Raw genomic sequence first — 72,089 nt, forward strand, 5'->3', positions numbered from 1 at the left:
GCAACTATACCGGTACTGTAGCGGTGTAACTGTATCGGTACGAAACCCACAAATGTATGGGTTTCGTACCGGTACAGTATCGGTACTGTAGCGCTTCGCTGTAGTGTGGACAGATGAAGCGGCTCTGTATCGATACAAATATAATGCGCAAGCGCAATGAACCATTCCTATGTCTTCCGGGTTATTCATACAATACAATACACATGTGCTTTCCAGCTGTAAATAAAACGTCAAAATGGCTCAAAACGACCGTGGAGCTACATGGAGCAAAGAAAGGGGGGAGAAAGGGAGGGAGGGAGGGGGAAAGAGGGAGGAAGAAAGGAGGAAGAGGGGAAAAGGGAGGGGAAGAGAAGGAAAGAGGGAGAAAGGGAGGGGAAGACAAGGGAAGAGGGAGAACTGCCTAGCGCGTTTTATACGATTCGACTGAATAAATGACCACCAGAAATACAGACTGTACATTGACAACAAAAAGCACACACACGTTGTTTCATCCGCCATATTCTCGGAAGGAAGTTACTCGGTAATCACGGAAACATTTCGCGCACGTGCATTTCAACTTCCGTGAAAGAAAACTGCAAACATTTCTCGCTAGTGTGGACAGATGCACTAAACTGTACCGGTATACTTTGTATCGATACAGTTATACCACTTTCATACCGGTATAAGTGTGAACACAACATTAGTCTATTGGCCCTTTTCCACTACCCTTTTTCAGCTCACTTCAGCCCGACACGGCTCGCATTTCGACTACCTCAGAGCAGCACGACTCAGCTCGCTTCAGCCCTGCTCAGCACCCAAAACTCACACGGTTTTGGAGTAGGGCTGAAGCGAGCCAAACCGAGCCGAGTGGGGCTAGGGGCGTGAGCAGACACTCCCCTGTGCACTGATTGGTGAGGAGGCGTGTCCTCACATGCCCACACATGCCCCGCGAGCACGCTGGGATCTGTAAACACTGTAAACCCGGAAGAAGAAGAATTACGAATTACGAGAATTTCTGAAGCCTTATGCGCCTCGCCTCATCTATACGCTCTTGCCAGTATCTGTTGGCGTTGTTGGTGACAACAAGCCACAGCACCAAGACCAGCAACACTAACGACTCCATGTTTATTGTTTACTATCCGGGTCATGAGACTACCGCTTAAAAGGTCACTGATGTCACTGTTTGCGCCGCCTAACGAAATCACGTGACGTCCACCCACTTTCGCTAACTCCACCCAATGTGTCCACCCACTTCCAGCCAGCACGGTTCAGCGCGGTTGTAGTCGAAATGCAACTCCAACAGCCCCACTCAGCTCGACTCAGCACGGCACGGCTCAGCCCAACTCAGCACCGCACGGCTCAGCCCGACTCAGCCGCGTTGGTAGTGGAAAAGCGGCATATGTGTCAGCCCTGTGATGACCTGGCGACTTGTCCAGGGTGTACCCCGCCTTTCACCCGTAGTCAGCTGGGATAGGCTCCAGCTTGCCTGCGACCCTGTAGAACAGGATAAAGTGGCTACAGATAATGAGATGAGATGAGATGAGAATTCAATTGTACTCAAAGATAAACTTATAGGGCTTTGTAGAAGTGCTTGCCCATTTTAAACAAAATGTACAGTAGGCAATTCAAATGGCGGGGGTACTTATGCAAGGCAGTGTAACACCCTACCCCCCCAAAATCAACTGAGGGGCCAAATCGGAACCAAGCAAATGTTTTGGTTCTCTGTTTATAGGAAAATATCAGTTCCATCTTTCGTTTACGAAAAGGTTTTACTGATTATGTGCTTGGTTTATGAACATGAACAAAAGAAAACAACAACTTATTTATCTCTTGACGGCAGAGATTTGGTACAAAATAGGATTTTCATTTCGATTCAGACCTGTACACACACTTACACACACACTTACACACACACTTACACACCTGCCATTCAGAGGATCCTCAAACAGGTGAAAGAATTTGTGCCTACGTCCATCACCAAAGTTTACCTGACATTAGATTACCATACTGTTTCAATCACATTGCAGTATTAGCTGAAAGAGACTGTCTTGGTCAGTGAGACATCCGTTGCTAAGTAGTGATCAGAACATGTGGGTTAAGTAATATTCAAATAAAACATCAAACTTGTGCTCCAGACGACTCACCTTTCAGGAGCCACTCGCACATCTGCAGGTCCATATATCAGCGAGGCCTGTGCATTCCACCGAGCCTGAACTCTGTGTGATTTGTGTGCTTTCCTCCTTCTTCTTCTTCTTCTTCTTCTTCTTTTTTTCCCCTCCATTTTAATTACATTTTCATCTGAGATCTAAACGGCTAAAAAGTGCCGCCTCTTAAATCAATCTCACGGCCCCGGGACGTTACGGCTGTATCCCATCTCTCTCTGCCGCACTCTCGCTGCGCACTTGGACGGCGGATATATTGTCCCGTGCTAACAGATGGCCCAGTCTTGCAGCCAGAGGTGCATAAAAGTGTTTAATAAATGTAATACAAGCTCTGTAGTTTGGAAGGAACTGATGTAAAGCAGAACCAGGTGTGTGAGCGAGCGAGGATGTTGCAGCCGCACAGGTTCCTGTTGTATATTGGACACTTTATGAGGATCCGACATCATTTCTTCGGAAAAGTGGAGCACGGCCATACATTAGATATGATTCTGTGGTTTTATTGTTCCTTTATACACTCACACATCGGCAGGGAACAATAAAAAGAAGCAGGTGAGGTTGGAATGTGGGTCTTTGTTGGTTTTTTTTTTTAATGTTTTTTATTCCACTCCAGAGGAACACATTACAGTCTTCAAGAGGTAGTACATGAATATGTTTGACAAATTGTCAAATTAGGAAGAAGGGTCGTGACCCTGTGTGGAGTTTTGCTCACCGCAATGAAGCTGTTTCACTTCTGAAAAAAAAAAAAAGTTGTGATGGAGTTGTGAAAGCAGGACATCTTGGTGAAAATTTCAGTTTGGACAAGTTTCCTCTGATGCAAAATGCAATCAAGCAGCTAAGACACATTGTCTTGGACTCGAATGACAAGGCGAATATCGCTAGCCAGGAATGAAAGTTGGATAATAAAGAATTTAAAAAAACAAACAAACATAATATTATAATCATATATCATTTTATGGTGAAGTTTTCTGTAAGTCTGTTGGAAGGAGTCTCCAGTGTCAGTGCTTTGTAACAGTCAGTAACCCCACCCCAGATGTACCAGAAAGCTGGAAGTTATGCACATGACAATATCTGTTGCATTCGATTAAAATTCATTACTCAGAATTGCTGGGTTTCAGTCACGTGACTTTTCTTAGTGGTTTTACCGGAAGTGAAATAGCCGGTGGTCTAAACAGCTGCTGTAGTGCAAACAACTAGCGATAACTTATCAGAGTACGCTCGTAATCCAGAAGCCACTGCTCACTTTAGATATATTCAGAAGATTGCTATGTGCAATGGAATCGACCCCGACAGTCTGGGAAAGAAGGATTTGTCATACGATCTCGAAAACTACCCTTCAGTCGAATTCCTCGACATCTCCAACTATCTGGTGTTGCAGACGTCCTTCTACACCGCAAAACAGATGAAAGCGTGGAAGAGTACGGAGGCTTACAACTTTTTTTGTACGTGGCTGGGTAAAGGACCTCGCTATAAAGTCGCTGCCGAATGAATCCGCGATTGGTTTTTTAAGCTTTTCGTTCGCATCTTTACAGCGAAGCGCTGCAAGTTGAAGTGTAAACAAACAGTTGGCTTGATTCTCACTTGTGTTGGTTCTTATCTCTCAGCTAAATCATTCACAAAGATCATCAGAAACCCCTTTAAAGTGCCATTCCACCATTGGATGTATTCTTTGTCATAAAATACAATATATTTTATGACAACATGACTAGACAGAGAAATCTTTTAGCTTCAAAATGATATATCAAACATAATTTTTTGACAACGACAAGTATATTAATTTTGCGACCAAAGTCACCTACCCTTTTAATTTCCGCGCGGTAGTGAAACGTGATGTCATCGGCAGGTTCCCCTTCTTGTGTACCACGTGTCGGTCTATTTTTAGACCAGGAAACCCCCAAAGTGAGAGAGTCATTTCTCCTTGTATATGGGGGCCAAAAAAATTGCGAAAAATTTTGAGTTAATCTTTCAGTTAGCTAGATTTATTGGTATTAGCTAGATTTATTGGTATTATTTTTATCGCATTCTATCCGCCATTGCTGATATGTGCCACGTCACACGTCACGTGGTACACAAGAAGGGGAACCTGCCGATGACATCACGCGCGGAAATTAAAAGGGTAGGTGACTTTGGTCGCAAAATTAATATACTTGTCGTTGTCAAAAAATTATGTTTGATATATCATTTTGAAGCTAAAAGATTTCTCTATCTAGTGATACCGTTTATATATGTTGTCAAAATATATTGTATTTTATGCCAAAGAATACATCCAATGGTGGAATGGCACTTTAAAGACCTGGATCTTAGTTAAACAAGACGGAGAAGTGATCACGGCGCATTGTAACTGTACGGCTGGGGAAGAATTTTGTCGCGACCTTCATGCATATGGACTTTGTGAGGAGTAAACAAAGAAACAGCTGAGGACTTCAGCGCTTCGTGACTAAAAAAAGTGCCGTAAAATAACGACACATAGCAAGAAAAGTACTTGGGAAACACTAAAGCTGAGAGGGAAATACAAACCTTTCACCAAGTGATCACTGCAAACTCCAGCATGCTTCGACTCGGCTCCCTTCCATTTCAGTCAGAGGTTCAAAAGCCACCTTTCTCCACGTCTTTTTGTGAAATCCTGTGTTCGTTCACCCTTTTTTATTAGTTCACAGGGAACCCTGAAGAAACTTTTATCAGTTTCACCGTTTGATCAATTCGAGCAACCTACAACAACGCAAACGTAAGGCGTTTTTCATGCGAGTGAGCAATGCACCTTCTTCGTACAAACGCTGTGTCAACTGAGCTTTGGTAGACCACCAGCTAAAGTTCTGAATAACTAGGTGGACGTGACGTCACGTGAAACCCCCCTTGAGCTGGAAATGCAGAAATCTTGATGGTCTCCTCAACCCTGAGTTCAGCAAAGCAACATGGCTGCTCACAACATCAACACCAGTAGCGAAACGTTACTATTAGAGCTGGGACTTGAGCTCAGCCAAAACTTAGACAGACACCAGAAAAGCAACAGGGCAAAGGATTTTGCAAGGGATTAGCGGCAGGCTGTTAGGTCGCTCTGCTGTGTGTAGCTGTCAATGTTGATTTTAAAAGCAACTAAGAAAATCCACAGGGAAACGAATACTTAATTCTGAGTGAAAAATACTGTAGCGAGCATGCAGCATGGACAAAGGGTCTGGAGGCAGTAATCTTAGTTTCTTGGTCATTAGCCTGTGCTACTTGTTCTTAGCACTGGCTCGACCACTTTATTAGCATTTGCTAACACTACTGATGAATGCTACAGCAGCTGGAAGGTGACTTCACTGCTGCGCTGACGGCGCCGACTCACGGTTAAGCTCACGCTGGGATTCGAGAAGGTCTCGGGCGATAAATTTTTGGTCCCGCCCACTATAAATCAAAATCTAATTGGTTAATCAGTCATCTCTCACTTCCGACATAAACATACACTGCCATGGCCTTCTGTCCCGGCAATGAAGTCCTAACCAATGAGTGAGCAGCTTGAAACTCTTCTCAGCCTAGAGACAACAAACAAAACAATCTCCTTGGATAACTTGATTTTAATGTTTTTAGGACAGTAACACTTTCATTTCTGAAGCAAGTGTGATAGAAAATGAGGCCAAATTAGAATCAGAAGAGAATAATTATAATGAAATTATGAAAGAAATTAAATATAACACGCAAAATGTTGATATGTTTGGGCCCTTTCTGAAGGCCGAGAAGGCCCTGATGCTTCCCTTCTGAGCTACAGTACGCTAAGTAAAAGCTTGTCGCAAACAAAAGACGGACATGTACGTGTCAGTGTTTTAACGTCTGTTACCCCTTTTCCACCAAATCAGTTCCAGGGCTGGTTCGGGGCCAGTGCTGGTGCTGGTTCACAACTTGTGAGCCAGCTGAGAACCAGTTTGCTTTTCCATAGCTCGCGGTGCTAAGGGAAGCCACGCCATTACGTCGCTGTATACGTCAGTTACGTTGCTACGTTTGCATAAACCTTGGCGCGAATATCGAAGCAAAAACAACATGGAAGCAGCAGCAGCAACAACAACAACAATAATAATAATGGATGACTTCGCGTTTGTACAGCTGCTGCTTCTCGGTGCTTAAAAATGGCGACCTTTCGCGGTCTTGTTATTGTTGTTGGTCTTAACAACTCCGCCCCCCCCCCCCGCTGACGTAAGCGGTTCTTTCCTCTGGCCCAGCAGAGAGTTGGTGCTAGCCTGGAACCGGTTTTTCTGGCCCAGAGCCAGTTCTTTGTCAGTGGAAACAGAAAACCCGGTTCCAAACTACGCACTGGCCCCGAACCAGCCCTGGAACTGCTTTGGTGGAAAAGGGGCGTGTGTGTAGCTTGAACACAAAAATCTGACATCAGATTTCCGGATGCAGCATTCCATAAATATCCTTCATGCTGTGTTTTAATCCTCTGACTCCTTCTCAAGACTGATTTTTGTCATTTGCCCCCAACTAGTGACCTGAGGACTGAACTTCCTGAAGATGTGCTTTACTCAAAAGTTGTTCAACTATTCGAAGCGCCACTGTGACCTATTTTTTAAAAGCAGCCACTTCCTGTTGGATGTAAAACGTTGAGGGAAAAATTGTGTCATACAATTTAAGCAGCCTAACGTGCTTAAAGATGAACGACTGAATAAAAACATCAGAGGTTTTTACAGGATTTGTCGAAATGATTTTGGGCGAGCTCGACTTCCATGACTTCATGTAAGCGACACTGGTCCGGTTGTTCCAGTGCAAATATCAAGAAGGAGACCTCAGACACCAAACATGGCTTGACTAGATGTTCTTTTGTCCAAAAAGTGGAACATTGCGTCAATTTAATTTGTTATTTCACCAAATGAATCACTGTAACATATTGTCAGGACTTTTTTCACTGCAGATGGCTGCTTAGATTGGAATGGAATGGATTGGATTGGAATGGAATGGATGTAGACGTCCCTTTGGATGAAAGTGTCCACCAGTTGAATGAATGTAATCTAAATGTAGACATACACGTCAACCACATAACAACCCGGCATCAGATACGCACTCTTTTTCCGCCTGGTTTCATTCATCATTCTCATCCGTATCTCATAAGAGACTCTTTTTTTTTTCCCGTGCAGACCTTCCTCCAGCTGTTCAGCAGTGCACGAGACGAGGCTTTGACTCAAAATGGCGCAGAGAACAGCTCCTCCTCGTTTTAAACTGTCCGAAACACATTTTATACGACCTCATATTTCACAGCACCGAGGCCATTTTCTTGCGGAGATACACTCCAGATAAGAATTATAATCTATGTGTGATGGATGGGCCGAGCTCGTGCCTCTGACTCCGGCATGTACACACGTCATGGCGGAACGAAAGAAAATGGGAGAGCATGTGTGTTTGGTTAACGTGGACGTGTCGAGCGGCTGGCGTGTGTGTGTCTATATGCTTATTCAAATGAAGCACTTATCTGCACTTCAGTGTCCCCACTTGAGCAGAACATGAGATTCTGTCAATAGCCGTCACTCCATCCACTGACCTGTGTGTGTGTGTGTGTGTGTGTGTGTGTGTGTGTGTGTGTGTGTGTGAAGAATAACGGCAAGCGCAATCACAAGCTGTGGCAGGTATTTAATATCAGGATTAAAACACTTGGCGATGTGCTGTTCTAGGAAAATAATCAACAACCGTTTGGTGTGATGAAGCGGGGCTCCTGTTACAACCCTGAAGTTGATTATTTTCCAACAAGCACACATCCTGAAGTGTTTCCTCACTCTTATACGACAGTATTTTGCCAACGATTACAATTTATATTTTTGAAACGACACATCATACACACTTTTGATCCATTTCCTGGATTTCATGCTCTGGAACATTCACCAATCAAGATAGTTCCTCGTGAACAATGTTCCACGCAGCCACATGGCTGCCTCTGCAACAGGGTCAAAGGTCGATTTATGATATACTTCTGCGTAAAACCGATGTCGTAAGTCCAGCGCATCAATGCATTATTTATAAACCAAGCGAATTCAGAGTGAAAACATTTCCGAAGTGTTTTACGTAGCTCGTCTCTACTGAGCAGGATGAACGACTCGAAGCGAAAGTCCCACCGCGCTCTCAGGAATGAACGAGGCACAAAATACAGCCATAGTGTTTAATTCAACAGGATTAGATGCAGGATTAAACTGGCTGCTATCACGAAAAAGGAGCAGCCAGAAATGCGTCAGAGGAAATGCGATGTTCGTAATCGCTGCTGTTGGAGTCTGTGCGACCTTAGAGGCGCATGTCAGGTTACGGCGTAAGGGGCACGGCAAAACCATACCCTACAGATGCTGAAGGATAAATTGGCCCTAAGCCTTGAGCATGGATAGATCTTCCAACAATACACTGACTTGAAAAAGACATTATGAAAATGGTCAGAGGAAGTAAAATTAATGTTTCGCAATGCTGGGATTTGAAGTTGATTGAAAACTTGTGGTCTCGAATGAAATGCAATGTCCACATGTTTGGACTTCCTGCCTGAGAGCCGCTACACAGCTACAGGAAGACGCTTAGTGTTGCTCACCAAATCCAAACATTAACTGGATGAGTGCCAATACTTTTGAAGTAAATTTGACAAAAAGATATGCACTTAAGAAAAAGGGGTTTTATGTTGAATTTTTTTTTTTAAATAAAACAATATAATTCATTCATTCTGGAGATTATTATTTATTTTTTGTTGTTCATTGGTACGATGTTTGTTTGTTTGTTTTAGAAGGTGCCAAATCTTTTTTTTTTTCACAAGAACGTCACGGCATAAAATATCTCATCTCATTACCTCTAGCCGCTTTATCCTGTTCTACAGGGTCGCAGGCAAGCTGGAGCCTATCCCAGCTGACTACAGGCGAAAGGCGGGGTACACCCTGGACAAGTCGCCAGGTCATCACAGGGCTGACACATAGACAACCATTCACACTCACATTCACACCTACGGTCAATTTAGAGTCACCAGTTAACCTAACCTGCATGTCTTTGGACTGTGGGGGAAACCGGAGCACCCGGAGGAAACCCACGCGGACACGGGGAGAACATGCAAACTCCGCACAGAAAGGCCCTCGCCGGCCACGGGGCTCGAACCCGGACCTTCTTGCTGTGAGGCGACAGCGCTAACCACTACACCACCGTGCCGCCCCGGCATAAAATATTTGCTTCGTTATACTTTTCGTGTCCTCTTGTTTGTCTATTGCTATGATTATGTCTGTATTTTTACTTCTTTAATGATATCATTTTAGCGCTGTCGCCTCACAGCAAGAAGGTCCTGGGTTCGAGCCCCGGGGCCGGCGAGGGCCTTTCTGTGCGGAGTTTGCATGTTCTCCCCGTGTCCGCGTGGGTTTCCTCCGGGTGCTCCGGTTTCCCCCACAGTCCAAAGACATGCAGGTTAGGTTAACTGGTGACTCTAAATTGAGCGTAGGTGTGAATGTGAGTGTGAATGGTTGTCTGTGTCTATGTGTCAGCCCTGTGATGACCTGGCGACTTGTCCAGGGTGTACCCCGCCTTTCGCCCGTAGTCAGCTGGGATAGGCTCCAGCTCGCCTGCGACCCTGTAGAACAGGATAAAGCGGCTAGAGATAATGAGATGAGATGAGATGAGATAAGATAATTTCTCTCATTTGTTTATGTGCTTGATACATCAATAACAAGCATAAATTCAAATACAAACCAGTTAATGAATAATTATTTATTTAATGGTGTAAATAAATAATAATAATTATTATTATTATTTTTATTATTAAGAAGAAGAAGAAGAAGAAGAAGAAATAAACATATAAGTCGTCCAGGCGAGGAGACCACCAGTTTCCACAGCAACTGGAGGCGGAGTTTGAACTCTGGCTCGTTACGACAGAACGGAAATGCGGAACCAGGAAGTTGAGTAGTCCTGATTTGGGCGGGTTTTTTTAATATCCCTACCTGCATTCGGATAAATTCCGGCTTCTGGGCTTGTCCTAGCAGTGCTCTGATTGGACAATTCGTGCTGGCGATAAACTGTTAACGAATCATAGGACGAGAAGGGGAGGCTAGTACTAGCCAATCCCAGAGCAGAAGGCGGGACTTGAGGGAATATGGGTGGGGAAAGAAAACGCCTTGTGTTTTCGGGCTGTCTTGTGATCTGGCTGTAAGTTTTATTGTTGTGAGACAAGTAAAGACATTCCGTGGTGTGGAGAATACGAATTCTGCGGGAAGGGAAGGAAAAAAGGGAGATTAGATCGTGTCAAGTGTCTTCTCAGCCTGGAAATAATGCTGTAAAGGTAAAGAAAGGCGATGGGAGTGCTGTGTTGATGTTATATTGACAGGGAGGAGAGATCACAGGTTCCAGAGGAAAATCCAGATGTGCGAGATGTTATTAAGTGCTAAATACTATGAATAATGATTGATTCCTTTGCTTGCTTCTGTAGGCCATGCATGAAGGTGAAGGTGGAGATGAGATGAGATGCTTCTGATGCCATGGCCTCACTGGGCATTGAACTGAACCTGCTTCTGTGATTTCCACTGGTGCACTGGTGAAGTCTGGCTTCTCACTAACATCACTATTCTACATTATGATCCACCTCCTGACCAAGCCATGAACTCCTGATTGTTCAAGTATTCCACAGTATTTAGTCCTGAAAACGCCGTTAAACCTCCATCCATCACAATGTCACTGGCCGAGCAGGCGCAGAAATGGTTCCCGACACATGTCCAAGTGACGGTCCTTCAAGCCGCAGGACTCCAGGCGAAGGGCAAGAACGGCACCAACGACGCCTACACCATCATCCAGCTCGGGAAGGAGAAGTACTCCACGTCGGTTGCAGAGAAGACGCTGAGTCCCATGTGGAGAGAAGAGGCTTCGTTTGAGCTGCCAGGGCTGCTTTTGGAAGGCAACCCCGAGGTTTATGAGCTGGGTCTCATCGTGATGCACAGGTCTCTGGTCGGGATGGACAAATTTCTGGGCCAGAAAACCATCAACCTGAATGAGGTGTTTGACAAGAAGGAACGAAAGAAGATCAAGTAAGTGAAATTTATGTTCTGGGACAATCAACCTCGAACTGTAACTGTAAACGGATAAACGGTTGTTTTTTTTAAGAAAAAAAAAAGGTCGGTGCAGTGTAAAAGGAATAAAACACTTCAGGATGTGGTGTTATTGGAAAAACGATCAAGTTCAAGGTGGAAACAGTGACTGTACAGTCAGAAAGCACCGACCTAGTTGACTGGAAAAGAAAAGGAAGGCTGCTGGTGTGTCAAAACGAAGCTTTCTGTTGAGTCATAGGAACTCCCCACCCACTCCCTGACCTTTTCTAAAAGCATACGTCTCCTGATGATGATGATGATGATGATGGACCTAATTGTCGTCAAGCAATACCAATTAATTTTACTTCAATACTTCACAGAATTCCAGTTTTACCCAGCTTGGTCCACCATCAGCTATAAACACACAGGTTACGTCCTGTAAGACGCTCGCTTTGAATCAGTGTTCTCCCCGCATGTCACATCATGTCGGCCGCCTGCTTTGTTTTTGAGACAGTTCTGTTTCCTGTGTCAGTGAGATTGTGCATGATTTGTTAAAAAGCAGCACGATTGAGAGCGTCCCTTCTTTACTTCTTCAAGTTGACAGAAATGCCAGGTCGGGAGATTTCGGCCTTTATTTGGGTCACGGCGACAATCGGAAATTGTGGTTAAAGCAGAATAGTCAGAGTGGAGAAAAAGGGTTTGGCATGTCGAACACGATCAGAGCAAAACAACGGGTTAGGCCGTGGCCTGAGGAAGAAAGCATTAAGTTGTAGAGAAAACTCAAAAATGTATACACTATATAATGGCGACCTTCGATCCTGGGGGCGGAGCTTCATGAACATGGGCGGGAATCGTTGAAATGTCAAAACCCATCTTAGCCTTGGGTTACCGTTTGAATCGTTCGGAAGAATCGTCGGTTCAGCTGCTTCGAATCGGTTTGCAATGGTTCCTTTTTAAAAGCGAAAAAACAAACAAGAAAAATGTCTCAAAAGATGATCACGACAATATCGCCACTTTTAATCATAGTTGGAAATATTTCATTATACACTCACCGGCGGGCGGCACGGTGGTGTAGTGGTTAGCGCTGTCGCCTCACAACAAGAAGGTCCTGGGTTTGAGCCCCGTGGCCGGCGAGGGCCTTTCTGTGTGGAGTTTGCATGTTCTCCCCGTGTCCGCGTGGGTTTCCTCCGGGTACTCCGGTTTCCCCCACAGTCCAAAGACATGCAGGTTAGGTTAACTGGTGACTCTAAATTGAGCGTAGGTGTGAATGTGAGTGTGAATGGTTGTCTGTGTCTATGTGTCAGCCCTGTGATGACCTGGCGACTTGTCCAGGGTGTACCCCGCCTTTCGCCCGTAGTCAGCTGGGATAGGCTCCAGCTTGCCTGCGACCCTGTAAAACAGGATAAAGCGGCTAGAGATAATGAGATGAGATGAGATGATGTTTGAAAGTGTTTGTGAGCATCAACCGAAGCTCTTGATGTGCATCTGCGTGATCTGATGCATCGTGCCGCTGTGAAGGAATCAGCCGATTAGAGAACGGCATCAAACAGAGCAGCGGGTGGATGGATGGGTGTTCTTAATAAACTGGCCGGTGAGTGTATATCGCAACAGCGTCCTGTTCGTCAGAAAGCGATGTCGGTAATGTGGTGTTGCTAAACCTTGCTGTGGAAGTCTTAGGGCTCGTGGTTGCACACTGTGGACTAAAAAGGCATGGTGTGATGATTTTGCAACACAATGGTGTGAATTACAGTACCATACATTTCCCCAAAATGGAGAACGTCATGCTTTCACATCAGCCTGCACGAGCTGTTCTCGGCTCACACCGATGTGACCGAGTATAGTTTGTCTCCGTATTGCAGTCATGACGTCACAATACGAATTAGCAAGCAGCGTATCGTACAGAGCTCTCCGTGCTCATCATGATAGTGCTGTTCAATTCTCCGTTCGGATTGTGAAATAATTTTCAACAGCAGCAGCTCTGATCATAGTTCAGGGTTTGATACACTTTTATGTAAATTTTGGAAAGGAGGCATGTACTTGATCTTTACAGAAAGGAGTCTCCAGTGTCAGCTGGAAGTTTTCGAACAGTCCTTCTGAACAACAAGCCGCACGAGGCTGGTGAGGGGAACGCCTGCTGATAGCTGTTATAACACAAGTTCGAACTTGTTTTGCGGACATTCCACGACGTTAAACGTAGCCGTAAACGGACAAAACATACAACCACGATTCCAAAAGAAGTCGGGACGCTGCGCGAAACGTCATTAAAAAAACAGAATGTGATGATTTTGCAAATCCTTTTCGATCTATACTCAATTGAAGACGAGATATTTAACGCTCAAATGGATCTTGTTCATTATCCCTCCAGCATATAATGCAGGGGGATATAGCTATCGCTCTGTCCGTCCGTCCGTCTGTATCTCATCTCATTATCTCTAGCCGCTTTATCCTGTTCTACAGGGTCGCAGGCAAGCTGGAGCCTATCCCAGCTGACTACGGGCGAAAGGCGGGGTTCACCCTGGACAAGTCGCCAGGTCATCACAGGGCTGACACATAGACACAGACAACCATTCACACTCACATTCACACCTACGCTCAATTTAGAGTCACCAGTTAACCTAACCTGCATGTCTTTGGACTGTGGGGGAAACCGGAGCACCCGGAGGAAACCCACGCGGACACGGGGAGAACATGCAAACTCCGCACAGAAAGGCCCTCGCCGGCCACGGGGCTCGAACCCGGACCTTCTTGCTGTGAGGCGACGGCGCTAACCACTACACCACCGTGCCGCCCCCGTCCGTCTGTAAGCATTTTAATTTCTACAGCAAAACTCAAAAGCTATTAGGATTTTTTCTTCCTTCCCACGAAATCTGACAGTTATGTGAAGTGACTAGAGTAGTTGTGCCTTTTGACATTTTGGGATTTCTGTGATTTTTAATTTTTTTCGTGTTTCCATGGTAACCAATTCAACTTAGGAAAATTTGGAGTGGGGTTTCGTGTGTGTGTGTGGGGGGGGGCTGGTTCTGTCTGTCATCTCCTGATGACTCGTTTGTTTTATTTATTTGTGTGTGTGTGTGTGTGTGTGTGTGAATACATCCCATCTTTCTCAGTGTTTTATTGCCCGTGTTCCAATTTTTTTGGAACACGTCGCGTCAAATTCAGATCGAGTGAGCGTGTTGTCTTGTCTGTGTATCCTATTGTAGTCACTTGAATACAAGTCGAAAAGGATTTGCAAATCGTTGTTTTTATTTACGTTTATTTTCCGAGTTAAAAAAAAAATTGTTGGCAAATTACGTATGGAATCAATTTTGTGCCAAAATGTTCATACAATACTTTTGAAATATCAAACAAAAATGATAAATCAAAATACAAAAAAAAAGTCAATTTTTTTAGACTGGCAAACAAATTATTCGTGTAATCGTGCAAAATATCAGTCTATTACTCTTCAGAAACCTTTTATTTTTGTTCCGCGTCTCTCGGTTTTGTTTGACGTAATTTATTTTGGTTGCGATTCCAGCTTTCCCGTTTGCGCTGCCTGACTTTTTGCTTGCAGTTTTGGCACAAACTTCACGTGTGGGTGGGCTGTCCAGGAATGCATTCCCATTGGGTAACTTGTGTTTGACTGACAGCTACGCTCAGCCATTCCCTACTCGGATTCTGGCGGACTGTTTGACGAGTGACCGATCCATTGACGGTAAACAAGGATCGAGTGGACTTCAGTGGTGACTATGATATTGAATTAATTCAACAAAGTGTAAGTGCGGGACGAATGTGTTGTATGTGTTGCAGTAGTACACATTATGCAGGTGTGTTTAACGTTAGCAAGACAGCTATTATATTGGGTAGTGGAGCTAAGGCTAACATTTGACTTGCCACGAAACACCTGCATAATGTGCACTACTGCAACACATTCGTCCCGCACTTACACTTTGTTGAATTAATTCAATATCATAGTCGCCACTGAAGTCCACTCGATCCTTGTTTACCGTCAATGGATCGGTCACTCGTCAAACAGTCCGCCAGAATCCGAGTAGGGAATGGCTGAGCGTAGCTGTCAGTCAAACACAAGTTAGCCAATGGGAATGCATTCCTGGACAGCCCACCCACACGTGAAGTTTGTGCCAAAACTGCAAGCAAAAAGTCAGGGAGCGCAAACGAGAAAGCTGGAATCGCAACCAAAATAAATTACGTCAAACAAAACTGAGAAAGACGCGGAACAAAAATAAAAGGTTTCTGAAGAGTAATAGACTGATATTTTGCAAGATCACATGAATAATTTGTTTGCCAGTCTAAAAAAATTGACTTTTTTTGTATTTTGATTTATCGTTTTTGTTTGATATTTCAAAAGTATTGTAGTATTGTATGAACATTTTGGCACAAAATTGATTCAATAATTACGGTGGTGTCGGTGGAATAAAACGCATGCAGTTTTGGGGAAAAATAACCAGCTTCTGAGATCGTAACAGTGATCCAGCTGATGAATTTCCTACAACATCCCCAAAACGCACATCTCAAGATCCAGATTTGGTATCGTGGTTAAAAAAAAACAAAAAGAATCCCAGTCAGAAGTGTGTCAGCTGGCCAGTCAGTGTGGAAAGTGTGAAGCGGAGGAAAGACAGCGTGACACGCCTGCTCGGAGCTGGATTTGTAAGCAGATGAGCAAGTTTGGTGAGGATAATTATAAAAACAATTCAAATTTGTTGCCGGTTTATCAGGCCTCACTGAATAGCAGGTGGATTATCCTCAGAGGGCCTGTGTTTAAAAACAGCCCCAGTCGAGCGTTCGCGCATCTGCGTGTCTGACTTCCTGTTCACTCGGCCGAGGCCATTGGTGAGCAGCGTCGCTTCTATTAATAACCTTCGTCTTAAATGCTCTCGAGCTGTTAAGTCTAGTGGGTGCCAAAATTTTTGGCCCTGGTTTGCCACTGTCCTATTTCGATGAGAAAATGACCAAGCGTGTAGTTCAGCTTCTCAAATCGTTTAAACCACTGAGTTCTCAGCTGTTGATTTTCACGATTCTGATTGGTCAGGATGTGTTTGTTATTTTCCTTTAACATGATTTATTCCATCACTTTTATATGAACTGTTGCGTTCAGACACAACACCACGACACTGTAAGTGATTCAGCACATCCTGTTAACGTCGTGGAGCGTAAACAAGTTCAGAGCAGATCCAATCAGTCGCCCTTTCACTTCTTCTTTCTTTCTCAGCTTGTGATGTTTCCAAGAAAACAGAAAGCATAACGCACTCTGTCGCGAAGTCTTTCCCAGGCCCGGACACCGGAGACTTTTTCTTCAGGCTGGACGATATGGCGTATCGATGTCGTAGTTAATTTCCATCCTGAGATATCACACACATCGTGCAATGTTGTAGTCGAGTCACTAAAACTCGAGTCCGAGTCATTAAAAAAAAATTCCGAGTCCAACACTCCGACCGCACCATTTGACGGTGGCTGTTTTAGCGCCGTTACCATCAGTTTGTTCCTGAACAGGTGAATGTGCTTCTCTTTATCAGGGAGCGTGAAGTATTCTGTCAGAGATGGTTGGGAGACGGATGGAAGTGCAGAAGGTGCGGGGGTTTTTTTTAATACAAGTGAAGACGGTAAACAATCCAGAACGACAGGCAAAATCGTAAAACAGCGAAACAGGCGATAGGTCCAGCGAGGCACAAACAGGTTATCGTAGACTCGGCAGAATGAAAGACGAGAAACAGGAAATCAGGGATCAGGAAACCTAACAAGGAAATAAGGTTCAGTAATGTATCAGCAACTCAATACTTCGTAAAGTAAGCGTGTTTTCACAGTTTTTATACAGGCGCGCTGATTGCTCCTTAATCCTGTGTAGGTGCGAGAGTCCGCTTGGCGCACGCGCGCTGTCCGGAGCGCGTCCGAGAGTCTGATCTGATGCACGCACCAAGGTGTGATACTCTTGCACAAAAATTAATGTAGAGATAAATATCTAATCTCATCTCATCTCATTATCTCTAGCCGCTTTATCCTTCTACAGGGTCGCAGGCAAGCTGGAGCCCATCCCAGCTGACTACGGGCGAAAGGCGGGGTACACCCTGGACAAGTCGCCAGGTCATCACAGGGCTGACACATAGACACAGACAACCATTCACACTCACATACACACCTACGGTCAATTTAGAGTCACCAGTTAACCTAACCTGCATGTCTTTGGACTGTGGAGGAAACCCACACGGACACGGAGAGAACATGCAAACTCCACACAGAAAGGCCCTCGCCGGATACGGGGCTCGAACCCAGACCTTCTTGCTGTGAGGCGACAGCGCTAACCACTACACCACCGTGCCGCCCAGAGATAAATATCTTCTGCCAAATTATTATGGCATGTTACAAGAAATAAAGAAAAAATCCGAGTCCTCGGTTCCAGTTGACGAGTCCGAATGCAGTTAATGCACGAGTCCGAGTCATCAGTGCTCGAGCCCGAGTCCTTAAAATTAGGGCACGAGTCGGGCACAAGCACTACAAGCCTGGCACAGTGGTATCTTTTTGTTTAATGGAGCTGTTGTCTTGGGTTTAGGGGAAATATCTTCACTGAAATAGACTCTCGCGCACACACACGCACGCAGTGCAGAGGGAACTGGGAGCTTTTTTCTTTCCACTCGTAAGATAAAGCCTGCTCTATTCAGAAAGCAGAATGAGACAGCGAGCAAACAAATGTGCATGAAGGGATGAAGTTCTCGGACGAAGGCAGCTCTGATAATTCAGTTCACCAGATTCATGACGTCGGACAGGAGTGTCACTCCAACCGAGGAACATATTTACAAGCATCTGTCTCGTAGCGAAACGATTTCTTTACACGGGTGATTAACAGTTGTGCGTGTTTTTTTTTTTTTTTTTTTAAACAGCTTCCCAAAAAACTTTTTTCCAGAGTTAAATTTATCCAAGTAAGCAAGCATGAATAACATGGAAAGAATTGCATATTGAGCTTAAATTTCAGAGCATGTGGGATGTACGGGTTTGAAACTATTGGCACCCAGTCATCACAGTTTGATTTCCAGAGAACAGAAGTCATGGAGCACTTTTAGAAGACGCAACCGTCCCAGACTTTTCTTTTTGGTCGTCCTGTTTACGCTTCAAGTCATTTTGAACGAGCCGCTGTTTGCTTTTTCTTCACGGTTATGTTATGTTACGTTATGGATGGCATGTTTCACGTGTGCAGGAAGACAGTTTCTGGATCCTGAGAGCAATTTTACAAATTGGGGTTTTCGAATTATTATTATTATTATTATTATTATTATTATTATTGGACGCCGAACAGCTTTGCGTCCCATTTTGTATGAAAAGCAAACACTGTTTGGGTGATTGATTTGATTTTTTTTTTTTCGTGTGTGTGTTGGAGGTGAAAATTTGGACCACGCACTTGAATTTTCTTGAAGGGTGCCAATAATTTTACAGCTGACCGTTTCCAGGCAGCCTTGCAGCTCTTTATTGAATTTCTAAGCACCTAGGTTTGTTTATTTATTTATTTAAGAGATTTTAAACTCCGAAGGCAATAATGAATGAATCGTTTTGTCAAGGTGGATCAAAGTTTCAGCAGGAAACGGAAGTGAAATATTAAATATCGACTTCCCTGGTCTGATCACAGGGTTACTCTGACACGCAGACACCAAAGAGTCCGTTTTGACATCGGATCTAACTATCACACACCTGTGCTCGCTTGAGCGAGTGAGTTTTCCCAGCAGGCCGTGCGGCGTGGGAGGATTGTGGACCCGAGCTCGGCGAGGTTTATCTCGTCCTTGACGCCCACACTTGGAGAAAAGGATGGCCTCGCCTCATTTTAAAGTCAAACAAAAACATTGCAGCGTTTATTATCTCTCGCGAGTTTGATATTTAAATACCCGAGTTTTAAAAATAAAGAAATTTAAGATTCTGCAAATTTTATTATGGTTTAATCTGAAGGCTGACTTGTGACCCAGGTCATCGTGAACTCCAGGTCTGTTTTTAGCGATTACCGGATATTACTGACCTTGCGATGCAACATCGAGGCGACGAAGTGCAATTTACGGAGCGTGGTTTTAAAAGGAATCGGCTTCTGCCATGCTAAACCGTCACAGGCATGTCAAACCCAGGCTCGTGTGTGTCGGGGCTTGCTTTGCATGCAGTCAGGTTAATCAGGTTTTGTGATTGATGCCTGGAAAAAAAAAAATCACATGGCTCCTTCAGACTGTCTCACAATAGCCCTACTATGTACTCCCGTCAAATTTGTGAACTCAAATGGCTAAAACTCTGTTCCTCTTTCAGATTGCAATCATTTTTGGTGAGATTTTATTTTTAAAAGATTGCTGCACCATGTCGAAGCTTTGAGAAAATTGTGAGGAATATCATTAAATCCATTTCATAGGGGGAAAAAAAAAATTAAAGGTCGTCCCAGTGTCCATATGTTACAGATCAAAAAAAAAATTTCAACCTAGGTGATTTTTTTTTTTTTTTTTTTTTGACCTGGGTTATAATTTTTAACCGAGTTCATCATTTCCAATCTAGGTGCAATTTTGGATTTTTATTTTGGGGACTCGTTAATAAAACAGGGGCTAGGATTGTTTTAGGGGCTTCTGAAAAGAACAATAGATCTATTTTCCATCACTTCTTTTGTCTCTCTTTCTTCCATCCACTTCCTGTCTGTCTGCACCTACCTAGTATTTCCTCTTGTCTGTCTGTCTACCTAATTAGCATTTAAAAAATATATCTTTTTTTTTTTTTTTTTTTTCATGCTTAACCAGGATTCAAACTTGGAACCTTCTGATTCTTTACCCAACACCTTCACCACTAGACCAGCAAGGGATCAGGACAGCCTTTTTCATACGCACTATCAATTATTTTATATGTGCGACAAGATCGAGATATAAACAAACCGTAACATTTTGGAACGCTGATGCCTCTTGATCATGTGCAGGTGAGAGTCCGCTCGGTGCGCGCACGCAGTCCGGAGCACGCCCAAGAGTCCTTCAGGTGCGCACGCGCCAAAACGCACAGGACTGACCCCCAGATAATAGTTGGGGCCACAAAAAAGGCTATCTGGCAAGTGCAAGTATAGATTTTTATAGATCTTCCCGCCCACAAGCGGCCCCAGCCGAACGCGCCCAAAGTTGACACTCGCTGATTCCCATCGTTCATTTTAATTTTGCAACGGCGGCCCCCGACATGCGCGAGGAAGGAGCTTTTGTTGAATATTTCTTGGATTTTACATGAATACTAGGTAGGAACCCATCGTTTTGACCACACTCGCCGAGAAAGGCAAGGCTGGGGCAATCTTTACTCACCATTAGATTTCACAACTCGCATTTGGCGAGTGGTGGGCGGTTAAACTACACGCTACAAAAATGTGTTTTGCTTTGGTCAAACTCCACTGAGAATTCCTCCTTTTTTCCGAACAAACAAATACCTGAAATATAAAATAATTGATAGCGCGTATGAAAAAGGTTTTGGACGAAATGACCTGTATCCACCAGCAACAACTACAACCCCGATTCCAAAAAAGTTGGGACAAAGTACAAATTGTAAATAAAAACGGAATGCAATGATGTGGAAGTTTCAAAATTCCATATTTTATTCAGAATAGAACATAGATGACATATCAAATGTTTAAACTGAGAAAATGTATCATTTAAAGAGAAAAATTAGGTGATTTTAAATTTCATAACAACACCACATCTCAAAAAAGTTGGGAAAAGGCCATGTTTCCCACTGTGAGACATCCCCTTTTCTCTTTACAACAGTCTGTAAACGTCTGGGGACTGAGGAGACAAGTTGCTCAAGTTTAGGGATAGGAATGTTAACCCATTCTTGTCTAATGTAGGATTCTAGTTGCTCAACTGTCTTAGGTCTTTTTTTGTCGTATCTTCCGTTTTATGATGCGCCAAATGTTTTCTATGGGTGAAAGATCTGGACTGCAGGCTGGCCAGTTCAGTACCCGGACCCTTCTTCTACACAGCCATGATGCTGTAATTGATGCAGTATGTGGTTTGGCATTGTCATGTTGGAAAATGCAAGGTCTTCCCTGAAAGAGACGTCGTCTGGATGGGAGCATATGTTGCTGTAGAACCTGGATATACCTTTCAGCATTGATGGTGTCTTTCCAGATGTGTAAGCTGCCCATGCCACACACACTAATGCAACCCCATACCATCAGAGATGCAGGCTTCTGAACTGAGCGCTGATAACAACTTGGGTCGTCCTTCTCCTTTTTAGTCCGAATGACACGGCGTCCCTGATTTCCATAAAGAACTTCAAATTTTGATTCGTCTGACCACAGAACAGTTTTCCACCTTGCCACAGTCCATTTTAAATGAGCCTTGGCCCAGAGAAGACGTCTGCACTTCTGGATTATGTTTAGATACGGCTTCTTCTTTGAACTATAGAGTTTTAGCTGGCAACGGCGGATGGCACGGTGAATTGTGTTCACAGATAATGTTCTCTGGAAATATTCCTGAGCCCATTTTGTGATTTCCAATACAGAAGCATGCCTGTATGTGATGCAGTGCCGTCTAAGGGCCCGAAGATCACGGGCACCCAGTATGGTTTTCCGGCCTTGACCCTTACGCACAGAGATTCTTCCAGATTCTCTGAATCTTTTGATGATATTATGCACTGTAGATGATGATATGTTCAAACTCTTTGCAATTTTACACTGTCAAACTCCTTTCTGATATTGCTCCACTATTTGTCGGTGCAGAATTAGGGGGATTGGTGATTCTCTTCCCATCTTTACTTCTGAGAGCCGCTGCCACTCCAAGATGCTCTTTTTATACCCAGTCATGTTAATGACCTATTGCCAACTGACCTAATGAGTTGCAATTTGGTCCTCCAGCTGTTCCTTTTTTGTACCTTTAACTTTTCCAGCCTCTTATTGCCCCTGTCCCAACATTTTTGAGATGTGTTGCTGTCATGAAATTTCAAATGAGCCAATATTTGGCATGAAATTTCAAAATGTCTCACTTTCGACATTTGATATGTTGTCTATGTTCTATTGTGAATACAATATCAGTTTTTGAGATTTGTAAATTATTGCATTCCGTTTTTATTTACAATTTGTTCTTTGTCCCAACATTTTGGAATTGGGGTTGTATAATGGAGGGAGTGATACTGTGTATCCAGGCATATTACGTCATCAAGTAGTTGAAAATACAAAGTCTTCCCTAAACCGAACCCTAGATACAGTGAGTCTCCCTAATATAAGTAGCAAATTATGAACTGGGTTAAAAATTCTAACCTAGGTTGAAAAATTCCACTTGACCTGGAACATCTACAACATGAATGCTTGTGACTTGGCAGGCAACGTGATTGACAGGTAAGTGGTTATGCGTCCTTGTCCTGATTGGCTGGACGTTCCTGCACCACGTGTTTTGGATCGTTTTCCTTCCCATTTGAGATTATCCTTTTACGCAGATATTGTATTGCTCATCTCAGTTTACAATGTCATGTTGAGTGCATATTACGTTATCGTTTCTATAGTAACGACATACCGGACGGTCCACGTAAACAGATATAGAAATGTGTTTTCTGTAAGGACACGTTTGGTGCGTTGATTTGATTTTGCACAAATCAACCTTGCACAAGGAGACTCCATCATCAGAGGTTTGTAACAGTCAGAGGTAAAGCTGTAACTTGTATGTTTTCCACCATGGGCAAGTTTTCAGGACTGAGGAGTTTCATGGTTCCTCGTGAACATGACCAGCTGTAATGTTTAATACTTAATACTGTTCGAGTTAAAATTAATCCACCTTGTTGGGGAGTTTAGTCATTCCGTTTTGTATAATTTATCCAAAGAACCTTTGGGAACCTCAAGCGTTTCTTGGATGGGTCAAGCTCTTCTTGGAACCTTATCCAAGATTGAAACCCTGGCATTGTTTTGTCCGGTTCTATGTAACGCCTTTCCAGGTAAGATTGACACAAGAAGATAACCGTGTTACCTCCAACAGTGTCTGCGAAGATTCTCAGTCATCCAGGTCATCGTAAACCGTAGGTGCTAAAGAAGGCAACTGGACTTGCTTGAAATTCTTGAAGACGTTTCACCTCTCATCCAAAAGGCTTCTTCAGTTCTGCCTGACTAGTCGGGAGTTCCAGGTATTTATCCTCTAGTGGACCAAAACAACCTTAAGGAGAGTTGTTGAAGTCACATGGGTTGTTGACCCTCTCCATCATCCTGTAGGTGTTAGGGTCACTGGAGGCCGGGTGTGAACGGTGTTGGCAATCTAGAGTGTCATTAGGGTGATCTGGGGTCATTGGGTCTCTCTGACATCATGCGAGTCATTAAAGGCTACATCCACACGACAACGGCAACGAGATGTTATTAAAAAAAATATCGCGTCCACATGGGCAACGGATCAGTAAAATATCAGGTACATATGGCAACGCAACGCTTGCTGAAAACGATGCAATACACATGCCACACCTCTAGGGGCACTGTAAGACGGTCCCATCGGAGACACCAGAACAATAGAAGAAGTAAACGCATGCGCATAAACCCCTTCTTCTACCCGGCATGAAGCACTGTCAGGAACAAACACACAACAACAAGAAGATGGCTGCGACTACGCAAGGAAATCGTGCCTTCTGTGTGTACAAATTAGTTTTATTAGTGTGCATAGTTTTATATAACTTAATTTTCTTATTGTGTGTGAACATTTTGAAAAGCATTTTTATATAATTTATATAACTTTTTATATTGTGTGTGAACATTTTGAAAAGCAGTCTTATCCAATAAAAAAAAGAAATTCAAGAAATGGTTCAGTTACTTGTTTATTTAAAAGAAAAGCTGTATACAAAAGTGAATGCAATGCAGTGGTTCATACAAAACCGCGAGAGTGCTGCTTGTTCTAGTCATGTGGTTGTGACGTCATCGTAAACAAATCCGTTCTACTCATCCAGACGACTTCGCGACGGCGCCGTTGCCAGATTTTTCCACTCTGGAACCCGTTCTCAAAAAATATCATTGTGGGGCACCCAAAACGCCGGTGCCGTGTGGACGCCAGGCCGAAACGATAAACAATTTTATCAGATTCACCTGAATCCGTTGCCGTGTGGGCAGGGCCTAAAGTCAGCTGAGTCTTGGTGTGGATGTGTATTCAGTCAACCTGGAACAACCATCACTGAACAGAGGAGGTGGTCTGAGGCTACATCCACACGACAACGGCAACGAGATGTCATTTAAAAAAATATCGCGTCCAAATGAGCAACGATCAGTAAAATATCAGGTCCATATGGCAACACAACGCTTGCTGAAAACGATGCAATACACATGCCACACCTCTAGGGGCGCTGTAAGACGGTCCCTTCGGAGACACCAGAACAATAGAAGAAGTAAGGATGCATGCGCATAAACTATTATGTGCGAGACTTCATATTAGCCACAAAGTCAGGAAAATCTGTTCGTAAAATTACATTATAATGACCAAATACAATGAAAAGTATTTTTCCAGTCTCACCTGTGAAAGGTAAACCCATGTGATCTCGTTTGGACGGCAAACCTGTTGGTACAGTTAAACGCAGCTAATCTTTATTCTCCGCTTTGACCTATCCAATATGGCGGCGAGGATGACGTATGATTCTACGCGGAAGGCGGCGTCTTTAATGGTCCGGAATAAATTGAATGCTACACGTTGATGGATTAATTTGCTCTTCTACGCCCTTTTTGAGGAATGTATTGTAGGACTTAAACCCACATCTGAAGAGGTGAGATCGCTCCTTTTTTTTCCCCTATTTTTGCTGGCGGGATTGACTGCCCTAAGGGCAGAGTCTCTCTCTCTCTCTCTCTCTCTCTCACTTTGCACCATTACACAGTAAATATTCACAGTGAAAAATATTTTGTAAGCACGTTTCATGAACCAAGTTATAGGATTTGTTGACAACTCGCATCGAGTTCGTTACACTTCTACCCGGCATGAAGCACTCACAGTCATGTGGTTGTGACGCCATTGTAAACAAATCCGTTCTACTCATCCAGACGACTTCACAACGGCAACGTTGCCAGATCTTTCCACTCTGGAACCCGTTCTCAAAAAGATTGCGTTTTGGGCACCCAAAACGCTGGTGCCGTGTGGACGCCAGGCCTAAACGATAAGCAATTGTATCGGAGTCACCTGAATCCGTTGCCGTGTGGACAGGGCCTGAGACACCACTTATCAGCCACATACAGTGCAGTCCTTGGCACACTTCCCAGAAAAATGAATACACATCCACACCAAGACTCAGCTGACTTCAGTGATTCACATGATGACAGAGAGGGCCAACGACCCACAGATCACCCTAACAACCCTCTAGACTGCTAATACCATTCACACCTGGCCTCCAGTGATCGTAACACCTACAGGATGACTGAGGCCAAGTTTACATTAGACCGTATCTGTCTCGTTTTCTTCGCGGATGCACTGTCCGTTTACATTAAACCGCCTGGAAACGCCGGGAAACGGGAATCCGCCAGGGTCCATGTATTCAATCCAGATCGTGTCAGCTCCGGTGCTGTGTAAACATTGAGATACGCGGATACGCTGTGCTGAGCTCTAGCTGGCGTCGTCATTGGACAACGTCACGGTGACATCCACCTTCCTGATTCGCTGGCGTTGGTCATGTGACGCGACTGCTGAAAAACAGCGCGGACTTCCGCCTTGTATCACCTTTCATTAAAGAGTATAAAAGTATGAAAATACTGCAAATACTGATGCAAATACTGCCCATTGTGTAGTTATGATTGTCTTTAGGCTTGCCATCCTTCCACTTGCAAGTGGTAAGTGATATGCGCTGGGATCACACACACAGCGGCTCAGTCCCGAATCACAGCTTGTGCTCTTCACTCGCGCGCTCTGTGAGCTGCGCAAGGCCGGAGTGCGCACCCTCCAGAGGGCACTCGCTGTTCAGGGCGGAGTGATGTGGAGCGCAGGATGCCTGCGGAGCCGAGCGTATCCGTGTATTGGTGTTGCTGTGTGCACGCAAATCGTGTATTGGTGTTGCTGTGTGCACACTAATCGTTTTAAAAACGTTAATCTGATGATCCGCTGATACGGTCTAATGTAAACATGGGCTGAGAGTATCAACAACCCGTATGATCTCAACGACTCCCCTTAGGGTTGCTTTTGGTCCACTAGAGAATAAATACCTGGAACTCCCCACTAGTCAGACAGAACTGAAGAAACCTTTCGGATGAGAGGTGAAACATCTTCAAGGATTTCAGGCAAGTCCAGGTGCCATCTTTAGCACCTACGGTTGCCTCCAACAGTGTTTTGATAGCATCAGTTCAACTGGTTCTTGTCCCTCTGGGGAACAATTAAAGGTTCAATATGGAACCCATCAACATACCGTATGGTTGCAATTCCAGATAAAGTTCTTTTTAAATTTTAGAACTTCTATCCATCCAAGGAAATCCTTTTTTCTACAAGCGTATAAAATGGATGAAAATTACGCAGTGTGGAAAGATACAAGCCTAATGCCAGGTGAGCCGCAAAATGAAAACGTCCTGCAAAGAAGGGTTCCTCAAAGGTTCTTTGGATAGTTAGCCATTATTTGCTTCTTTAAGAATGGAAAAACAAGGAACAGTCGGGTTGTAGATTATGAATATATAGAAATGCAGGATCAGAAGGTTTTAAAGCCTGCATCCATGTTTTGATGCAATGAATACCCTCTTCAAAACTAATCCATCTAGAATAGGGGTGTCAAACCTGATCCATAAAGGGCCGTGTGGCTGCAGGTTTTCATTCCAGCCATGCAGCAGCACCCTGATTTGGCTTATTCAATCAACTGACACACCCACCCTTTAATCAAGGGTGGGTGTGGCTGCAAGTATTTGACTGTGTGAAGACAGTTCAGTTGATTGAATGAGCCAAGTCAGGTGTGCTGCTGCATGGCTGGAATGAAAACCTGCAGCCACAAGGCCCTTTATGGATCAGGTTTGACACCCCTGATCTAGAATCCAAACGGGTTCTTCAGTTTGTCCCTCTGGGGGAACCCTTGAAGATTCTATGTAGAACCTGACAACATGTGGCTTTGCATTCAGACAAGGTTCCTCTTAGAACATCTTTTGAAGTTAACCCGCTAAGGAACTCTTGGAGAACCCTTGTACTAAGATTGTATATAAAATTATGACAGTCCTGCAAAGAAGGGGTTCCTCAAGGACTTTGGATGGTTAACTATTCTTCGCTTCTTAAAGGGGTTCTTCCAGGGACTCTCTCTGAAATGGAGAGCTTTTCTTGTAGTGTCTTCTATAAAAGTATTTAGAGTTCTCCAAGACTGACAAGTGAATGACCGTGAAGGGTTTTATGTTCTTTAATGGTTCCCCCCAGAGGAACAAACCAAAGATTCTCTGTAGAACCTGACAACATATGGCTTTGCTTTCAGATCAGGTTCCGAGGAAAAAAATCTTTAGAAGTCAAGAACTGTTAAGCATCCAAGGAGCCATTTTACTCTGTGTGAATACACATGATCAAAGTCCTGAAAAGAAGGGTTCCTCAATGGTTCTTTGGATAGTTCACCAAAGTTATGTTCTACTTGGGATTTTCTCCATAAAGGAAACCTGCATAAAAAATATTAAGGTCTCCACCCAAGAGAGACTAACAAAGGACCTTCTTGTAGTTGTAGATTTTTAGAATGAATGTTTAGAAATCAGTGTTGTCATCGAGACCAAGCCATGTCCAAGACCAGGACTTTGAGGGGTTGAGACCAAGGCAGGGAAAGACCGAGGCAAGTTGAGACTGAGCGAAGACCAGACTGGTGTGAGTCCCATGCTGCATGACGCACGTAGAATAAAATGTGGAACGTGCAAACCTTGAGGCAGTTCTCAAATTGATCTGAAAGCTCAACATTCCCATCAAAACACCCAAATACAAACCAAAACGAAGAGCTCAAAACAACTTGCCCATCTTTATTCAACACTTCTTTTCCCTCTTTTATGATTCCGAGACCAAAAAGCGGTCTTGAGACCAAGAATCTGCTCTTGGAAACGCATCCATCTCGCTTCCAAATGAAATGTTCAGTTTGTCCTTCGGGAGGAACCTTTCAAGGTTCTGTGCAGAACCCAGCAACATATGGTTTTACTTTAAGATAAGGTTTGAAGTAGAACACCTTACCAAATCTACTTAGAGAACAGAAAATCCATCTTGCAAATAACCCTTCAAAATATTTTTTGAGTGTACGTTTTATACATTTTGCAAAATCACCGTGTGATCATATAGCCAAGACCTAATGCTCCCCCCCCCCAAGCTGTCAGTTTGATGGCACTTTGGCTTGAAACAGTGTTTCTCACCATCACAGTGTTTTTAAGTGCTTCAGCCTGCATCTGAATTGGCGAAAGTCTGCCCGAGCACCTTAAACAAGCTGTTACGGCAACATAATTTATGTTGCTATCCAGAAATATTCTTCTTTTTATAATCTCCCGATGCTGGCGTGAGGAGCGAGAGGAACAAAGGCCAGATTTGTGCAAATGTCACCTTCTTTTCACCGAGTTACAGCATCAATCACATTACTTCCAGTGGAGAAAGCAGGAGAGGTTAAGCAAACAGGATCTGGGGAATGGGGGGCGTCTTATATCTCGTTCTTTATGTGCCCCGAACCAACGCAGTTACCAGGGAATTATGTTTATCCCCGCTATAATATGCGTTCTCAGGCATTTCAAATGGACTAGTCTGTGGATTTAGGTGAAGTGAAATTGGGTTTCTCCGCAGACAAACATATTGCCCTTTTGTATTTTTCTTTTTATGAATTATACATTGGCCTTGGAGGAGGCACTTTCCATTGTGGTACTTTTGATGAAAAAGGGGAAATGAAAGTGAGTGTGATGGGCTGTTTCTATTTTATTTCATGAAGTTGAAGTGCTCTTTTGCTCATATAAGATGAGTAATTCACTGCTCCGTCGCATACAGAGGCTTCTCATGTACCAATGATGATCACTTGTTTTCGAACACCATCACACTTTGTGTTTTTTTTTTTTTTTTTTGCGTTCAGAAAGTACAGTGGTAATGTTGTAATGAAATGCCTTTACAGTTCCAGTCTCGAGACCAGCATGAAGCTTTGAGTTGAAATGATTTTCTCTTACAATTAATTACCAGATCCTGAAGCAGGAAGTCGGACTAATTTTTTCGACTTTATATCACAGCACTGTCGAATTTGTGGACGTTGCACATCAGTAAATGTAACGAACTAATAAAAAGCATGATGCGCGACATCACTCCACCCCATCGTTGATTGATTGTTTTCAAGTTTGCAAGTGATTTATTCCTTATATAATTTTTTTTTCCTCCTCTTCCAAATAAGAAAGTGGCAAGTAGTACCTGGTTCCACTGGGACAACTCGGTGTACATGCTGACACTTTTTTTTTTTTTTCTGTAATTTAAACAAAAATAAAACATTTAAAAGGAGTCAAAGTCCCTCTCGTGCCAGGATCTGGTCTTCCCAGGTCGTCTCCTGTCCCAGTACTACCCAACTCCTTGAGGCGCATGGGTGCGGCACTAGTCTCCGTAGCCCTCGGCCTCTCGCAAAGCTAGGGTTACAGTGGGGGGCTAGTCCTCTGGTAACCGCGAGAGTTTGACTTCCCCACTCACATGTGTATTGCAGCGTGCCTTGCCAGTAGGTACCATTTTTACGATGGTCTTTGGTATGACCCGACCACGAATAGAACTGGCGATCTCCCGGTTGAGTGGCGGCCACACTAACCACTAGGCCAACTTGCGGTATTTAAAAGGAGAATACAACTAATTATTTACGGTTAATATGAGCTAATTTTATTAAACATGTAGTATAAAAGCAGTGGTTTCTTTTCACAGTGCACCAGTCATACTGCGATATAATCATAACCAGTAAATGAGATTCCAGAGTTTTCCGATAATATAAATAATACTAATGTATCCAATGACTAATCTTTTTTTTTGTTCCTGTTCTCCTCAGCTGGTACACCCTGGATTCCCGTCCAGGCAAAAAGAGAAAAGAGCGAGGGAAGATCCAGGTGAGCATCCAGTTCATGAGGAACAACATGACGGCCAGCATGTTCGACCTGTCCATGCGCGACAAGCCGCGCTCACCATTCTCCAAGCTCAAGGACAAGATGAAGGGTCGCAAACACGACTCGGATGCCTCGTCAGCCATCTTGCCTCGTTCGGCGCAGTGCGATGCTGAATCCCAGCTTCCGCAACAAGTCTCAGACCACAAACCGCAGCACACGACTGTTCCACTGGAGCCCAAACCCAAACGCTCGCTGCTTATCGGGACTCAGAAACTCTCAGCTGCACACTCAATGTCCGATCTAGTAGGAACACACTTCAGGCCCAAGACAGACTCCGTAAACTCCATGGAGGAGAGCGGTGAGACCAGTGCACATTCTGCATGCATTGTTGTTGTTTCCTTTCTAACTTGGGGCATGCTGAAGAATGTACAGATGTCTACTAACAGCTCACTTGGTTGATTTGTATTATTAAAGAATGCATTTAAAACCAAAACATCAATTTTACATTACATTACATGAATGACATTTAGTAGACACTCTTATCCAGAGCGACGTACAACATACCCAGAGCAGCCTGGGGAGCATTAGGGGGTTAGGTACCTTGCTGAAGGGCACTTCAGCCATTCCTGCTGGTCCAGGGAATTGAACCTTTTTGGGACCTTTTGGTCCCAAAGCTGCTTCTCTAAACTTTTTAGGCCATTGCTTAAAGGTGTAAAGCATAAAGGAGATTTTATGCATTACTTTATTCTGTTTTGAATGAAATCTTGCTGCACTTACCACTTGCTTGGGCTTTGTCTAAGTGAACCCTAGCGCACTGTAACTGTATAAAATATTACGCAATACTGATACAAGTGAAATTCAAAATGTTCTCTAAAATCAGATGTATAAAATATATTCTGGATCTCTGGGTTTAACAGCAGCAAAAAATAAATAATCTCAAAGCAGATATTTTGTGGTTGATGTTTTTCCATATTTCATGTGGTTGCTAGGGTGTTGCAAGGTGGTTGCTGTGATAATCCAGTTGGTTGCTATGGTATTCCATGTGGTCCCTAGGGTTTCGCTAGTTGGATGCTATGGTATTCCATGTGGTCCCTAAGGTTTCGCTAGTTGGATGCTATGGTATTCCGTGTGGTCTCTAGGGTTTCGCTAGTTGGTTGCTATGGTATTCCATGTGGTCCCTAGGTTTCACTAGTTGGATGCTATGGTATTCCATGTGGTCCCTAGGGTTTCGCTACTTGGATTCTATGGTATTCCATGTGGTCCCTAGGGTTTCGCTAGTTGGATTCTATGGTATTTCATGTGGTCCCTAGGGTTTCGCTAGTTGGATGCTATGGTATTCCGTGTGGTCCCTCGGGTTTCGCTACTTGGATTCTATGGTATTCCATGTGGTCCCTAGGGTTTCGCTAGTTGGATGCTGTGGTATTCCGTGTGGTCTCAAGGTTTCACTAGTTGGTTGCTATGGTATTCCATGTGGTCCCTAGGGTTTCGCTAGTTGGATGCTATGGTATTCCATGTGGTCCCTGGGGTTTCGCTAGTTGGATGCTATGGTATTCTGTGTGGTCTCAAGGTTTGCTAGTTGGTTGCTATGGTATTCCATGTGGTCTTAAGGTTCGCTAGTTAGATGCTATGGTATTCCATGTGGTCGCTTAGGTTTCCATTCTTTGGTGCTCTGGTATCCCATGTGGTCTCTAGGGTTTCGCTAGTTGGTTGCGATAATATTCCACATGGTTCCTCGGTGGTTGCTGTGGCATTCAAAGTGGGGTTGCTTGGTGGTTGTTGTAATACCCCAGGCAGTTGCTAGGTGGTTGCTCTGATAATCCATGTGGTCAAAATGGTATCCATGTGGTTGCTAGGGTGTTGCTAGTTGATTGCTCCGTCATTCCATGTAGTTGTTATGGATTTGCTAGGTGGTTGCAGTGCAATCCCTGGCAGTTGGTAGGTCATAACTAGACAGTTATTCTGGAATCTCAGATTGTTGCTCGGATATTTATTTGTTGCCATCGTGTTCCAGGGAGTGGATAAAGTGGTAGTGGGACGAACAACCTATTACTAATTACCTACAGTGTCCGGTATGTGAAGTAACACAGCCTCAAATCATTTAATATCAAGACCAGCAAAATGTTCTCCATGTATTCCTTATGCGGGAGTAATTCTGATATTTCCCAAAAGCACAAGCACCCCATTCCTGTCTGGGATTGACTGAATTTCGAGGGTCTATGCCAAGTTTTGTGGTTCAGTGTCAAAAAATGCAGCCTGTAAAAATTGTACAAATTTGCAAATAGAATATTAATAATTTGAAGAAGAAGAACAGCTGGGTCAAGCCACCAGAACTAGCTAGATGTTTTACAGCAGGTTTATCAGGAAATAAATTCAAGGAAATGATTTTTTTCATGTTTTTACTTTCATCCGTTTTAGATCAAGCTGCTGATTTTAAAAAAGTGTATATTTCCTGATTCAGATGGTGTTCCTCCTCACCGTCGCTCTCAGAGCGAGATGCCTGGTTACCAGGATGGCGAGACAGCAGGTGACCCGTTCCCGGAAATGCCGCAGAAATTCGCCACACTCCCACGCAACCGCAACCCCTTCGAGTCGGATCAGGGGCAGCTGTGGGACAAAAAGGAGAAGAAGGAGAAGGTCAGCTTGCTGGAGCGCATGACGGGAAAGAAGGAAGGGAAGAAGACGAGCAACGGAGGACGAGCAGGAAGTTCAGGAGACCTTCGATCCCCAAATCCTTTCACCGCTGAAAGTGACACGAATCCCTTCCTGCCACATCACATGCCCAGGTACTACAGTATGCACAATCTTCCTTACAAACAGTTTTTGAAGTTCTGTTTCTACTGATTTTATATATATATCATGCTTCACAGTCATAAATAAAGGTGTTGTTCAGTGGTGTGAGCATGTTAGAGTTGGACTTTCTGAAAGATCAGATGAGATTATAATCAGCTTGAAATCGAGAAATGTGTAGCTTCTCTTCCTGTGGCTGAAAAACCCCCCTCCAAAGTTCACAGCTGATGAAAATCAGACACCAGAAACCTGCTGGGCTCGATTCAAAGAGCGTGTTATGTCGGGGGAGAAGAATAAAGTATTTTGTTGCCATGACAAAAACTTGAGCATGTTTAAGAAAAAAAGAGGTAGAAGAAAGAGAGAACGAGAGAAAGTTGTGAAGAATTAGAATCATCAGAATAAATCGGACAGTGTCTTGATGCTTTCAGTGGATGCTTTATGAAGAGATGTGTTCTCAAGGCCAGGAGTCAGATCAGGCATCATGAAGGAACTCCTGAGTCTACTTACATCATGATGTGGTGGAAACTTGGGTAAGATCTGAGCTTTCGTGATTCCCTGGACTGGCGTCAGGACCAGCCTGGTCCTCCTGAAGATTGAGAAGATTTTTCAGTGTCGTTAGGTTCCATCCTGACCCAGACAGGCCGAGCGTACAGGAGTCTTCCGAGCTCCTGTAATGATATCTGATGGAGAGATAGACAAGTCAATTAAACAGTGGACTGCAAGCTGCTCATACTCTGCAGAGCTTCAGGTCAAAGGTCAATGAAGGAACAACATCTTGCTGGGGAAAATGTGTGAGCAGGAAAGCTGGATATTTTTTTGCTCTGGATACAATCCAAAAGTGAGTCTGTGAACAGGGGGAAAAAAATTGTCAAATTATAGTTCTCAACAAAAAAATAATAAAAAATTTCTTCCACTTGAATGTACATCCTGACTGAAAGCAAATGAGATGTCAGAAGTCCACGTGTCTTCCCACTGAAATGAAGTACAACCCCAGTTCCATAAATTTGGGACACTGTGTAAAATGCAAATTTAATAAAAAAAACAGAATGTGAAGATTTGCAAATCATGGAAACCCTATTTTTCATTGAAAATAGTACAAAGACACCAAATCTCATCTCATCTCATTATCTCTAGCCGCTTTATCCTTCTACAGGGTCGCAGGCAAGCTGGAGCCTATCCCAGCTGACTACGGGCGAAAGGCGGGGTACACCCTGGACAAGTCGCCAGGTCATCACAGGGCTGACACATAGACACAGGCAACCATTCACACCTACGGTCAATTTAGAGTCACCAGTTAACCTAACCTGCATGTCTTTGGACTGTGGGGGAAACCGGAGCACCCGGAGGAAACCCACGCGGACACGGGGAGAACATGCAAACTCCACACAGAAAGGCCCTCGCCAGCCCCGGGGCTCGAACCCAGGACCTTCTTGCTGTGAGGCGACAGCGCTAACCACTACACCACTGTGCCGCCCTGACACCAAATCAATTGTTGAAACAGAAATTGTTTGAAAAATATACTCTCATTTTGAATTTGATGTCAGCAACATGTTTCAGAAAAGTTGGGACAGGTGCAACAAAAGACTGAAAAAGTTGTGTAATGCTAAAAAATAAAAAAAATTTGGTTATTTGGCAACAGGTCAGTAACATGACTGGGTATAAAAAGAGCATCCCAGAGAGGCGGAGTCTCTCAGAAGTAAAGATGGGGAGGGGTTCACCGCTCTGTGAAAGACTGTGTGGGCAAACAGTGCAATAATTTTAAGAATAACGTTCCTCAATGTCAAACTGCAAAGAATTTGTGGATCACATCATCTATGGGCCATAATATCATTAAAAGATTCAGAGAATCTGGAGAAATCTCTGTATGCAAGAGACAAGGCTGAAAACTGACATTGGATGCCTGTGATCTTCAGGCCCTCAGTCGACACTGCATTAAAAGCAGACACGTGTCTGTAGTGGAAATCACTGTATGGGCTTCAGAAAACCATCATCTGTGAAAACAGTTCATTACTGCATCCACAAATGCAAGTTAAAACCATATATAAATAATATCCAGAAACACCGCTGCCTTCTCTGGGCCCGAGCTCTTTTACAATGGACTGAGGCGAAGTGGAAAACTATCCCGAGGTCTGACGAATCAAAAGTAGAAATTTTTAGAACTCATGGACACCACGTCCTCCAGGCTAAAGAGGAGAGGGACCATCCGGCTTGTTATCAGCGCACAGTTCAAAAGCCAGCATCTGTGATGGTATGAGGGTGCATTACTGCACATGACATGGGTAGCTTGTACATCTGGGAAGGCATCATTAATGCTGAATGATGTATACACCTTTCAGAGCAACATGCTGCCATCCAGACAGAATCTTTTTCAGGGAAGACCTTCCTTCTTTCAGCAAGACAATGCCGAACCGCTTTCTGCACATATTAAAACTGCATGGCTCCATAGTAAAAGAGTCCAGATGCTAAACTGGCCTACTGCAGTCCAGACCTGTCTCCCATTTAAAACGTTTCACACATTATGAAGCGCAAAATATGACAAAGGAGACCCTAAACTGTTGAGCAACTGAAATTGTATATCAGGCAAGAATGGGACAACATTTCTCTTTCAAAACTACAGTAACTGGTCTCCTCAGTTCCCAAATGTTTACAGAGTGGTGTTAAAAGTAGAGGTGATGCAACACAGTGGTAAACATGCCCCTGTCCCAACTTTTCTGAAACATGTTACTGACATCAAATAAAAAAAAGAGCATATATGTTGTATTTGTACTATTTTCAGTGAAATATAGGGTTTCCATGATTTGCAAATCGTCATTCTGTTTATTTTTTTTATTTATGTTTTACACAGTGTCCCAATTTTTTGGAATCGGGGTTGTGTAATGTCAACACTGTGAGAAATAATAAAGCTAATTGAGCTTTAAATCGGATATTTGGATTTCTCACTTCCTGTCCCACACTGTTTTATTCCTCTTCCACCACAACAATTTGCCAACACGAGCAATATTTCTTCATTCAACTAACAACAAGTCGTAATATTGAGATGTTTCTAGTTACATGGTAGTTAGCGTGATAGGAACGTCCATGACACAAGTTCCTCTTATCACATCCGTTCTCGCGGCTATAAATATTCATTCCCTCCCTCACCAGCCTTTCTTTTTATCTCTCTCGAAGTTGATAAGAGAAAGACGGCTTGAATTTCAGAAACACTGCTCCAAAAGCACTGACACTGGAGACTCCTTCGAAAGCTGTGGAAAAAATCAGAGCTACTCTCGAAGCACTAACATATTAGAACGAGTGCTTGAAGATCAGTTAACTGAGAAGAGTCGGAGTACATTTTAGGCCACACCAATTTAATTAGTTGGTTCTCGGATTTTTTTCAGGGAAAATATGAAGCGAGCGGGCGAAATAAAATAAAAAAAAAATGCTCTGATGGTAAAATTAGCGGTGGAAATAGACCAAACAATACAGGCAAACCAGTAAACGGAATTTCAACAGACCTGTCAAAGATTTTACGCTGAATATCCTAACAATCACAAACACAGGCTTTGCAGGACTCCCCTCCACCACAAGTCTTTATCGAAAATGAAAAGGGTGGTTTGATTGGTTTTCGACGTCACATGACCTCACATCACGTGACCTGTTGGCGGGAGTTTGATTTAGATTTTTTTTTTTTCATTTTGCATTTTCTTCAAGCGGCGATTCCAAGAACCAACTAATTGAATTGGTGTGGCCTTAGTTTTTAATAAATTCTGGTGTTTTTTTTTTTTTTTTTATGGAGCAGATACATGAGGATCCGGCGGCACGGTGGTGTAGTGGTTAGCGCTGTCGCCTCACAGCAAGAAGGTCCGGGTTCGAGCCCCGTGGCCGGCGAGGGCCTTTCTGTGTGGAGTTTGCATGTTCTCCCCGTGTCCGCGTGGGTTTCCTCCGGGTGCTCCGGTTTCCCCCACAGTCCAAAGACATGCAGGTTAGGTTAACTGGTGACTCTAAATTGACCGTAGGTGTGAATGTGAGTGTGAATGGTTGTCTGTGTCTATGTGTCAGCCCTGTGATGACCTGGCGACTTGTCCAGGGTGTACCCCGCCTTTCGCCCGTAGTCAGCTGGGATAGGCTCCAGCTTGCCTGCGACCCTGTAGAACAGGATAAAGCGGCTAGAGATAATGAGATGAGATGAGATACATGAGGATCCAAAATGTAGTCAAAAAAAGTCTATTTTAAAATATGTTTGAATGCTGGATCATGATCAGGAAGGTCAAATTGAGGGGAAGATAAATAATACTTCAATGTGATCATACACTCGCCGGCTACTTTAAGAGGAACTTGTTCTTGGCTGCAGGAGTGGAACCCATTATGGTTTTCTGTCCGCTGTTGCATGCTGAGATGCTTTTCTGCTCACCACGGTTGTAAAGAGTGATTAGATGAGTTACTATATCCTTCCTGAACCAATCTGTCCATTTTCCTCTGACCTCTCTTATCAACGAGGCGTTTGTTTCCGCCCACAGAACTGTCGCCCACTCACTTGATGTTTTTTGTTTTTTGCACCGTTCTCTATGAACTCTAGAGACGTGTATGTGTGTGTGTGTGTGTGAGAAAACCCCAGGAGGTCAGCAGTTTCTGAAATACTCAAACCTTCATGCTCCATCTGGCTCAAACCAACACCCATGCCGCAGTGAAAGGAAGTCACACTTTACTTCACTGAGAGATCACAGTTTTTCCCATTCTGATGTCTGAACATTAACCGAAGCTCTTGATTTGTATCTGCATGATTTGATTGGCTGATTAGAGATCTGCATCAAGCAGAAGGTAGGTGGATGGATGGATGGGTGTTCCTAATAAAGTGGCCAGTGAGTAGAGTATTTTGAATGAACTAAATCAAAATTTGCTGGGTTTTTTCCCCGTTTTGAAATTCACTCTGAAGTCTAAACTGCTATCTTTTTATTGTGGTTACTGACCGAAGTGATTGATGGTGCCTTTCTCTTGAAAGGCACTTCTCTATAACAGCGTAGGAGGTGACAAATTGTCAAGCTGCTCTCCATTTCCTGTCTGTGCTTCATTCGTCTTTTCTACGACAGGTTTATGATCAGACGTACACACGTGTGTTTATCCTGTGCAGCAAAATGCACTTTCACTCAGTCATTCTCAGAGTGAGTGAGCGTTGCTTTCTTTTTGTCCTGTTTTGCAGTGATCACGCAAAGAAACCCGTCAGCAGTGAAGGCCCGAGTAAGAAAGGCGCTTCCCCGGAGAAAAAACAAGGAAAGAAGACCACAAAAGAGTCTGTAAGTTTTGTTTAGTACACCTGGGTCTCATTTCTCAAAGTTACGGTATGTAAATGTATGGAAGTGATGCTCTGAGTGTAATCTCATCTCATCTCATTATCTCTAGCCGCTTTATCCTTCTACAGGGTCGCAGGCAAGCTGGAGCCTATCCCAGCTGACTACGGGCGAAAGGCGGGGTACACCCTGGACAAGTCACCAGGTCATCACAGGGCTGACACATAGACACAGACAACCATTCACACTCACATTCACACCTACGCTCAATTTAGAGTCACCAGTTAACCTAACCTGCATGTCTTTGGACTGTGGGGGAAACCGGAGCACCCGGAGGAAACCCACGGGGAGAACATGCAAACTCCGCACAGAAAGGCCCTCGCCGGCCCCGGGGCTCGAACCCAGGACCTTCTTGCTGTGAGGCGACAGCGCTAACCACTACACCACCGTGCCGCCCTCTGAGTGTAATCTGATGGCAATATTAAATATTTTAGTCTAACATACTTACGAGGGGGTTGTCTGTGTCTATGTGTCAGCCCTGTGATGACTTGGCGACTTGTCCAGGGTGTACCCCGCCTTTCACCCGTAGTCAGCTGGGATAGGCTCCAGCTTGCCTGCGACCCTGTAGAACAGGATAAAGCGGCTAGAGATAATGAGATGAGATACTTACAAGGAAGAAAACACCACAGGGTGCGCTGTTCTCGGAAATTAATCAATGACAAAGTGGATTATTTTCCAATAATGGAGCATTGGGGCAATCTGCAAGGTTGTTAGAGAAATACTTGCACTTTTTATTCATTTTTAGGTACTTTTAGTGTTATGAAACAAGTTACTGATTATGTTATAGGAGCTATAAATGTACTGTCCTTCAGCAACCTATGACACACAGGTTTACCTCTGTCCATCCGTCTGTCCATCCGAAACACCCTTTTTCTCAGCAACCACAAATCATAGCCACTTGGTACCAAATTTCAGCTTGGGGTTCTATACAGCATATACCGTTTTCAGATCTGTCCCACAACAACTTCCTGTTTACTGACCGAACGTATTTACGAAACATATAGTGTGGATTTACAAAATTTTCATCACACTTTTCTCAGTAACTGCAAATCACAACTGCTTGATATTTGGTACCGAGCTTCAGCTTGGGGTTCTATACCGTGAGTACCCTTTTCAGGTCTGTTGCGCATCGACTTCCTGTTTACCGATTGAAACATATATAGTGTGGATTTTGACGCTATTTCAAGAAGCAAAATGCTGTTTCAAAATGACGGTTTCCCAGGATGCTAATTGAAATCCCTGGGGAGAGACGCTGCTCTTTAATTACTTGTTTCAGGGTTCGTTATTTGTTGACGTCAACATTAATAATAAGTGTCCTATTCCTTCGATCGCTTGCGTACTGATAGAAGCGAGAGTGGGGGGGATACGGAAGTGAGCAGTAGCTCACGGTTGATCTTGTTTTTAGTTTTCGATGATGAAGGATATTTGAATTTGGATTATTTCTCATCTGACGTAAATTTCGTGTATCCTGACGAGTACAATGCAAAACTTCGAAATTGTATTCGCTTTTTTTTTCCCCCCTCTTCTTTTTTATATTTGAAAGGAAAAGCAAAAAGTTCCAACTTGCCCAAACTTTTAATTAATCGTTTATTGGATGTCGCAGTAGCCGACGCAGATCTCCGCCGAGGTCTCACTCATGACACTTTGCTTCAAGTAGCATTTATCTAATTAACAAGTGAAATAGCCAGCCATCATCTTTGATCTGCGTGTAATTTGAAATGGTGCGATGTTATTAACATGTTTTTGCTTCTTGTCTTTCGGAGTTTTTTTTTTTTTTTTTTTTGCTACCCGTTGAATAATTGGGACGCCACCGACGATGTGCAATTTGGCGCTGATGTGACGGGTCAAACCACAGGCAGCGTTAAACAAGGGCTTGTCGTAATTGTAATAATGGTTAATGTCATTATGTCCAGCGCGGAGCAGCGTTTAGCTCACCAAGACAGACACCGAAATGTTGTTTAAATGGTTCCCAGTGCTGAAAATGGCTTTCCCAGCAGCACGTCTGCGAAAGGACCCAATTAAAACGCGAGGGGGAGGACGCAGGGTCGTGCCGTTTCAAAGGACTCGGGTTTTACATTTCCCAGCGCAAAGGCCCTCATTAGCTCCAGTAATGAGACAACCGGAGAATGCCAAGTGCAGGTCTTATCTCGACGCTCCTCGCTGATCCGCTCGTCAGCGCTTCTCCGGTTCATGGCCACTTTTCTGCTTCACACAGCGCCGTTTCCCTTTCACTTCTCCAGTCCTCCTGTGTCCCCCCCCCCCCTTTTTGCTGATGGCTTTCATTTGCGGCTCGAGGTTTTTCTTGGCGAGCACACAATGGTCATCTGATGCGATGTCAGTGTAGATCATGACAGTTTTACTTGTAAGTGTTGGATTTGAGGTTAACAAAAGCAGGAGCTCATCCAGCAGACATTAAGAAGTTATTACAGCGCTCTTTTGTAGTCTTTGCTTTGGCAGTTTTATGAAGCTCAAACGGTCTTTGTTGTTTCCCCAGGGAAAAGAAAAGGAATGTCAGTAGCTTTATCTTTATTATTGTTATCGCGTGAGGCTAATCTTAATTGTTGCTCTTGTCAGCTGAACGAGTCAAGGTCCTGGGTCAGGCGAAGGCTCGGAGGAAAGGCCGACAAATCTGAACACTTATCCGTCTCCTATAAACGCTGAGGAGCAAGGAGATCCTTAATCAGCCTGAGAGAATGAGAGAACCTCTCCATGAGTCATTCGTTGAAAGCATATCAGTGCATTTTAATGAATGAACACATTTGTTTTCATAATGCTCCTGACTTATCTGGACGCTTTAGATCTTGAAGATGTTTCAGGGGTGTTGTGAATTTTTCCTACATTCTTCATCCCCATGAAAGCTTTATTTCGAAGTTTTCCTTGTCTTCTGTGGTGTAGATTGAATTTGACCACAGCTGGCTGAGCGCTTGATTCTGATTGGTTAAAAGATGAGTCGGAGTATATCGACGCACTTGTTCGAAGATGGGATCGTTTCTATAGGAACGACCTCCTCCATAAGAAAGCTTGTAGACGGCGGGTGTTCCAAAAATATTTCCAGGGCTCCTGCTGGCACTCGTCATTCCATCAGTGACGAAGAGAAAATTACTAGCAGTCATCAGAGCGACGAATGTATTTGTCATCTTTATCGTTATCATAAGTCATCTTTTATAGAAATCCCTCTGTTTGCTGAAATGAGACGGCGGGAAGCCAGAGTGTAAACAACGAGCACGTGCTTGTGGCCAATAAAAATCGACTACACATAATGACCAAATTGGCGTGAAGCTTTTGATTAATCGGCCAGGTGTGGTGATGTAATCATCTCTGCATGAACCAAACAATGGCGCAGTCAAAGCTGAGGAAGTTTTTGGCCAGGCTTCTTCAAGCACTGAAGATGATTTAAGGGCTGAAAAAGCCACGGAGGAGCCAGGCTCAAGGCCCCAACTGTCCCCGAGTACATCAGACAGTGTCAGTAATACAGGGGTCAGTTTAAAAAAATAAACAAACACGCCAAAGCGAAAGTGCTGTCAGGCCGGCAAGCAACCGAAGGGAGCTACAGTGGATATAAAAAGTCTACACACCCCGTTAAAATGGCAGGTTTTTCTGAGATAAAAAATAAAAATGAGAACACGATAAATAATTTCCCACCTTTACTGTGACCTATAACCTGTACAATTCAATTGAACAGCAAACCAATCTGTTGGGGGGGGGAATAAACAACGTACAATAAGCTGGTTGCATAAGCGTGCACACCCTTAAGCAGCTTTTGATTTAATTTTAGCATTCAGTCTTTTTGGGTCGGAGTCGATCAGCCTGCCACATCTAGACTTGGCAATATTTGCCCACTCTTCCTTGCAAAATCTGTCAGATTGCGAGGGCGTCTCTTGTGCACAGCCGTCTTCAGGCCACCCCACAGATTTTCAACTGGATTTAGGTCTGGGCTCTGGCTGTGCCGTTCCAAAACTTTTGGGGGTCATTGCCGTGCTGAAAAATGAAATTCCTCTTCACCTTCAGCTTTCTAGCAGACACCTGAAGGTTTTGGGCCAAAATTGACTGGTATTTAGAACTGTTCATAATTCCCTCCGCCTTGACTAAAGCCCCTGTTCCAGCCGAAGAAAAACAACCCCAAAACATGATGCTGCCACCACCATGCTTCACCGTGGGTATGGGGTTCTTGTGGTGATGCACAGTGGTGTTTTTGCACCAAACATCTCATCTCATCTCATTATCTCTAGCCGCTTTATCCTGTTCTACAGGGTCACAGGCAAGCTGGAGCCTATCCCAGCTGACTACGGGCGAAAGGCGGGGTACACCCTGGACAAGTCGCCAGGTCATCACAGGGCTGACACATAGACACAGACAACCATTCACACTCACATTCACACCTACGGTCAATTTAGAGTCACCAGTTAACCTAACCTGCATGTCTTTGGACTGTGGGGGAAACCGGAGCACCCTGAGGAAACCCACGCGGACACGGGTAGAACATGCAAACTCCGCACAGAAAGGCCCTCGCCGGCCACGGGGCTCGAACCCAGGACCTTCTTGCTGTGAGGCGACAGCGCTAACCACTACACCACCATGCCACCCTGCACCAAACATACCTTTTGGAATTGTGGCCAAAAAGTTCAACCTTGGTTTCATCAGACCATAACACATTTTCCCATATGCTTCTGGGAGAGTTGATGTATTTTTTTTTGCAAAATTTATCCAGGCCTGGATGTTTTTCTTTGACCCTACATCATAGTCCAGACATATGGAGAATACGGGAGATTGTTGTCACATGTAGTACACAACCAGTACTTGCCAGAAATTCCTGCAGCTCCTTCAGTGTTGCTGTAGGCCTCTCGGCAGCCTCGCTGACCAGTTTTCATCTTGTCTTTTCATCAATTTTGGAGGGACGTCCAGTTCTCGGTAATGTCACTGTTGTCCCATGTTTTCTCCACTTCTTGATGACGGTCTTCACTCTGCTCCATGGTATATCTAATGGCGTGGAAATGTTTTTGTACCCTTCTCCTGACTGATACCTTTCAACAATGAGATCCCTGTGATGCTTTGTAAGCTCTCTGTGAACCCTGGCTTTTGCTGGAGGATGCAACTGAGGAAATGTCTGAACTTTATTTGGGGCTCATCAGAGTCAGTTTAACTGATGGCGGGTGTGAACCCAAAAAGACTAAAAGCTGTAATTAAATCAAAAGGTGTTTCAACAAAGTATTAGTTTAAGAGTGTGCACACTTATGCAACCAGCTTATTGTACGTTTTTTGTTCTTCCCCCCAAACGGATTTGTTTGTTTCTCAATTGAATTGTACAGGTTATAGGTCACGTTAAAGGTGGGGAAAGTTTTGAAATTATTTATCGTGGTCTTTTTTTTTTAAATAAACATCAGAAAAACCTGTCATTTTAACGGGGTGCGTGGACTTTTTATATCCACTATATCTTTCAGGAGGCGTGGCGTGTTGCGTCCTCATGGCGAGTGTGTGATGAAAAACACGGTGTCATTCAGTGTTGGGTTCGTAAATTGACAGGAAATTCGGATTCCTTCACCGTTGGTTGTTTCAAGATTCTTCTCGACACTGTTCAATTGTAAATCAAGTTGTATGCTGAAGTGAAGGCTAAAGCGAGTCTTAATACCGCTTTTAAATAATTCCCCACTAAAATAATCTGAAGTAAGCTCGAACTAAAGAGGCCTATTTTAGCTTGATGGTGCGCAGGGCGCCCAAAATCAAATCTTTCTTAATAGAGGCTGGAGTTGTTTGATGATTTTCCCATAGCGACACATCCAAAAGTGGCTTATTTCTGACTTCTTGGTGACACGAGACTTACAGTTCCTTCCTCATGTGTTCTTTAAATTCTGTAGGTGTTTATTAGGTATGTTGGTCTGAATCGCGGGTGTGGCTCGTTCCACGAGATAATAGAGCTGTTCACACGGCACATATTTGCATCGATGCTGCACCGATGTATTTTGTTGCGATATATCTTACACCGGTGTAAATTTTGTGGAGCGTTCACACGTGAGAGAAGCGTGTTAGCACCGGTGCAGCCCCACTTGTGTTCACACGGCAGTTTTTGCGACCGTGCTATACGATAGTAATAATGCGGAAATGAAATATGTGGCAGATCACAGAATCCAGGGACACATGTCGGCCCGGGGGCATTTTGAGTTATTGACAGATTCAGAAAGTACAGTTTCTAAGCTTTCCAATGATGCCTTCCATGTGGAGATCTGACAATATTTGAAGAATGTGTGGCCTTTTGAAAGTGTATACTTCTTAAAACAGAAAAGGGAGAAAATCGCCCTCAAAGTTTTCCATCTCAGTTACTCTGGGTGTAGGGCGGGCACATAATGGTGCTCATTTGCATGACATTAAGGAAAGCCCTACCCCCTACGAGCTAGCACGATACTACTTTCATGTAAACAAAGATCACCACGTCAATTTTCCTTCCATGCAAAGTATGCCCAACACAATTATGAAGTACAAAAATAAGTCTTAAAGTATACTTTAACGTTTTGTGGTTGAAAAATTACTCACACCGTAAGAAAGAAAGATAGCACGATGATGACACAACTAACAAAACGCTAGTTTCATGTAAAGCCTCGGTCACAACCGGCCGTACAGTACGCGCTCCTACGGCCGGTCTACATGCAAAAAACGCAAGAAACACATGGAGAGCGCGCATGAAACGCACGAGAGCGCGCGTGTGATGTGCTGATTTTCGAGCCGCAGACCGGCCGCAGAGGTTCTTTGTCATGTCAAACAAACTCTACGGGCGCTTACGTTTTTTTCAGGTTGCAAGACAAACTTACGGCCAACGCGCGTCTTTCTCCGTGAACAAAAAAAAAACCGCAGCGATTTGGGAAACGCCAAAAATCACACGGCCAAAAAATCGTACGTCCGGTTGTGACCTAGGCTTAACCAAACCACAACACTCTCCGTTACATGCAAAAATAACCACACAGCCTTAGATTAATAAACTCACCCCATCAGAAAGAGAAACGGCGCCTTGCACACACCAATGCCTCTAATGGAATGTAATCCTAGAACAGTCCGTGTATCATCCGATCATTCAAGTATTCCATTCAATCTGGAAAACGAGGTTGTGTTTTTTTTTTTTTTTTTCTAGAAATGGTCATCTCCGATGTAAATACCGTGTGTCTGTTTGTTTCGCGGTGTTTCAGCTCCTCTGCGCTCTGTTTAGTAACTCATTCCATAGTGAAATTACACGCCTGTATGCAGGTTAAGTAGCCATGCGCTCAATTCGGATCATACAGCTGATTCGCGGAAAAAAAAAACAAATGACTTAAATCATCATGTGAATGGCCCATATGGTAATTTACCCACACCGCCCAGCAGGCTACAGTCCTGACAAAAACAAGACAATTTGCAACAAAAAATGTATGCTTTTCCAACAAAACAATCTATTATCTGAAATACTGATTGCATTCTTCAAGATCTCAACTTGCACATGATGGAAAAAAACAAAAATCACAAATTTCGAAAAAAAAAAAAGCTTCTTTTGCAATTATCTCGGATTCGTTTCGGCCGACATGTGTCCCTGGATTCGGTGAGGGGTCACATATGCGCATGCGTGAAAATGTACTTCCTTTACCCGGTTGTCATGGCATCACCAAGCGCCGGGAAAACAACGTGAATGAAGACACCAGTGTTGCCAGATACTGCTGACGTTTTCCAGCCCAAAATATGTTCAAATCCGCCAAAATGCACTTAAAACCGCCCAATCTGGCAACACTGGAAAACACGCAGTTCTGTTGTTGTTGATATTCGCCATTTTGGAAGCGCAAAATACCAGGATGCAAATTATGCAATGCCCGTATGTAATCAACTCTCCTCACGCGTAGCGAGTCTACCCCTGTAGCGTTCAGACGTCCCATTTTATATCGGTGCTGCCCCGCAAACTAGCATTTACTCCGGAGTAAATTTCTTAAACCACCTCCCGAGCAGGGTTAGATTTGCACCGGTTTAAGCAGCTTTCAGGGGCTACACCGCTATAACTTTGTACCGTGTGAACGCTCTACCGGTGCTACACCGGAGTAAAAGTTGCCGTGTGAACACCCCTATAGACATCGTGATAATGAAGTATTTCAACATTACCATAAATCGGCGTCTTTGTGTCGCTGGATGTTGACCTGAATCTCTGGCTCTCGATTCCCTCAGGAGGCCAATCAGCTCCAGAGCAGCAGGGCGGCGTACAGCAGCCTGTCGTTCGAGGAGGTTGTTCAGGAACTGATCAAGCAGAAGGAGGTGGTGAAGAAGAAGGACGCGCACATCCGCGAGCTGGAGGACTACATCGACAACCTGCTGGTCCGAGTCATGGAGGAGACGCCGAGCATCCTGAGGACGCCGTACGAGCCGAAGAGGAAAGCGGGAAAAATCTCCAAGAAGTAGACGTTCAAGTTCGAGCCGGATCATAATCAACGGTACATGCGGTGTTACAAGAAACGGTTCTGATTCACGGTGATCTTGAAGTCACACGTTGCTCTTAGTTTACATGTTAATCAGAATTCAGTGACTCGAGATTGTATGTATGTTTTTGTTTTTTTTTTTGAGTGATTGAAGGACTTTTCTGCCAACGCCAAACACTGGCTTAGAGCTTTTTATTATGTATTCTTTTGTTTATACACTGATTTTGTAAATATATTGTTGTGTGGCGGTGTGGGAAAACCCATCGGAAGCCAAAAAAATCAAAGGAAAGAAATCTGGTTTGGGGAAATGTGTGTCTATATATATATAAAAAAAAAAAACAACCCTTTAACGTGGAAATGTTTTTATTTCCTTTTTTAAGTTTGTCGAAGATTCCTACAGAGGTCACGTTTTCCAAACATGTCACGAGCTAAAGCCTTGCTTGCCAAGTATTCGTACACAGTGAATGTCACGCTTTGATCAAGCGACGTGTCATCGCAAAATGGACAGAATCCATATGAATTCTGCTGATTCGCGGTTGCCAAGAGCTCCGTGACGCTTCTGTGCGACAGTCGCAATCAGATCTTGACAGTTGGATGAAACCAATGTCAAAATTTCACCATGTCAAAGGTTTGCCCAGGCTGCCACACACACTTAGTGTTTTTTTTTTTTTTTTTTTAAGTGTGTTTTAAAAAGACTAACATTGCGGTCACACCGAAACTGACTGTGAAAGGCTGATTTTACACAGTACGAACAAACCTTTAACATCCCGTTTCTTTCATAATGCACTTCACTTCATCAAGCCTTCTGGTTTACGAATCACATTCCTCCTTGACACGACTGTTCCCATATGTCCATCTCACCTTTCAACTGTGTGTGTGTGTGTGTGTGTGTGTGTGTGTGTGAGCGAGTATGATGTCGTGTTCGGAGGTGATGAGTCGTTACAAGGTTGCGAGTCCGAGTCGTGTCGATTGTCGCGTTTACGAGAAAGAGCGCATAGTTTACTGTGGCGCACAGCCAAAAGGAACGGATCTGGAACTCGTCGACCGTCGCGCCATTCCGTTCCTCGGTACGAGCGTTACATTACTGCAGACGGTGCTTCAGTTACAGAGACAGGGGTGCCAATATTTATGATCAATCAAAATGTCAATAAAACTCACTAGGCGGGAAAGAGGAAATGACGCAGGATGTGAAAGGATTCACTTTCTCTTCACGCCAAAGTTACAGTGAAATTTGATCTGTGAATCTTGTGAGCCAATAGAAAACAAGTGGGCGGGACTGTGGGCTCTGGTCGGGTGAGGGGAATAAAGAAGCTACTACTTCTTAGTAAGTTCATGAACTTTTGCTTCATGTCTGAAAAAAACAATTAAAAAGAAATTTGAGAGATTTTTTTTTTCTCTCTCTCTGCCTCCGAGCATGATCGTGTTCACAGCATTGGTGCCTCCGCAGAAATGTTCTCATCACTACTGTCCGTTGTTTCTTTTAACGATGATTCTCCAAGCGAGCAGGTACTAAAATTGTAATTTTTTTTTTTCTCGGTATTTGTTCTGACACAATACACTGGACCGATGCACAGTGACACTACTGAGGATTTAGCCGAACTGCGATTTGAAATGAGGCTCGTGCTACTAGGATTCGTTCCAATTTTGTACTTTTTTATCGTAAAAGTTTAAATTAAAATTTAAAATATTCAAAATCTGATTGAAATTTCTCTTTATTTTTTAGTCCTTGAGCGCTGATTGGTGGAAATGTCGCCAACCGGATCTGCCTGTTAACGTTTCAAAAAGTCTCGGGTTCGGTTGAGTTCAATATGAAATTGAAATTTCAAACGTGTTGGTCTAGTAAAATTCAGATTTTATTTATTTATTTTTTTCAGTTTAGCTGTTTTTAAGATCGAATTTTAATTATGTGAAGACAAATTCAAAAAGTTTTAAATATTCAAAAAAAAAATGCAATATTTAAAACAAAAAAAACCCCAATTTGACTTTCTGCCCGTTGCGGCTCTTCTTATCAAAATGCTATCTCCAGTTTTAATGAGGTACTTAAATAAACTAAGTTAATGATTTTTAAATTTGCTACTAAAACACGCAGGTGATTTTGTTTGTTTAAGGCAATTACTTTTCACTGGCTTATTTGTCAATTTTTTATGACGGTATATCCATGGTTAAGTGCAATATTTGCTTTAATGTGGGGTGGGGGGGGTTACACATTTGTTTTCTGGGGTAATGTGAAATACACTCAGCGGCCGCTTTAACAGGAACTTGTTCTTGGCTGCAGGAGTGGAACCCAGTGTGCTGTTCTGTCCTGCTGTTGCATGCTGAGATGCTTTTCTGCTCACCGCGGTTGTAAAGAGTGATTATATAAGTGACTATATCCTTCCTGAACCAATCTGTCCATTTTCCTCTGACCTCTCTTCTCAACAAGGCGTTTATTTCCACCCATAGAACTGTCCCTCACTCGTTCACTCACTCAAATCAGTGTTTTTTATTTTTCGCACCATTCTGTCTGTGTAAACTCTAGAGGCTGTTGTGTGAGAGAACCCCAGGAGATCAGCAGTTTCTGAAACACTCAAACCAGGCTTGTAGTACTCGAGTCCAGGACTCGCGCCCTAATTTTAAGGACTCATGACTCGACTTGGACTTGAGCACTGATTGTGCGTTAACTGCATTCGGACTCAGAAATCGGAAACGAGGACTGTTTTTTAATTTATTTTTTGTAACATGCCATCATAATTTGGAATAAGATATTTATATCTACATTAATTTTTGTACTAATTTCGTGCAATGACTCGCACCTGCACAGGATTAAGGCGCAATCAGCACGCCTGTATAAAACCTGTGAAAACACACTTACTTTGCGAAGTATTGAGTTGCTGACACATTACCAAGCCTTGAGCTACATGTCGGTCCTGGGATCGAGATGCTGACCTCTTCTGCTCCTCGGACTTGTCTGATCCATCCTGGTGCCCTGTATCTGGTTGGAGTCTCATCGCATCGCTCCTGTGGAGGACAGCCCCATGTGGACAGTTGGGGGTCGCGCCTGGAAGACGCTCTGGACTCTTGCAGTGGTGCTTTGCTGACTTTGGGACTACGGTTGTCGTGAACGGTTTTGCGCTCAGGTTTCCGTTGGTGGGGGGTTTATAGCATCAACGAAGCTGACTTTGGCTACATCCACACGACAACGGCAACGAGATTTTTTTTTTTTTTTTAGCGGGTAAAAAAAAATATCGCGTCCACATGGGCAACGGATCAGTAAAATATCATGTACATATGGCAACGCAACGCTTGCTGAAAACGATGCAATACACATGCCACACCTCTACGTGCGCTGTAAGACGGTCACATCGGAGACACCAGAACAATAGAAGAAGTAGGACGCATGCGCATAAACCCCTTCTTCTACCCGGCGTGAAGCACTCTCAGGAACAAACACACAACAACAAGTGGTCGTGTAAGCGTCTCTGCCGCTCGCCTAGTTGGTAGAACACCTGTACGTTTTGCTTCAATAATGCGAATAAACTTAGCAGCGACTGCAGCACTGAAACTACTACTACTCTGGGGTCCGCCATTGTTGCTGTCATTGTTACGAATGATGCGCGCGAGAGTGCTGCTTGTTCTAGTCATGTGGTTTTGAAGTCATCGTAAACAAATCCGTTCTACTCATCCAGACGACTTCACAACGGCGCCATTGCCAGATTTTTCCACTCTGGAAACCGTTCTCAAAAAATATCGTTTTGGGGCACCCGAAACGCCGGTGCCGTGTGGACGCCAGGCCGAAACGATAAACAGTTTTATCGGATTCACCTGAATCCGTTGCCGTGTAGACAGGGCCTTTATGTTAGGACTGTTAATGTTATAGTCATGTTGCCCAGATGAGTATGGGTTCCCTTTTGAGTCTGGTTCCTCTCGAGGTTTCTTCCTCATGTCGTCTGAGGGAGTTTTTCCTTGCCACCGTCGCCACAGGCTTGCTCATTGGGAATAGATTAGGGATCAAATTAGCTCATGTTTTAAGTCGTTCAAATTCTCTAAAGCTGCTTTGCGACGTTTATTGTTAAAAGCGCTATACAAATAAACTTGATTTGACTATTTCCTTGTTTGGTTTCCTGATCTCCGAGTTCTTGTTTCTCGTCTTCGATTCTGCCGAGTCTACGACAGCCTGTTTGGGCTATTCTTTAAGTTCGTTTCTTAAGACACGTATTTTTTAGTACGTTACCTCGTTTGTTGACAGTTTCGGCAAACACTTCCGCCTTCTTCAAAACAGTCACCAGATGTCGAGTGGTGACGTGCCTTATCAGCTGATGTTACTCTATGGAGGCGTGAACGTCCCGCCCAATTTGACAGGTAGTCCACGCCTCCTGCTGTCAGGTCGCTGCCCCAGGACGGCGCTCCAGGTGTGTGACAGCACGTACACTCCCTCATCCCGGTTCATCGTCCTCTGCGCCCGCTTTCGTATCTCCACTGCCTCCAAAATCCAACGCTGGATTTTGAGGACGATGAACCGGGATGAGAGAGCGTACGCGCTGTCACACACCTGGAGCGCCGTCCTGGGGCAGCGACCTGACAGCAGGAGGCATGGACTACCTGTCAAATTGGGCGGGACGTTCACGCCTCCATAGAGTAACATCAGCTGATAAGGCACGTCACCACTCGACATCTGGTGACTGTTTTGAAGAAGGCGGAAGTGTTCGCCGAAACTGTCAACAAACGAGGTAACATACTAAAAAATACGTGTCTTCAGAAACGAACTTAAAGAATAGTTATAATAATCAAACATAATGAATTTTCACTATACATACAGCCTGTTTGGGCCTCTCGACCTGTTTGCGCCTCGCTGGTTTTACGATTTTGCCTGCCGTTCTGGATCGTTCACCGTCTTCACTTGGATTAATAAACACACCTTCTGCACTTGCATCCGTCTCCCAACCATCTCTGACGGAATACTGCACACTCCCCGATAAAGAGAAGCACATTCGCATGTTCAGGAACAAACTGAAACAGCCACCGTCAAATGGTGCGGTCGGAGTGTTGTTCTCGGACTCGACTCAAATTTTTTTAATGACTTGAACACTGGGGACTCGAGACTGGACTCGGACTCGAGGTTTAGTGACTCGACTACAACTCTGGCTCAAACCAACACCCATGCCGCAGTGAAAGAAAGTCACGCTTCACTGCGAGATCACAATTTTTCCCATTCTGATGTCTGAACATTAACCGAAGCTCTTGATTTGTATCTGCGTGATTTGATGCATCATCAAGGGATTGGCTGATTAGAGAACCACATCAAGCAGAACGGTGGGTGGGTGTTCCCAATAAAGTGGCCGGTGAGTACGTTTTATGGTTCAAAAAGTTGGATAATGTCGTTTCAAGATATTATACGACAAGGTCACGAATGAAGTTCGAACCTCCAGAACGCCGCTGAGGTTTACAGCTACTGTTTTCTGAAGTCATTCTGCTCGCCTGCCATCATAACTGTAATCAATCAATCAGTCAATCAAAAAAAAAATTGTCGTTGGTTAAATATCCAACACTTAACCGTTTTTACTCTTGTAGTTTTCTTAAAACTTTTTTTTTTTGGAAGTATGGTGACGGTAGCACCGCCCATAAATGATCATCAGTTGCACTGCAATAACATTTATCGTGTATTGAAACACATCGTCTTTACAGAATTCTGCAGCTGTACGTTTTGCATCATCACGGGAACATTTTTCACTTTTATCAGTTTTGATATTTTTGAATCAAAAAGTGTTGTACATACCGTCGGAAAATAAAAAGTAAATAATATTTATCATAAAATAATACAGCGGATGAGTCCTGAAATGACAAACAAGTATTAAATCAATGAATGAATGAATAAAGAGGAGTGTATTCATTACAGAACTTTAACCTCTGGTTTGTAGAATCGCTGGCGGCTTTTCACTTTAATGTGCTGAGAATTTATTCATTTAATTCCATCGTAGCCTGAAATCACAACGAGCGAAAAAAAATCCGAACAGTATCGATGAAGTAGAGCTCGATAGCACAGCATAGGGTCGTGTGTGTGTGTGTAAAATTATACCGAGGCAACTGTACACGATGCATTTACTCACTCATTCGAAAGGTTTACGTCTGTTTTGCACGCTTCACTCATGCCAACTGCAGTGTTACAGCGTTATATTCGCCGTTTTTTGTTTTGACTCGACGACAGAATTGTAAAGATTTGCAAAACGCCAAACAAGCAAAAACATGCAATTATTTTGACACTGGAAACCACGGTTTCAGCTCCTGTCTTGTTTTTGACATGAAAAATTGTCTTCCACATGACAGTAAAACAGCTGCACAGCTGTTCATCAGGATCAGCTGTGTGTACATTGATACAGGACTTCCACGTAAAGTCAACTTCTTTTTCTTTTCTTTCAATTGTTGGTGTTTTTTTTTTCCCACCCTTTCTTTCTGATTTACTATGCATCTTGGTACGGAGCTGCTTTTTTTCCTCTGAATGTATTTCGATCAAAAGTCTGTAATCACAAATAGGTACTTTTTGTTTTTATTTAAAAATGGTTGTATTTTGAATAATCCTGATTATAAACCATCTTTAAGAGGAATGTTCGATGTGTCTTAGAAAATACTCAACATAAAAAAATGTCCCATTTGTAATGCTGGAGGAAAACAAGTGTGTGTTTGTTTGTTTGTTTGTTTGTTTGTTTTGTTTACGACACTTTTTTCATTACTAGATCTGTCTGTCTAGTGTTGTGTTTAAAAAAAAAAAAAAAAAAGGCTGTCCATGTAACGTCACATCCATAACTGCTCCAGAAGATGAGGAATAAAACAAGACCCAGGTCCATTCACACCACAGCAATATGTTTATTTACAGTATTCCTGAACAATACGTCATGCTTTTTATGTTTTATCCGTTTATACTTGCATGTTAGTGAAAGATCCGTGAAACAAGATTATCACTTATTCAAAAGTCAATTTAAAAAAAAAAAAAACGTAAAATTCCAGCACTGTTACAGAACGCTGACACTGGAGACTCCTTCCAAAAGTGTTCAATAAACATCTTGGAACGGAAAACATCCCAATGTTAACAATTGCATTTTCAAAACTTTTTGTTATGGAAAGGGTGGTACGGTGGCGTAGTGGTTAGCACTGCCGACTCACAGCAAGAAGGTTCTGGGTTCGAGCCCAGTGGCTGACGGGAGCCTTTCTGTTTAGAGGTTGCGTGTTCTCCCCGTGTCTGCGTGGGTTTCCTCCAAAGGTTCGGTTAATTGGTGGCTCGAAATTGACCGTACGTGTGAATGTGAATGGTTGTTTGTCTCTGTATCAGTCCTGCGATGATCTGGCGACTTGTCCAGGGGGTTTACGGTTTGATGGATTACTTTTATTTTTTAATGAAAGTTGCCGAGATTCCGATCGAAAACGAGCGATTGTATTTCCCCACTCCGCCATGTTGGTTGTTTTGCCGTTCCCGAATGTTTACATTGCACTTTTTATTGAATTGGCATTCGTTCTAGGATACTTTAATGGAAGTTTCTTTCGTTTGTTTATATACAGTATCACAACTGTTGGTTACTTCTTAAAGGACACCTGAAGGGTTCTGTGGATGGGGAAAGAGTACTGCTTGGAAGGCCCTGATGTGGAAAAGCCTTGTATGGCTCTATATCGCATCTTTACAAGCTTGCTTAATCTGTGAAAGGGTACTAAACTGGAGCTCTCCCGGTGGCCAGTGCGCGAGGCTTCGCTTTCCTGAGAGCGCACAGGCATTTTTCACAAAATGGCACAGTTTTGGGTGCAACTCGAACCCGCTGCACTGTCTTCCCCATGCTAATCAGTCCCTAATAAGCGAATGGAAATTATTCGCTTTCTTGCACAGGAAGTGTGTGAAAGGAGGAGGAAGAGACACGGACAACTCTCTTCTCTGTTCGCGGTGGTGTGGTGAGGTGAAACTCAGGCCATGGGCTCATGTTAAAGGGGAACTGAAGTCATTTTTAAACTTGCTTTATTTCTTAATTAACGTGTTATTCAATTACGCTTTCGGTTTTAGTAACCTTATATCGTGACTCGTACTGGCAACTAATTGCAATTAAATATTATACTTGTCAGCCTTTTCGGTTTTTAGCCATGTTGAATTTAGTCCGTTTGGTCCACGGCAGGCGTCGGTTATCCGCGTGATCTTCACGAGACTTGTGCGAGACTTCGAAACGTGAAGCGTCAGCCAGGTGTCAGTGCCGCCATTTTGAAAACTGTTTTCCAAACGAAGTATTGCACAAAAACGAGTTTAAATGACGATTACTGCCTACTTTTTTCAAACTTTCCTGATTGCTATCAAAACAAACAAAACTTCCGGCTTGATCACGTCAGCATTTGAAAGAGGCCTTGCACGTCTTTTGACAACGTTGGCAGATGTTGGTGATTTTGATTTCCGCTGTACGTTTTACTTCCGTCCTACGATGTCTTGCACAGGTCTCAGCGAATCTCATTTACGCCCATTGCTTTGACATATGGACTGATATATTACAGAGCATATTTCAAACACTCGTAACTTGCTATAGCAGCGACAAAATAGCGATCAAAAATACATTCCGATATTAAATAGAATTTTGGTGATAAATTTGCCTTCAGTTCTCCTTTAAGCCCGGTGCATGCGGGCGATTTTTCCGTCGCTTGGTCGTGCAACTTTTTGACGCAAGCAAAAAATTGCTTCGTGTGAGGACATTTGCGACGGCGATGATTGATTGATTTTTATTTATTTATTTTTTTTGCTTGCGACATTTCGTAGGTATCAAACATGCTTGATATTCTGCGACAAAAAATCGCCAGTCGCTGACTTGTTGCAGAGATATCGCCGTGTGTGCGTGTCTTTGTGATGAAGTGATCGCCTCCAAAGGCTGAGCCCATGAAGTAGTCACGTGACTTGCATCCCCCTCCCCAAATCGCACACTGGTTGCAGATAACGCGCATGCACAGCTACCCAAGAGGGGAAACTTGCGTCCAAAAATCGCAATACGCTTGCGACAAGAAGTCACCCATGTGCGCTGGGCTTTAGTCGGCAAAACGCATGATGTAATCCCCCGGTTAATTAATTCAGCAAAGGTGTAATTATTGGCAGTCAGTTGAATTTGTGATATGATCAGAAGTGACTGACGTTATCTATGAAGGTGCCGACAATTCAAGGTTTGTTATGGATTAACTCCAAATATCCAAAGACACCAAGGAGTTGGATTTTCAGTCCACGTTTCAGGGATCTTTAACATGGACAGCAGCAGAAATTCCGGCTTCCAGTCCCTAAGCAATCATAATTAACCCCTTCCGATATCAAGAGTATTTTTTTTTTTCGATTATTGTGACCAGAGTTGTGCTAAATAACCAGATAGCATCTAGGGTGTGCCCCGCCTCTCGCCCATAGTCAGCTGGGATGGGCTCCGCCTTTCCCATGATCCTGCCCAGGATGAGCGGTTACGGATAATGGACGATATGGAATGTCTGCGATACAAGCTTGTTATTGCCATGGAAACGATAACATATATATTAGAAAAAGCACATTACTATACCCGTTTAAAAAAATTTAACTCCTGACCAATCAGAATCGAGAATTCGACAGAGGCGTGGCATCCATATTTCTAAAATTTACAATTCATGTGTGCGCTCCCTGAGAGATCATGTGACCAGAAATGTTGACTCGGTCACGCTTGTGCATTTTTTATTTTGCGAGTCGAAACGTTTCCTCTGTCCTAAAATCCTTCGACGGTTGATTATTTTCATACTTGGCGTATTGTGCGCTCAATTGCGAAAACTGAGGCTGAAAATTTCACTTGGGATTACGTTCTCTAAGCAAGAAACTTGTTCAAAAACGAGCTCACAATGCTGTTGATCTGTTCCGGACGAACAGGAAACGGTTCTGATGAACTCATAACTCGTGCAACGATGAACCGTAACTAAGACTCCAGTTTCGACGTTTACACCAGTCATTCAAAAAAATTCATTTTTAATCACATTGCCTGATTATTTTCGAAAATTCCTGTTTCCATCCTCAAACACCCCGGCGTATTGATTCGTATTTTTCTTTCATTTCGTGGATTTTATGGATTATTTTGTTAACGATGGTTATTGTGATGTTGCTATTGTGATCATGACGAGTTGTTCCAAGAAAAGTGTCCATAAAGTGTTAATTTTCCTCGTGTTTGTGTAACGCGTCTATCCCATCCAGGCGTTAGTCAAATCCGACTCTCAAATGAGCTCCTTTCCATGCAAAAAGATGAAAATTCACTTTGTACATGCAAATAAATCACAATGTTCCGAATTTAGCAGTATTTTTCATTGCCTAATGAAAATTTTCTCCTGTCTTTTTTTTTTTTTTATCTTTATCAGTGCAAAAACCTCTGATACTGTGATTTAAAGGGATAACAGTGAAGTTCAATCACATTCAGGATATAACTTCATGTAAATTAAATTATAAAACCATGACCATATTTGCTGATTCAGTCCTGGTTTGGCGAGTTGTTCAGAAATGTAGTTTTATTTCCCGGAAAATTATAATTATTCATCTCATCTCATTATCTCTAGCCGCTTTATCCTGTTCTACAGGGTCGCAGGCAAGCTGGAGCCTATCCCAGCTGACTACGGGCGAAAGGCGGGGTACACCCTGGACAAGTCGCCAGGTCATCACAGGGCTGACACATAGACACAGACAACCATTCACACTCACATTCACACCTACGGTCAATTTAGAGTCACCAGTTAACCTAACCTGCATGTCTTTGGACTGTGGGGGAAACCGGAGCACCCGGAGGAAACCCACGCGGGCACGGGGAGAACATGCAAACTCCACACAGAAAGGCCCTCGCCGGCCACGGGGCTCGAACTCGGACCTTCTTACTGTGAGGCGACAGCGCTAACCACTACACTACCGTGCCGCCCAATTATAATTATTATTATTTTCAAACACTCAAAATCCAATATAACCCAACAATTCTTTACAGTATGTGACACTATTCGAATGATGTCATCTCTCCTGAATTTTCTTTTTCGTTTAAATAAATGCAAGCCCTGTGATGACCTGGCGACTTGTCCAGGGTGTATCCCTCCTTTCGCCCGTAGTCAGCTGGGATAGGCTCCAGCTTGCCTGCGACCCTGTAGAACAGGATAAAGCGGCTAGAGATAATGAGATGAGATGAGATAAATGCAAGTATCATGCATTTACTTATGACTGACCCTTTCTTAAATTCCTCACCATATTCTAGGCACATCGCATGGAAAGAAAAAAAAAAGAAATGAAGGAAGGAGTGATTACTTATAACTGTAATGGATTTTTTTTTTTTTTTGGACCACTGTATAGGAAGCACATGACGGTACTGTTTTTCAATAAACACCCTGTACTTCTTAAAGCATGTGTGTCCGATATTTAATGTCTCTCATGTCACACTCGGGGGATGGGCGGTGGAAAAAAAGTGAAAGAAATTTACCTTAATATGGAATAACTTTCTTATTTCACTTGGTTTTTTTTTTTCAAATCATGAGATATCACCCAGTTTAACTGTTGTGGAAAGACGTTTCATCTATATTTTATCTACAAGTACGCAGGTTATCGGTCATGACTCGGACTCGGACTGTCGTTCGCTAAGTTGAGTCGGTGTGTAAATTTTCTTTGAAAATTATGTCTGAGGAATAAACTTGCTCTGAAAGAAAAATAATCAATGATTGTCTGGTGATGTCAAGCGGAGTTACTCTCATCACCCTGAAGTTGATTATTTTCCAGTAACAGCGTCGTGAAAGTGTTTTATTCCTCTTACACCACATCGCTTTTCCAAGGTTTATGTTTTGTTTTGTTTTTGTTTTTTTTACTTCGTAATGTCGTGGAAACACTTTCAAGTAAGAATAATTGAGTTTGCAGAAAAGTTTAGACTTTTATTAAATCGATTAACAAAAGCCGAGTCGGTCTGCAGAGTGATATAGCCCCAAAGTGAACAACGTTCATTTTTTTATCGTGTTGTAGGCTTGTCTGACTCGTGCCCTAATTTTAAAGACTCATGACTCGACTCGGACTCGTGCATTAATTGCATTAGGACTCGTAAATTGGACACAAGGATTCTGATTTTTTCTTTGTTTTGTAACATGCCATAATAATTTGGCATACGATATTTATATCTGCATTAATTTTTGTACTAATTTCGTGCAAGAGTGCCATCAATGACTCGCACCTGCACAGGATTAAGGCACAATCAGTGCAGCGATATAAAAACTATGAAAACACACTTACTTTGCGAAGTATTGAGTTGCATTGCTGACACATCACCGAGCCTTATTTCCTTGTTTGGTTTCCTGATCCCTGATTTCCTGTTTCTCGTCTTTGATTCTGCCGAGTCTATGATAGCCTGTTTGTGCCTCGCTGGACCTATCGCCTGCTTCACCGTTTTACAGTTTCGCCTGCTGTTCTGGATTGTTTACCGTCTTCACTTGGATTCATAAACACACCTTCTGCACTTACATCCGTCTCCCAACCATCTCTGACAGAATACTGCACACTCCCTGATAAAGAGAAGCACATTCACATGTTCAGGAACAAACTGATGTTAATGGTGCTGAAACAGCCACCGTCAAATGGTGCGGTCGGAGTGTTGGACTCGACTCGGACTTGAACACTGGGGACTCGAGACTGGACTCGAACTCGAGGTTTAGTGACTCGACTACAACACTGCCAAGTCCAATGAATTCCGATTGGTTCACACATCTCACTATACAAGATCTCATTTCCATCAATATTTTCTATCAGACCGTATAAACCCTCAAAGCTTCAAGTTTGTCTCCACCAATATTTCCAGCATGGCACTGATGTCATTTTTTTAAAAAAAGATACATTCAGGTCTCGCTCCACCAATATTTCCAAGGCCACACTGAGCCAACTAAATAATAATAATAATAATAATAATCAAGATAAACAAGACTTTATTCTGATTTTATACATGATGCAAAGTTCGACAACAATATGTTTTAACCAATGTATTTGTAACTTATTTATTTATCCCCCCCATACCACAGTGATTTGCCAAATTTCTTTTTTTTTAAGTATAAAATTTCAGCTTTAGGCGGCACGGTGGTGTAGTGGTTAGCGCTGTCGCCTCACAGCTGAACGCTATTTGTTGTGAAAGAGTGGTCCAGGTCCATTGTAAGTTCAGAGCTAATTAAAGGACTACTTTATTCATAGGAGGGCGGCACGGTGGTGTAGTGGTTAGCACTGTCGCCTCACAGCAAGAAGGTCCGGGTTCGAGCCCCGTGGCCGGCGAGGGCCTTTCTGTGTGGAGTTTCCATGTTCTCCCTGTGTCCGCGTGGGTTTCCTCCGGGTGCTCCGGTTTCCCCCACAGTCCAAAGACATGCAGGTTAGGTTAACTGGTGACTCTAAATTGACCGTAGGTGTGAATGTGAGTGTGAATGGTTGTCTGTGTCTATGTGTCAGCCCTGTGATGACCTGGCGACTTGTCCAGGGTGTACCCCGCCTTTCGCCCGTAGTCAGCTGGGATGGGCTCCAGCTCGCCTGCGACCCTGTAGAAGGATAAAGCGGCTAGAGATAATGAGATGAGATTTCAGCTTTAATTTAAAGGGTTTAACAAAAAAGTGCATTAACAGTTAAAGAATTCCAGCCATTTTTTTCACATATTCCCTACGTTTTTACAGGCTCAAAAGTAATTGGACAAACTAACATAATTATAGATATTAGCATACTTTATTTTTTTTATTGCTACACAGTACAACAAGACAAAGACACTAGACGAAGACAACAGGGCACAAACAAACTGAACACAAGATCTGCAATGAACCAAGGGAAGAGGTAGATATTCTCATTATCTCTAGCCGCTTTATCCTTCTACAGGGTCGCAGGCAAGCTGGAGCCTATCCCAGCTGACTACGGGCGAAAGGTGGGGTACACCCTGGACAAGTCGCCAGGTCATCACAGGGCTGACACATAGACACAGACAACCATTCACACTCACATTCACACCTACGGTCAATTTAGAGTCACCAGTTAACCTAACCTGCATGTCTTTGGACTGTGGGGGAAACCGGAGCACCCGGAGGAAACCCATGCGGACACAGGGAGAACATGCAAACTCCACACAGAAAGGCCCTCGCCGGCCCCGGGGCTCGAACCCAGGACCTTCTTGCTGTGAGGCGACAGCGCTAACCACTACACCACCGTGCCGCCCTGTTGATGCTCATCAGGCTGGAAAAGGTTACAAAACCGTCTCTAAAGAGTTTGGACTCCACCAATCCACAGTCAGACAGATTGTGTACAAATGGAGGAAATTCAAGACCATTGTTACCATCCCCAGGAGTGGTCGACCAACAAAGGTCACTCCAAGAGCAAGGCGTGTAATAGTCGGCAAGGTCACAAAGGACCCCAGGGAAACTTCTAAGCAACTGAAGGCCTCTCTCACATTGGCTAATGCTAATGTTCATGAGTCCACCATCAGGAGAACACTGAACAACAATGGTGTGCATGGCAGGGTTGCAAGGAGAAAGCCACTGCTCTCCAAAAAGAACATTGCTGCTTGTCTGCAGTTTGCTAAAGATCACGTGGACAAGCCAGAAGGCTATTGGAAAAATGTTTTGTGGACGGATGAGACCAAAATAGAACTTTTTGGTTTAAATGAGAAGCCTTATATTTGGAGAAAGGAAAACACTGCATTCCAGCATAAGAACCTTATCCCATCTGTGAAACATGGTGGTAGTAGTATCATGGTTTGGGCCTGTTTTGCTGCATCTGGGGCCAGGACGGCTTGCCATCATTGATGGAACAATGAATTCTGAATTATGCCAGTGAATTCTAAAGGAAAATGTCAGGACATCTGTCCATGAACTGAATCTCAAGAGAAGGTGGGTCATGCAGCAAGACAACGACCCTAAGCACACAAGTCGTTCTACCAAAGAATGGTTAAAGAAGAATAAAGTTAATGTTTTGGAATGGCCAAGTCAAAGTCCTGACCTTAATCCAATCGAAATGTTGTGGAAGGACCTGAAGCGAGCAGTTCATGTGAGGAAACCCACCAACATCCCAGAGTTGAAGCTGTTCTGTACGGAGGAACGGGCTAAAATTCCTCCAAGCCTGTGTGCAGGACTGATCAACAGTTACCGCAAACGTTTAGTTGCAGTTATTGCTGCACAAGGGGGTCACACCAGATACTGAAAGCAAAGGTTCACATACTTTTGCCACTCACAGATATGTAACATTGGATCATTTTCCTCAATAAATAAATGACCAAGTATAATATTTTTGTCTCATTTGTTTAACTGGGTTCTCTTTATCTACTTTTAGGACTTGTGTGAAAATCTGATGATGTTTTAGGTCATATTTATGCAGAAATATAGAAAATTCTAAAGGGTTCACAAACTTTCAAGCACCACGGTAGGTTTCCTCTGGGTGCTCCGGTTTCCCCCACGGTCCAAAGACATGCAGTTAGGTTAACTTCAGCCTTGGGCTGAAGTGCCCTTGAGCGAGGCACCTAACCCCTGACTGCTCTGGGTGCATGTGTGTTCACTGCTTCAGAAGGGTTAAATGCAGAGGATGAATTTCACTGTGCTTGTGATGAATAAAGGTTTCTTCTTCACCATCCATCCATTATCTGTAGCCGCTTATCCTGTTCTACAGGGTTGCAGGAGCCTATCCCAGCTGAGTATGGACGAGAGGCAGGGTACACCCTGGACACTGACACATAGAGACAAACAACCATTCACACTCAGTCAATTTAGAGCCACCAATTAGCCTAACCTGCATGTCTTTGGGAGAAACTGGAGCACCCGGAGGAAACCCATGCAGACTCCACACAGAAAGGCCCTCGCCAGCCACTGGGCTTGAACCCAGAACCTTCTTGCTGTGAGGTGATAGTGCTAACCACTACACTAGCTCCTCTCATCTCATCATCTCTAGCCACTTTATCTGTTCTACAGGGTCGCAGGCAAGCTGGATCCTATCCCAGCTGACTACGGGCGAAAGGTGGGGTACACCCTGGACAAGTCGCCAGGTCATCACAGGGCTGACACATAGACACAGACAACCATTCACACTCACATTCACACCTACGGTCAATTTAGAGTCACCAGTTAACCTAACCTGCATGTCTTTGGACTGTGGGGGAAACCGGAGCACCCGGAGGAAACCCACGCGAACACGGGGAGAACATGCAAACTCTGCACAGAAAGGCCCTCGCCGGCCATGGGGCTCGAACCCGGGCCTTCTTGCTGTGAGGCGACAGCGCTAACCGCTACACCACCGTGCCGCCCTTTTCTACCTTTATCCGTGTTTTTAGCCGATAAGAAGCAGATTTATTCCCCAATGAGTCGCTTTAACTTACGACAGAAGTTAAAACCACAAACTTTTTCCAAGTACACACGAAAATCCGGGTCAAAAAAGACAGTAGAAAAGGTAAAAACACCTAGTATAGAAACGGACTGCTTCGCATCGCCAGTCAAACTCTTATGGTTGTCAAGGAATGTCAAGTTAGCTTGCTATGAGGAAAACCGACACGTGACCAATTCCTGCAAACGGCCTATTGCACGCACGTAGAGATGCAGTCACGTGACTAATGCACGCGCAGTATCTTCCAGTGTACCTCCGCAAGACTAATTATTTTGGAGGTGAAATGAAAAATAAACACGACAGAAGTGTAAGTTTTCTTTTTTTTTTAAAACTTATTTTAGTGAGTTTGGAGGAAATTAAATTCGACAAAGAGAGAAAGAAGGCACCTGCATTTAAAGTGTGCTTGTTCGTTAATAGTTTCTCACATAATGGTAATTAATATTCGACTTTAATCCTCCCATCCGTCATTGAATTCCTGTCGAGAGATAATAATCATGTTTTGAAACATCCTTTGAATTGCTTTATTAGAGAGTAAGCTCTTTCTTTCTATCACTTTCTGAGTGCAGTCTGTGTCACAACATGAGGAATATGAAGAGGCTTTTATTTACTCGCTCCATCTCTTTGAGGCTCAGGATTGTTAGGAGGAAGTTCCCATGCCTTCTTATACAAAACCACTGGTGTGTCCGGCGACAAGGTGGCTTGTTAAAGGTCCCACCTCATTTGCGTCTGTGAAACAGGACAGGGGTAAAGAACCAGCACCATTCTTCTTGTTTACTGTCTCAGCGGTTTCTCTCTCAGGCAGCTGCAGATTAGTCTATTGACAAAGCAAACCTCCGAGTCTTCAATAGCTCCTCCAGGAAGAGTCTGAAACAAAGCTGTGTGTGTGTGAGAGAGAGAGAGAGAGAGAGAGAGAAGGAGGACGTCCTTTCCTTTCCTCTCCTCTCCTCTCCTTTCACACACATTTGTTGTAGGATTTGTTCTGAAGAGCGGATTAAGAAAATGTCCAGCACCTAATTGGGGCTGTGTGGACGGAACTTTAAAGCAGAAGTCCACCCTGAAACACGCTCAATATCTTTGTTTTTGGAGATAACCAGTGACTGAGGTCCTAATTTGGTAATTACTGCTGATTCCTGCGAGGTGTGTGCCTTGCTGACGTCACAAGTTGCGGGAAAAAAAGGAAAAAAAAAGGAGCCATGACTAACTTGTACTCATCTGCATATTCATTATATCATCATAATCATTTGCATATCAAAACCCGATATCCTCAAGACACTCTATAGCTTGTTTGAAAGGATGGAACTTCGAGCGGCGGCTACAGTTATCAACATCTTAACGACCTTTTGTGCATGAATAATTACTCAAACTTCCACTGGAAAAAAAAAATTGGATTCCTGATTTCTTAGTGTATCAGATCATGTTCCAAAATGATCAACACCCAGATGATTATTTATAAAAAAAATAATAATCAGTATGCGGTAGGGGCAGTACAGTGGTGTAGTGGTTAGCGCTGTCGCCTCACAGCAAGAAGGTCCGGGTTCGAGCCCCGTGGCCGGCGAGGGCCTTTCTGTGTGGAGTTTGCATGTTCTCCCCGTGTCCGCGTGGGTTTCCTCCGGGTGCTCCGGTTTCCCCCACAGTCCAAAGACATGCAGGTTAGGTTAACTGGTGACTCTAAATTGACCGTAGGTGTGAATGTGAGTGTGAATGGTTGTCTGTGTCTATGTGTCAGCCCTGTGATGACCTGGCGACTTGTCCAGGGTGTACCCCGCCTTTCGCCCGTAGTCAGCTGGGATAGGCTCCAGCTTGCCTGCGACCCTGTAGAACAGGATAAAGCGGCTAGAGATAATGAGATGAGAATGAAACTTGTCTTGTAGTTGAAAGTACGGACCAATTCAGGAGTTATTCAAGGCGGCATAGTGGTGAGCACTGTCACCTCACAGCAAGAAGGTTCTGGGTTTGAGCCCAGCGGCTGACGGGGGCCTTTCTCTGTAGAGTCTGCGTGGGGATGCGCTGGTTTCCCCCCAAAGTTAGGTGAACATGGGATGGTCTTGGGCTGAAGTGCCCAAGAGTGACAGTGTCTTTGCTCTCCTATGATGAACAAAATTTTGTTGTACATTTGTGCAGTGACAGTAAAGACATTCTATTCTATTCTGTTCTATTCAAATCTATGTAAAGGAGTGGGGCTAGTTGCTGTAACTTATAAAAAAAAGTCTTGCAACAAAATTCTCCTTGCTCATAATTTTGGCCCGATTTAGTTCTTGTTTTTAAAAAAAAGTAGCTATATATTTTTAAAAATTATTTTTCAATACTCAATTTAAAAAAAAAAAAACAGACGGGGAAAAACACAATTCTGGTCATTTAGCAACAGGTTTGTATAAATAATCACATTTATTCAAAATGGGGCTTTTTTAAATTAAATAATAAACTTAGGTCTTGAAAACTGATATAAAATATTCAATAAACATGATGGGAATGATTTAAGAAAATTGAGCCACTTGTCGGAATTTGGTGTCGTATTATCATATGTCCACGTTTAGGAATATTAATACTGTATATACGCATGTCTATAGAAATGAAGCTCATGAATGCTTTAAAATACTTGTCTATGGTTCCCACAGCAAACATGACTGTGCGAACAGTTCGTTTTTTGTAATGTGCTCCAGTAGGTTCCTGTATATGGAAGACTTCTTGGAGAAATCGGAGCCCATGATGTGTGTCATCTCACAAACAACCCCAGGTAACACACGCATATACATGAATGAACACACATAACATTAAGTGTACATATTAAATGTCTCTGTGTTTGCACTCTTTCCTTTGCCTGGCTAGAGGATGCCATTGAGGTGGAGTTGTCTCAGACTGTCTCAGAGCTCCACTGTGCAGGTGCTGATTGAGAGCTCAACCCATGGAGGGAAGGATCAGCCTCGAAAAACTCAATTTAGCCTGTTAATCTAAACGCTCTGTGGGGGTAAGCGGAAAATGTGCGTATGTAGACGCGAGCGTTAGTTGGTGAGCCCATGATTAGGCTAGTTCATTCAAGGGTGTGAACCTTGCAGAGTCCTCTGAAGGTCAGGCTTAAGGGTGCTATTTGAATTGCACAGTAGCTGTTAGTTCAAATGATCAGTTATTCATCTGTCATGGTGAAAGGCCTGGGAAAATAAAGATTGGTCCTCTATATCCAGGAGTTAAACACTGCCCTGGGGCTATATGCAGTGTTCTTGGAACCACAGTTCCGTATGGAAACTCACATTTTCAGCACCACGTCTCCTACGTCCTGATACAAAAGTCAAAAACTGAATTGAGTTTCATACAAATGAAGTCGGTGGCAACAAATATGGGAAACCTATTGGCACAAGTTTAGCATGGTGCATACTTCAGTACCTAATCGTGCACTCCACGTCTCCAAAAAGAGTTGCTTTTATGGTATAACTTTTATTGCCTGACAAAAAAAAAAGGAGAAAATTACTCATCTCATCTCATTATCTCTAGCTGCTTTATCCTGTTCTACAGGGTCGCAGGCAAGCTGGAGCCTATCCCAGCTGACTATGGGCGAAAGGCGGGGTACACCCTGGACAAGTCGCCAGGTCATCACAGGGCTGACACATATGCCGCTTTTCCACTACAAACGCGGCTGAGTTGGGCTGAGCCTTGCCGTGCTGAGTCGGGCTGAGTCGAGCTGAGCGGGGCTGTTGGAGTTGCATTTCGACTACAACCGCGCTGAACCGTGCTGTCTGGAAGTGGGTGGACACATTGGGTGGAGTTAGCGAAAGTGGGTGGACGTCACGTGATGTCATTAGGTGGCGCAAACAGTGACATCAGTGACCTTTTAAGCGGTAGTCTCACGACCCGGATAGTAAACAATAAACATGGAGGACATGGAGTCGTTAGTGTTGCTGGTCTTGGTGCTGTGGCTTGTTGTCACCGACAACGCCAACAGATACTGGCAAGAGCGTATAGATGAGGCGAGGCGCATAAGGCTTCAGAAATTCTCGTAATTCGTAATTATTCTTCTTCCGGGTTTACGGTGTTTACAGATCCCAGCGTGCTCGCGGGGCGTGTGTGGGCGTGTGAGGACACTCCTCCTCACCAATCAGTGCACAGGGGAGTGTCTGCTCACGCCCCTAGCCCCACTCGGCTTGGTTTGGCTCGCTTCAGCCCCACTCCAAAACCGTGCGAGTTTTGGGTGCTAAGCAGGGCTGAAGCGAGCTGAGTCGTGCTGCTCTGAGGTAGTCGAAACGCGAGCTGTGTCGGGCTGAAGTGAGCTGAAGCGAGCTGAAAAAGGGTAGTGGAAAAGGGCCAATAGACACAACCATTCACACTCACACCTACGGTCAATTTAGAGTCACCAGTTAACCTAACCTGCATGTCTTTGGACTGTGGGGGAAACCGGAGCACCCGGAGGAAACCCACGCGGACACGGGGAGAACATGCAAACTCCGCACAGAAAGGCCCTCGCCGGCCACGGAGCTCGAACCCGGACCTTCTTGCTGTGAGGCGACAGCGCTAACCACTACACCTCCGTGCTGCCCATTTTATTTTCTTTAGGTGCAAATATCATTCCAGTTTAATACAGAATGATTTTTGCCATGCAGACAAGCTTAATGGCATGGTTTATGTTTGAGATGTGAAATTGACTCATATTTTTGTTTTTGAGATGTGAAATTGACTCACCTGGTAGTTTGTAAGCTCTCTATGACTTCTTGGCTATATTAGCTTTGTAGGTCGAGAAGAAACGAATTGCACACAGAAGACATGTTTGCTGATTTCCCGTAAGAGGAAAAGTGCAAAAAGACGTGCATTTAGTTTTTGTCCAAACCATTTCTTTGAGTTTTGTATGACTTGAGGCCATATTGGTTTGATTCTTAGATTCGTGAGTCATGATGCAAGTGCCTTTAGTGGTACATTAGGAAACCATTAAGCTCAAGTGGTGTACTGCTGAGCAACTGATCAACGACTGCTGTGCAGTGAAGGTGAGGCTAAGTCAATCATTTGTCCAGTATTGCTTTATAAGTGAGATGTATTTTCTTGGTGGGTTTAATGATTTCACAAAAGTTAGGAGTTTCCCTGCAACCTATTGGTTGGAATTCCTCCCTTTTCTCCTTAGAATCCCGGAAAAGGCTGAATAGCCAATAATGACTCCCACTCACAGTGCTTAACACTGATTAAATGTATGTTCTGTCTCATAGTGAAGTTAAAGATTGGACACAAAGGTGTAATGGTTAATGAGGTGAACGTTCAATTAGTTGTACATTAATTATCCTTGAGAGAGGACGTGAAGCTGAGACCAAAATTTGAGGTTTTTGTTTTGTTTTTGGTCAATCTGAAGTTCTGAGCTGGCAAGATATAATTCCTGTTGAGAGTAAAAAATTAATTACACTTATTTTGCCCTTTTCATGAATTAGCAATGACTGACGCCCAAAGTGGACACTTGGGGTTTAATGTGTCAGCCATTCTTTGGCATCCTAATTGGAACATTTACAATAACATTTACACATTCATCGATAGAAGCTCGAGGCCAGAGTTTCAAGGTGTGATGCCGTATGATATTTAGTGAAATGTGATCTGTTTGCGCTTTGGCCGGCGGGCTTGCCTTTAAATATGGCTGCCTTTAAATATGGATGGGCGTCGTGGCTTCAATGACACCCGGCATGTGTCCTTTGGGGGTGAAAAAGTGAAATCCGGCAGATGGATGATCCACTTTGGAGCATGAATGCAGGGGTGCGTCCAGCCCAGAGCTCCTTATGAGACCGAACACGACTCTGCACACGCCAGGTGTCAAGGTTAACACCCTGAGGCGGACAGTAAGCTAATATGAGGAAGCGCATGGTTTATGGCGGTGTGTTCAACCAGGTGTCAAACGAGCCGATGCAGAGAGAACAGAACCTCCATCAGGGTCTATTGTGTGGGTTATTATGTGCTTGATTGCTGCCACGCGTCCTAGATCAGGTGAATAAAGGCCAGATGACACCCCAAGGTGCTGAAACAAGAGAGACGCTGCTGTGGTCAAGGGTGCTCTTCAGATGTCAAAGGACTTGAATATAGGGTGGGGCTTTTTTTTTCTTTTTTTTCCTGTAAACTCGTCTCTGAATAATGAATCATCGTGAGATGATGAACCCAATTTTGTCCAGTGATGATTGTGCACCAAGATAACATCAATTGTCGCTAATATAAGTCCCAAGTCAATTAAATTTTAGTTCAGTTTTATTTCTGTAGCAATTTTAGCAATATATTTTCACAAAGCAGCTTCACAGAAAAACAGATTTCAATCCCTAATGTGCAAGCCAGAGACGGCAACCTCCGAAACCTCCTGAGACGACATGAGGAAGAAACCTTGACTCAGGGTTGGGTGACGCTGGATAGTAGGATTATAAATCATTAAATTATGCAGGTGTAGAAGAGTAAAGACAAACAGTAAGTATATTGAAAGCAAGTTCAGGTTGAGCAGTCTTGATGATGCAAGTATGACAGTCTTAATAATAATAATAATAATAATAATAATAATAATACATTAAATGTATATATTGCCTTTCTCAATACCCAATGTCACTTTTCAATTAAAGTGGTGCCTGAAAGTTTGTGAGCCCTTTAGAATTTTCTGTATTTCTGCATAATTATGACCTAAAACATCAGATTTTCACACAAGTCCTAAAAGTAGATAAAGAGAACCCAGTTAAACAATTGAGACAAAAATATTATACTTGGTCATTTATTTATTGATGAGAATGATCTAATATTACATATCTGTGAGTGACAAAAGTATGTGAACCTCTAGGATTAGCAGTTAATTTGAAGGTGAAATTAGAGTCAGGTGTTTTCAATCAATGGGATGACAATCAGGTGTGAGTGGGCACCCTGTTTTATTTAAAGAACAGGGATCTATCAAAGTCTGATCTTCACAACACATGTTTGTGGAAGTGTATCATGGTACGAACAAAGGAGATTTCTGAGGACCTCAGAAAAAGCGTTGTTGATGCTCATCAGCCTGGAAAAGGTTACAAAACCATCTCGAAAGAGTTTGGACTCCACCAATCCACAGTCAGACAGATTGTGTACAAATGAAGGAAATTCAAGACCATTGTTACCCTCCCCAGGAGTGGTCGACCAACAAAGATCACTCCAAGAGCAAGGCGTGTAGTAGTCGGCAAGGTCACAAAGGACCCCAAGGTAACTTCTAAGCAACTGAAGGCCTCTCTCACATTGGCTAATGTTAATGTTCATGAGTCCACCATCAGGAGAACACTGAACAACAATGGTGTGCATGGCAGGGTTGCAATGAGAAAGCCACTGCTCTCCAAAAAGAACATTGCTGCTCATCTGCAGTTTGCTAAAGATTACATGGACAAGCCAGAAGGCTATTGGGAAAAATGTTTTGTGGATGGATGAGACCAAAATAGAACGTTTTGGTTTAGAAAGCGTTATGTTTAAAGGAACAGTCCACCGTACTTCCATAATGAAACATGTTCTTCTCTGAATTGAGATGAGCTGATCCGTACCTCTCCGAGCTTTGTGCGACCTCCCAGTCAGTCAGACGCGCTGTTACTCCTGTTAGCAATGTAGCTAGGCTCAGCATGGCCAGTGGTATTTTTTGGGGCTGTAGTTAGATGCGACCAAACTCTTCCACGTTTTTCCTGTTTACATAGGTTTATATGACCAGTGACATGAAACAAAGTTCAGTTACACAAATTGAAACGTGGCGATTTTCTATGCTATGAAAAGTCCGCACTATAATGACAGGCGTACTAACACCTTCTGCGCGCTTCGACAGCGCATTGATGCCTTCACTCGGAGTTCTACCATTTTTTTAGACAGGACGGACGGACCAGGGCATTCGCCCACCTGGCCGTGCCTGAAGAGGAGTGAAGGTATCAATGCGCTGTCGAAGCGCGCAGAAGGTGTTAGTATGCCTGTCATTATAGTGCGGACTTTCCATAGCATAGAAAATCGCCACGTTTCAATTTGTGTAACTGAACTTTGTTTCATGTCACTGGTCATATAAACCTATGTAAACAGGAAAAACGTGGAAGAGTTTGGTCGCATCTAACTACAGCCCCAAAAAAAACCATTGGCCATGCTGAGCCTAGCTACATTGCTAACAGGAGTAACAGCGTGTCTGACTGACTGGGAGGTCGCACAAAGCTCGGAGAGGTACGGATCAGCTCGTCTCAATTCAGAGAAGAACATATTTCATTATGGAAGTACGGTGGACTGTTCCTTTAACATGCCAGATCACTTTTGGACACTGCATTCCAGCATAAGAACCTCATCCCATCTGTGAAACATGGTGGTGGTAGTATCATGGTTTGGGCCTGTTTTGCTGCATCTGGGCCAGGACGGCTTGCCATCGTTGATGGAACAATGAATTCTGAATTATACCAGCGAATTCTAAAGGAAAATGTCAGGACATCTGTCCATGAACTGAATCTCAAGAGAAGGTGGGTCATGTAGCAAGACAACGACCCTAAGCACACAAATCATTCTACCAAAGAATGGGTAAAGAAGAATAATGTTTTGGAATGGCCAAGTCAAAGTCCTGATCTTAATCCAATCGAAATGTTGTGGAAGGACCTGAAGCAAGCAGTTCATGTGAGGAAACCCACCAACATCCCAGAGTTGAAGCTGTTCTGTACGGAGGAATGGGTTAAAATTCCTCCAAGCCGGTGTGCAGGACTGATCAACAGTTACCGGAAACATTTAGTTGCAGTTATTGCTGCACAAGGGGGCATACCAGATAATGAAAGCAAAGGTTCACATACTTTTGCCACTCACAGATAAGTAATATTGGATCATTTTCCTCAATAAATAAATGACCAAGTATAATATTTTTGTCTCATTTGTTTAACTGGGTTCTCTTTATCTACTTTTAGGACTTGTGTGAAAATCTGATAATGTTTGAGGTCATATTTATGCAGAAATCTAGAAAATTCTCAAGGGTTCACAAACTTTCAGGCACCACTGTATGAGGAAAGGGAGGGGAAAGAAAAAAAAAGTCCACTAAATAAAGGTCAGGATATCATTCCAATGGTGTAGCAGCCACAGTTCCACCAAAAGGCACACAAAAACAAGTCCCACACCGCCTGCACGGCTGCCGCGATGCTGCCTGGAACACCGTGCCATGGATCCACAAAGTGAGCACAGAAGCACCGCCACACAGAGCGGTGGTATGTCCCAAACTGCC

The 72,089-nt window shown here is 43.6% G+C and overlaps 1 protein-coding gene across 1 annotated transcript; it reads left to right on the plus strand.

The window, feature by feature from the left end:
• Window positions 1-10,188: 10,188 nt before the first annotated feature.
• LOC132889097 (rab11 family-interacting protein 2) lies at window positions 10,189-48,290 on the plus strand. The gene is made up of 6 exons (XM_060925263.1): window positions 10,189-10,386; window positions 10,534-11,125; window positions 30,014-30,426; window positions 32,527-32,851; window positions 38,032-38,125; window positions 46,349-48,290. The coding sequence occupies exons 2-6, from the start codon at window positions 10,773-10,775 to the stop codon at window positions 46,577-46,579; spliced, it is 1,416 nt and encodes a 471-aa protein (XP_060781246.1). The 5' UTR covers window positions 10,189-10,386; window positions 10,534-10,772; the 3' UTR covers window positions 46,580-48,290.
• The last annotated feature ends 23,799 nt before the right edge of the window (window positions 48,291-72,089 follow it).

This window comes from Neoarius graeffei, chromosome 7 (genome assembly GCF_027579695.1).
Source record: "Neoarius graeffei isolate fNeoGra1 chromosome 7, fNeoGra1.pri, whole genome shotgun sequence".
Taxonomy (NCBI): Eukaryota; Metazoa; Chordata; class Actinopteri; order Siluriformes; family Ariidae; genus Neoarius; species Neoarius graeffei.

What these genes read in the sequence shown, in the direction of transcription:
- LOC132889097 (XM_060925263.1), top strand. Translation starts at nt 10,773, where the DNA reads ATGTCACTGGCCGAGCAGGCGCAGAAATGGTTCCCGACACATGTCCAA. An exon ending in AAGGAACGAAAGAAGATCAA is followed by an intron (nt 11,126 to 30,013) that starts GTAAGTGAAATT and finishes TGTTCTCCTCAG; the next exon opens with CTGGTACACCCTGGATTCCC. An exon ending in AAACTCCATGGAGGAGAGCG is followed by an intron (nt 30,427 to 32,526) that starts GTGAGACCAGTG and finishes TTCCTGATTCAG; the next exon opens with ATGGTGTTCCTCCTCACCGT.